We start from the raw sequence: 72,089 nt of genomic DNA, 5'->3' as shown, positions 1-72,089 counted from the left end.
AAACGGTTTTATTTGATACCCATATTGTGGTGGCTGTGGAAAAATATTTACCTAGTCCGCCATATTGGAACGGCGTCCATCTTGAATTTCAAATTTTGACATAATCATTATGTTTTACTAGTGTAGCCCTTTCATTTCATACCCATATTGAGGGGGTTAAGGAAAAATACGTAATCCGCCATTTTGTATCGGCGGCCATCTTAAATTTATAATGTTATTGATTTTATTATATTGTATTGTCATCTAAATTAAATGTGTGTACCAAATTTCAGATCAATCTGACAACGGGAAGGTGCTTAAATTTAATTTTCTAATTTTGATCCAAATAAATTCCTTACGGGTCGAACTAAATAAAACCGTTTAAAAAGAAGTCTCGGAGTAATGAAACTTGACAGGTCCTTGCAGATTTTATATTAGCGGAAATTATTGTCCTGTGAAATATAGGGTTTTCAAAGTAATCCCTTTTTGACAAATGTGATATACATTCACTATTAAATATATATATTGTCTGTTCCAGGCTATTCTAGGCTCGATAAACAAAAGCAAAGAGGACGAGATCGCCTGGTACGGCGGCGGGACTCTCATAAGCGAATACTTCATCCTGACCGCGGCCCACGCGCTGTACCACAGAGACCAGTGAGTATTGGAGTCACCTCACATCATCTGATAGACGCCCACAGCAAGGCGCAAATGTCTGGACTTGTTCTATCATCCAACGACTTCTGGTCACATTAAGTACGGTTCACCAAGATAAGGAATGCGCCACTCAAGAATCTTTCAATCCCAATGGCCATCAGTTGCACGAAGAACCTGCACCGCCTGCCGCCATTTTAGACAAGCTATTTTTCAAGCCACCTCCGTCACCATCGTTCCTCATTTCTGATAAAATATCTTCTTCAGAGTTGTACTCCCTGTCTTGTTGTAAGACAGGGTTTGATATTTTTTAAAATTTGTTCTCAATTACTTTTCTTTTTATTTCTGTTACTTTCTATCATTCTTTTTGTTGATCTATCTTTCTTCTTCCTTCGCCTAGTTCCTCTAATATCAAAGATCCCGGTTATGTTACATTTATATTTATTTTGTGCTATTTTACATTCTTGTTTAATAGGTATACTTGATACGGATAATCACAATTTGTCAGTTTCCAGTTTTTATTTTATTTACCTAACATAATTTTGGGTTTTTATTGTTTCTTCCTAGTTCTTTTAATTCTGCATGTAGACTTATTTCGCGTTGATATCTGAAGGGTAAAGATTACGAAACGAACCCAGTTAACATTTCAGTGCCTGAATAACAATCTGCTCGACACTATGATCAACAAATGCTGAAAATTATGTCGTTTAAATAGACGATATAATTTTTGAAAAATAAAATACGCACAATTATTCTTTTTAATTTCTATTAAATAAGTTCTGGAGTTAAGACCACGAACTAGCGTAGTGTACGTCCTCGCTGATATTCAAGGGAGGTCTGTGCCCAGCTGTGGACATCCTATGGCTAAATTGATGTATAGGAGTGGTCGTAGTACTGTAGCTTCTTGTCACACCTCACTCGCACTTATAATGAGCGCGGAGACTCTCAACAGCGCAATGCAGACTTTTGTTGCGTCTACTGTGGCGCCATCTGTCATTTATCCGTTTCATTGCCGCCGCCGCCGCGATGCGATCGACGGTCACGTGGGTAAGAGCTCGTTGCTAGGCAACGCGTTGTTGAATATGCGCGCGATATGCACGCCACAGATGATAATGATTGACAAAATATCTCTATACAAGTTGTGTCTAGTTGTAAGTTACTGCCTAGAGGGAATAATAATCTGCTAAGAGCTGAACAAAAACTTAACAGTTGCTGTTTTGGAATTAAATTTAACTATGTGTAAACAAGTCACAAAATCAAGTTCAACACGTTTACAAAGTCGTGTAAAAAAATGTTGAACGAAAACGAAATTTGAACGGAAACGATCTGTAACTACGCACGGTCTACAGTACGGTACTACCACATGCTTCGCAGTGTCGAGATGGATGCGGTCTTGGTCCAGCTCTTCACGGGTCACGGGGGGTTCTCTGAGTACCTCCATAAGTTCAAGCTCAAGGGGTCCCCTCGTGCTTCTGTGAATCGGGCGTGGACCAGACCGTGGTCCATCTTGTGGCCCACTGTCCGGCGTTAGGAAGACTGTGCGCAGAATCCGAATGCCGGATGAACAAAAATATAGAGGAAAGGAATATTCCGGCAATCATGCAAGACGAAGGGGAGAGAGAATGCTTCCTCAGCTACTGCAGGAAGGTGGTGATAAATGCAATAGGTAAAAATAAAAAACAATAATAGATTCAAGTAGACTTGAATATAAATAAAAAATTAAAGCAAACACTAAAATCTAATATATAAAATTGTCGTGTCGCGATGAAACTTGAACTCCTCTGAAACGGCTAGACTGATTTTTACCAAATTTAATATGCGTATTCAGTAGGTCTGAGAATCGGCTACTATCTATTTTCTATACCCCTAAGTGATAAAGGTTGTTCACACTTAAAAAAAATTTTTTATTTTTTTAACGAAATTTTTTGTTTTTTTTTTATGATACAGCATACAAGAATACATACAACCATAAATTTTCACCCCTCTACGATCAACCCTTATTTTTTATTTGTAAATTAAAATATCCATTTTTTTTTGCAAAACAACGTTTGCGGGAACAGCTAGTAAAGATATAAAATAAATAAAGTAGTACCAAAAACAGTGCAATAAACAGTATAATAAAATATGATAATTATAAAGAAAATATGTGTTTATTGCAAGGAACTAATGTGATTTTTTTCTGTTCCAGTGGGCACGTACAATTCGCACTAATGGGCACCAACAACAAGACAGACGTCAAAACAGGAGAACTGAATGTTATAGTTAAAATATATCGTCATCCTTCACACAGCGACAGGACGAAGATGAACGACATAGGACTAGTTCAGTTGTTCAAAAAGTAAGATTGTATACTTTTTATCAATACCACCGCTACATACACCGCTCATGGCACATGATTTTTTTTCTAATCCTAACCTATATACAAGTTTAAAACCAAATATACAAGCCTTTTTTTCGGTTGGGGAAATCTGGTATTCAAGATGCCCTGCCTCTGGGGGAAGGACAGGGGTATGTGGGATTCTTACCCACTAACCCCCCCCCCCCCCGGTGGTCGCCCTCTGCGCTAGACGGGGGACCGCGGTATCTCCCGGTCAGGGATCGCCACGCGGTCTTCCCTTGCGCCGTGCTATTTTTCGATAGCCCGTCCCGGGGTATGCGTGGATACGCTACCCCCGAAACCCTCGTGGTGCTATCACGATGGTTCGAGACCACGTCGAACCATCATCCGCCTCAGAGTCGCGTAGCCTAACCTAACCTAACCTATATACAAGTTTAAGTCGAAATTTTTCTTAGATTTTGGCTGCAGGCATTACAATACATCATCATCAGCGGCGCATCGCATGCAATGTGCAACATATGTCAACATATGGCTGACAATTAAAATTAAAGTTTTTAATTAACAAATAAAAAATAAGGGTTGATTGTAGAACGGGTGGAAATTTAGAGTTGTATGTATTTTATATGCTATATCATAAAAAATGAAAACAAAAAATTTTGTCTAAAAAATAAAAAAAATGTAGGGGTGGACCACCCTTAACATTTAGGGAGAATAGATGTTGTCATGAAAAATAGATGTCCGATTGTCCAGTCTGGCTAATGTGCGCGCGGAGATTCACGAAAATCGGTCGAGCCGTTTCGGATGATTTCAATCACGCACACCGTGTCACGAGAATTTTATATATATATAATAATATCTATATATTAGATAATATTATGAAATTTTGAACATGGAACAGCAATGAGATACACCTCACACAGCTGTGTTTGACTTCAAAAATCTCTGATTGTTTGCAGGGTGACTTTCTCGGATTTCATCCAGCCAGCGTGCATCATGGTGCCGGGCCTTCAGCTGAATGACAACAAGAGGATCATCGCCGGGTGGGGCTATATCAACGACAAGCATGCAGATACAGAAATATTACTCAAGGTATTTAGTACACAGTGTTCATGTTTTTTTCGGGACATGGTACCTTGATTTAGGTCTCCTAAATAGATATCCTATAGGACCAGTTGGTAGTTCTACTGTCTACATTATAAGCGGACCTCCCGTGCTGCTTCACGGTGGACGATCTACTCCAGAATCAAAGCTCCAGCGAGCATTTCTACTGGCACACCCACTTGTATATCCACTAAACTATGCCGGTCACTTTCGTTCATCTTCTATATATGTATGTTAAAAATATATAGTGTATATCTAGTGGTGTTATATGTGTAATAAAATCTCTGAAGTTTATGAATATTAAACCTTAAAGAGAGATAAATCATATTGTATTAAAATTTATTTATTCACGACACCAAAATAACTAAGTATATACTCATTATTGTCGTACAATTTCATATCGACGCGAACTCGAACCGTAACTCTGCGACCCCCTCCCCTAGTACTTACCGAACTGTAACGGTTGATGAGGAATTTCCTCCTGCTTCTTCTTTGCTTTGGAGCTACTTCCTGCTTCTTCTACACATCTTTAACACCTTGCGAAGCAGACTAGACTCGAAAATTTGGTTGAAAAAAAATAATAAATTATTAGTGGACTATGAATAAAAGTTCCAATGTTGTTTAAATGAATTTTATCTCTATCTACTTCAACCCATGGTAACGTGCCGAGTATAGCTTCGTTATCTCGAAACGTCTGACATAAAACTTTTCGCCTTCCTCGAGGTGGTGACACCAGAAAGAAAAGCCTCTATTGTAGTCTGAAGTCTTTATCACACCGCCAGCAAACTGCAGTAGAAGTTGCAGTAAAGATAGGAAGGCACAAATGCTCCCATATAACATTATTCCCTTAATTACTTCACCTGTACATTTTAGATGCGCGCCGTCAGCCCCGATCGTCTCGTTCGTGGAATTCATCCTTTGTACCGGGCGATCTGATTTGTGTGGAACATTTAAATATTTGTTAATGACCATGTAATTTCTATTTGGTACTATCACCACAGGCATAGTTAACAAACTTAATGTGATTTCCGTATTCCAGGCATTAATAAATGAACAGCCGCATTCAGAGTGTGAGAAACATCTGCACAGGAAGGATTTCAAGTGGGATAGAAGCACGATGTTCTGCGCCAGCGGAGCTGGTTTTAAACGCACGCCCGATTCGTGCGAGGTAAGATCAGATGTACTGAAACTTTAGTTACACATTCCGAACAATTCTCGTCATTTTAACAGCAGGGTCCACTTGGCACAGGCCTTTGTCACCTGACCTGCATGTGCACATCACCTTAAGATGGTCTTGCCGTTCCGTGGTCTCCTCTTCAGAACGTTAAAGTCCTGGTAGCCGTTCACTCTTCGATCTATGTGGCTTACCTACCACCATTAAACTTTCCAATCCATACAGATAAGAAATAGTATTAAACGTTAGAATTCACATGTAAGTATAGATTAATAAAGACATGTAAAAAGGTTAAGAAAATAATAAGTATAATATAAATAAGAGTTAATACTATAGGAATATTAGAAAATAAGCAAAATAATTAGAAATTTAATTGTAACAGAGCCGACGGTGGGGGGTTTTAGTCAGTAAAAGTCTGACACTGCCTGGGCCCTCCATTACCAGGCGTCCATTTGGGGATTCCCCTCCCCCCCCCCTCTAGAAATTGTAATTTAGAAATAAAAGGTTCTGACTATGTTAGAGGAAAACTTTTAAATATTACAACGTTTTCCTCTAACATAAAAAATAAATAAAAAAAAAGCTTTCCAATCCATTGGTCTGTCAGTTATTTTCGTTCGCTAAATTTGTGAGGAATTCGTCGGACCAGTATTTTTTAATTAATGTGTTGTCACACTAAGTGTGCTCGTTGAGTCTTCTGAGAGGCGAGCAGGTTGGTTGGAGAGTAAAGGTAGGAACTTCTGTCTCTGCTTCCGCAGGGGAGGTATATCCTTGGAAGAAAAGGACTGCTAGAATTGCGATATACAGCTCTGTCTACTCTCCCTGTCTGCGCAAGCTCGCATGCGGCGGCGGAGCTGCGTTTGATAATAATCCTTCACTACCGAAATATGGTTGGTGACGAAGCCAAAAACCAGACCTGTAGGGATAGGCTCACCCACCACTTGTACTTGGTGATTGTGATAGGAAAATTAGGTGTATTTGGTGAAAAAGACTAGAAACAAAGCGAGCTTGGTTCCGAGTGCATGATGTATTAAGAAGTAGGAACATCGTGGAGGTATACCACGTCCTTGTCCGCGCAAGGATGGGTACTAAAAAGTATTTCCTCGTGTAAAACAAAACATTTTTTTATGAATCGGACGCATCTTTAGTCTACGCCTGAGAATACCTTTTTTTTGGTTTCGGGTGGAAAATCCTCCGTACGTTCAAGATACCCCGCCTCTGGGATGTGGACATGGGTATGTGGGATTCCTTCCCACTAAAACCCCCCGGTGATCGCCTTCTGAGCTATACGGGGTAGACCGCGGTATCTCCCGGTCAGGAATTACCACGCAGTCGTGTGAGAATACCTAATAGTCTAGGGAATTACTACAACGCGAGTCAGAATTTTTAACGCGGTTCATGGTTTTTAACGTAAGTCACATTTTTAACGCGAAAGCACTATAGTTATCGTGTGTACAGTTTGTAATGATTTCAGGGCGACAGCGGTGGACCTATAATGGCTGAAATGAGTGTGAAACCCTACGTGTATGTGGTTTTGGGGATTGTCTCGTGGGGTCCGCGTTGTGGAGTTGGTCTTCCAGGAGCCTACACCAATGTCTCATACCTGCCGTATCAGGAATGGATAGTTTCTATAGTATGGCCTAGACAGCTGAAGAAAAAGATCGGACTACTTTAAGATTTTGTATTAACACAGTAATCTAGTCCTATGGACCATGGCTTGGTATATAGTCTACTAGCGTTAAGAAACTAGTAGGTCATTATTTTAACCCTTACCCCTCAATTAGATCTCAGTAAATTGGAAAGCCGTGTTCACACCGGCATAAGTTCCTTCAGACGTAACTGAATTCTGGTTACATTTTCTTAACGCCAGTAGACTATAGTTAATAATTTGTTTACTTGGTTCACCATCGATCTTGACCACCGCTGGTAGTATCAGTGCAAGTAAATAAAAATTGATATTGTGCCTGTATCAAATCGAACCAAAGATTTTTACATTATTAACATATCAAAATAACTTTCATTGAAATTATTAACCAAAGGATAATTAATGTTACTAAGTAAAATGAAAATTTTATTAGTTAGATTAATGTAAATAGTGTTCAATAGTCAAACAATAGTGTTCAAATGTGTGAATAGAGCTCATTTCCTGTCAATTAGTGATGGGTGGTGCAAAAGTAATGTCATAATGTTGTTAATACACTATACAACATTCATATTAAAATTGATTATTGTTTACTATCTGTTCCTGTAGATTTTATACTAACAAGTTATATCCATATCCAATTCAAATAAAAAAGTACAGGATGATCGGAAATAGGTGTAAATGGTTTTTTGCAGACAAGTGAGCCATGTTCACATGTTTAAAGGTTTTTCATTTATTACCAAACACTATAAGAATTCGTTCGTTTTTCTACATACTACTATACTTCTAGTTTTCTCGGAAAAGAATTATATCAATGTCTAAACATAAAACTTCTGTCTTTAGGAGATGTTTAAATTTAGCTGCCAGTCACCACTGGAATTGTATAACCGCCTTATAAAGGATTTCCAACACTAGATCCTTAAAGAAAAAAAATGAAATAATGTTTTTCAAGTAATTTTGTATGTACACGTGTTATATCAACTATGTATATAAGTTAATTGTAAGATCCACAGTTGGCTGCGAATAAATACAGTTTATAATGTTTATATGTGTTAGTGTATGTTTCATTAAACTTTGGTATTATCAAGACATCTTACAATAGCTTTCACATATGTTTTAATTTGTAATAAAAATATTACACATATATTTATTTCAATTTGTTCCTTATGTTTTTAAATAAGTAAAGAAATCTAGACATATACTGTATCTAATGCACGTATGATTTATATCTCCTGGTTAATTGGATCTTGTATATATATTTACCAACGACTATCATTAATATATCGAAAAGTCATAAATAGAAAAGAAATAAAAGTATTTTTATTTAACTCAGATATATACTTCTTGTCACCGGTGGCAATATTGCAATAAAGTACTGCAGTCATCAAGATGCAAATGGATTATTATTTTATAAGGAAAATTCATAAGGGGTCCGCGACATTGTTAACATTCTGAAATTAAAGGATTTTTACTACGTTTTAATAAACGATCGGCAATAGACGGTAACCAGCTGAAAGATGATGATTCTGAATCAATGGAGACAGAGTGATCACGACTTGACGACAGGCTTTTATTGCTGTAGCAGACAGCAGCAGAGACCCAATAAGTAAGAAAAGGACTAATATATAGCTTCCGCTATGTAGCAGTAGTCGTGCAGAAATCAATCAACTTTAAAAAAAAAGACAGAAGTGATCGCATGTAAGAGGAAACATATAAATTACAACTTTAAGTAAAGGATCAATATTTAGCCCCCTCCGCACATGCAGTGATAGTCGTGCAACAAAGTGCACCGCCCGCCAGCCCGCTGATAAATGTGTATGCGACAAACAATGCGAAACATAACTACCACCGTTAAATCACTCAACACCTGTTTCACCCCTCCAGGGGGCATCCTCAGGAGTAATGTTACACCGATTAGTGCTAAACACAGGGTCTCAAGTCAAATACGAGACAGCCAATGACTATATCCACTCTCGCGTCACAGGTGCCGGACGGACTCTTGTTAGACTTAAGTCTATATAAATACTCGGGGGATCCCCCGTGCCCCGTGAACATCTGTATAGAACCTGGTGAAGCACGCAGTAGGCCGAGACGGCGTCCGGAAAAATTCGAATTGCTAAAGCCGTCTTTCCTTCTACATACACTCATACCTCGCTATGCGTCGTTTCGTTTTGCGTTTTGTTTCGAAGTTGCGTCGCTGCTTAATTAGTACTAATTTTCACTGCGCGTCGTTAGATTTACGAGGTTGCGTTGTTTTGGGTTCGAGTCTTTAATTTTTTTTAATATTCTTTTTTCTAAAAGATGGCAACACTTTTGTTTCAAATTGCATCAAGTTATCAAAACTCGGGGATTCCCTTTCTAACTAAGAATCAACGCAATTTGCATACAGTTTTATTTTCACTTTGTTTTGCTAATTTTAGAGTTCGGTTTCAATTACGTAGCGTGTTGTGCTTTTTTAAAAGAAAATAACAAATTTATACAAATTTTTACGTGTTGTTTCTAGTTACAAAAAACGTAAAGATTATTACAATTAATTTATTGCCAAAGTCATATTATTTTTGCTATTTAAATGTTTACTTTGTTAAATTTTCTTTTTAAAATAATGTATTTTCGTGACTCTGGAACCTCTGTAATCTTCGATCTTTACATGGTTTGCTATAGAAAATCCTAATTCACTTTGCGGCGTTTCAATTTGCGTCGTGTTTTTTTGGAACGTAACCACGACGCAAAGTGAGGTATTGGTGTACCTCACATTCCGTTCGTCACACGTATTCAGCCTAAGCTGTCGCTTGACAAACGAACTAGCGCTTCCCTCATACATAAATCTGCATTTACTCTTCATATTTAACTAAGTGAAATTTTATACTCATATCATAAGATCAGGATGAACTAAAACTACCAAAAAATACAAAACCTTGCAATCGATTTTATATATATTTTTTTTTACTAAAAATTACATTAAAGTCGAACAGTTATTTTCATATATTAATATTTCTATGTATATAGAAAGTTAATTATATTTTTATGGAGTCATCATTCATTGTGTCTGTGGATTTGCTTTAGGCCACACCATTCTGACCACCCACTCCATGTAGTTGGGGTGAAGGACGCTGGTGTAAGATCCCGGGACACCAGCGCTGCAGTGGCCCCCGGACCTCACTCCCACCACAACGTACGAGCACGGCAGCCCCCTCAGTCTTGCGATCAAAGCTCCACCGCTCCCATTCTGCAACCAGATGTCAAGATCGTCATCATATCTATCGATGCCCATTGTATCGCTGGAAACTACAACTAAGTAAATTACATAGTGTAAATTACAACAAATTACATAGTGTAAACTACAACAAATTACACAGTGTATTCGACAACAAATTACATAGTGTAAATTACAACAAATTACATAGTGTATATTACAACAAATTAAATAGTGTAAACAACAACAAATTACATAGTGTAAATTACAACAAATTACATAGTGTAAACAACAACAAATTACATAGTGTAAATTACAACAAATTACATAGTGTAAACTACAACAAATTACATAGTGTAAATTAGAACAAATTACATCGTGTAAATAACAACAAATTACATAGTGTAAACTACAACAAATTACATAGTGTAAATTACAACAAATTACATAGTGTAAACAACAACAAATTACATAGTGTAAATTACAACAAATTACATAGTGTAAACTACAACAAATTACATAGTGTAAATTAGAACAAATTACATCGTGTAAATTAGAACAAATTACATCGTGTAAATAACAACAAATTACATAGTGTAAACTACAACAAATTACATAGTGTAAACTACAACAAATTACATAGTGTAAACTACAACAAATTACATAGTGTAAATTAGAACAAATTACATCGTGTAAATAACAACAAATTACATAGTGTAAACTACAACAAATTACATCGTGTAAACAACAACAAATTACATAGTGTAAATTACTCACACACAAGTAGACATTGTAGAATCTTAAAGGAATTTATTTCGCCTGTACTTTCTCAACTCATATAGGTATGAAAAATTAGTTGATTGTACCTTCTGGTACCTTCTCATGATGTACACAAGTGGTACTACTCGTGTACGTCAGAAAAATACCTAAAGAGTCTAATTTTGATAAAAAGAAAAATCAAATTGAACTCCACTAAATTGGAATAACTAAACCTAAAACTACCACGATTTCGCGCTGGTACGAGAAAAGCCCGCAACAAAATCGTATTTAAAATTGGTTAAAAAAGTAATTCTATTAGCTGGTATGAATGATTGAAACGGAACCAATTCGCAATGGTGATTAAAATATTGAGTTTTACTCGTGTAATTCTTAATAAGTACGAACAGTAGTTATTTCTTAACAAGTAGATTGGTCTATACCTGACAACTGTCTGGTTTCCCGGCGAGGTTGGATGCACTGGCACAAATCATGGTGGTGCTGTCCCATCGCAGATTTGAACGTAGCTTCCTTGAGCAGGCGGAGCCGGGTTGCTCGTATATGTACCCCTGAGAAGATCCAAATTTATTATTCAACTGAGTATATATTTGCCTTTTGATACAGAGATCTATGCTAAGAATTTCTCTACAATATCGAAACGAACGAGATGTTTCATATAATTACGTAATTAACCGCACTGTCCAGACACATAGCACGCAGGAGGAGAATGCAAGGCTTCAGGGAAGACTTATTTCCAGCAATAGATGAGATCAGAAACCGCAAAGGATGTAAAGCATTATTAAAGGCCTATGATATTTAATGGCATCAGGCGTTATTTTGCGGAAATCCATCCTAAGTAAGAAAAGGACCAATATTTAGCCACTTCCGCACATGCAGTGGTAGTCATGCAACAAAGTGCACCGCCCGCCAGCCCGTTGATAAATGCGCATGCGGCAAACAATGCGAATTACACTACGGCCACCGTTAAATTACTCAACACGTGTTTCACCCCTCCACGGGGCATCTTCAGGAATTATGTTACACCGATTAGTGCTAAACACAGAGATCTAGACTAGTTGCAAGATCAATAAGTAATACTCACTCGTAGAAGAACACTCTCCTGCTGGGGCGCCGCATCGCTCCATCCGGATACGATCCTCTCCGACGTGATTTGTAGTCCAGGAACCCTGAGACATGCCGGTCGGACAAGGTTCGAGAAAATTACCCTGTAAATTAACAAAGTTTATACTCTCTCATAAGAGACAGATACAGAGAGAGAAGTTCATCATAATCCTCATTTCAGCCATAAGTCTTCTTCCCACCTTCTACCATTCCTATCCATGGTACTACCGTCCTTCTAGCATACGGACCGAATTTCGGAGAGGCTTTCCGTACTTGCATTAAAGACTCATCCCGTGATACACTTATTGAAGCTTCCCTATCTCTATTCCGTACCTTCTCCTTTTAATCTCCTTCCATCTGGGGCGTGACGAAATAATACAACTTCTCTTTGGAGAGCTCCGAGCTCGCTTTTCTTCAGTTCTTCCCCCAATATGACCAATAGGAAGAGAAACGTTAACCATTAAGATGGTTCAGTGTGGAATAGTAGTTCATGCTGGGTTTTTTTAAGGCATATTCCTTGATTTTCCTCCATCAGGTATTGCACCTAGTGTTCAATGGGTCGGATCAGATTGGTTTCGCAATTCAATTCTCCCACAAATTAAAGCCTCGGCCGGTAGACGCGGCATGGGTAGCTATCCACTAGCTGGACATAGTCAGGGTCGAAGGAATCCGATGGTGATGATCTTTAAATGAGACCTGGTGGGCATCAGCTTACCGACTGTCCAGTTTCAAGAGAGCAATGTCGTGGAGTATCTGGTCGCGTACGTGAAGCGGGTGACGAAGGATTTGTGCGATACAGTGACGGACACCGGAGCTGACGTGGGACTTGCTCCTGGCGCCCAGCAGAGCTGCATCTGGACTTCCGCTGTAAAATGTTCATTAATAATTTAAGTAAGAAAATGACTAATATTTAGCCACTTCTGCTCATGCAGTGGTAGTCGTGCAACAAAGTGCACCGCCCGCCAGCCCGCTGATACATGATTAAATGTAAAACATGAAAGTTAAACTTACAAGTCACTGTGATATGTCGCGGAAGCAGAAGTGAGAATGAATAAATCGCTTATCAATGTCCCGCCGCCGACCCATTCGATATCTCCGCTGTCTTTTGTATATCCTAGAATAGCCTGAAAGAGAAATAAACGTATATGTCTTATATACACAAACTTAAGCAGGTAGTTTTGCTAATATTGTCTTATCGCTATCTACTTCAAATTGGGCCATCGTCTTATTTATAACGCTCCGCTTATGCCGCTTGCACCATACGCACAAATGGCGTAGAATATGCACACGATGCTGCTGCTCGCTTGTTGCGTTTCTCTCGCTTTCGCTTCTCTATTGCGTCCCGTGTTTCCTTTCAGACATCTGTTCCAAATCAACTCGCCTTCATTATTTATAACATCAGTTCGATTTGGATCCTCACAATTATTTGAATCCAGGTGTTCTGCTCCTATTAATGCTAATACAGCGGTGTAACTGGGTGAAAATACACTAATCTTCTCCCATACATATAAAACTCGCCACATAAGGTGTCCCATAAATCAACGTCAAACTGGATTTTCTTTATAACCAATTACAGTTAAATGTGACGCATTCGGATTCAATTTTAAATATATGGGAAAGAAATATATCCAGTTGTGGACGATATATTACTATCTAACAAGCGTTATATGAAATCGTGTTATTCATTAGCTATAGTTGAGACTATATGAGAAGATATAATAAATCTTTTTTGATACAGTGAGGGTCAGACAGTACCAGTACCATTGGATACTTTAGTCCAAAGATAATGATATTGGACAAGATGTTATGTAGAACTTCGACTAGTGCATAGCCGAGAAAATAAATTGACTCAATACAGCTAATAAAGGTGTGGTCTCACCGTGTGGGGCAGCTCGTCCGCTTCAGCGACGTCGCCCGCGTTCAGCCCGCCTCTGCAGAGGTCCTGCCTCACGTAACTGCCGCGGAACTCGCTGTTGTTCGTCTCCACACATCTGCTGCCCAATCTTGAGTAATTGTAACACGCTGCAATCAACAAAATATTTATACGCTACCAGCTAGAGATCGTTGTGCATTCGAAGCGAAGGTTCGACAGCTGTCGCTTGACCAGCTGACGGAATCATATTTGTATGTTCATAATATATATTTAGCACATATAAACATATAAATTCCAAGTAAACTAGCACTCCTTATTCACGGTTTGTATTCGCGGCAAATTCATGGAACAAATACAGCGCGAATAAGCAGGTTTTACTGTTAATATTAAAAAATATATATAATTACATCTGTTGTTTAAAACATAAAAACTTTCCAAAGCATATCACTACTATTTTACGTAGTGTAACCAAATGTAAACTTAGTTGTGGTGAATTGGTTTATAACCGCGTTGGCGTATTTAGTTCATCATATGATGGTAGGTGATCAGATTTTACGACTGCTGTTGTTTTGTTATACCTTATATAAGGTGGCACAAAAGTAATGTCATAATGTGAACTTAACTTAATATTTACAAATGGCGGCAAATGTCAGTGCACTTTGACATATATGATGTAGATATATAAAGAATTAGTTGTCAAGTGATAGAATATATCTATGATATTACTTTTGTATATGTCTTGTTAGATATAAACACAAAATCTATCTCACTGATTTTTTATTGATACCTTCGTCAATTACTTACCAATTGGCTAGATTTTTTTTTTAAAATCACACAAAACTAATTGTTTGTGATTTTGTTTAAATGTCATCATCATTTCGACCGATGAACGTCCACTGCTGGGCATGAGCTTCCCCCGTTACTGTTGCTTACATCAAGCCAAAAATCTTTCAGCCCCAATGGCGTTCTGTATCATACCACAATAAACTTACCGTCCAAGACTGTCTGTTGGTAAGGTTGAATTTCAGCGCCCAGGAGTTGAGGTCGCCGCAGAGTTGGACAGTTGCCCGGATCTACAGGATCTGGAGCTGGATCTGACCTGATGCCGCAGCATACCAGCGGGTTCGTACCATTGTACTGGCAACCCTGTGAAATAGAGAATACTTCCATCGCTTTGAACAACTTTAATTATACTACGAATATTATTGAAATTTAGAACTACTAAATAAGACACGTGACTGGCGTCATGATATATTTATAATAATATCTTGTACGCTTACAATGATTATAATAAATTTAATAAAATAGGCGACATCCATAGAGTATTTACAAGGCACCACGAAAAAAGTTTCGACTGCAAAAAGTCTTTAATTCATTTGTAACAAACTAAATCAGATTTTTTATAAAATGCTGCAAAACACTATTGTACTACCATTAACAAAATTCAAAACGCATATCAAAAGCAAATTGACGGAAAAGACTTTATTATTCAATAAACGAATATTTAAATGACAAGAATCCTTGGCAGCGATGTCGCCAGATTGTTTTGATTTGATTCAGGCTATATCTGATAGAGTGTATATGTGTACATCTGTGTTGAACTTTATTAGAACATGTGTTGTTGTGGAGTTTCTTCCTGTTTCTTCTCCACAACTATAACCTCCTTGCGAAGCAGAGACAAAAAATAATAGATAATAAGTTAGAAAAGGACCAATATTTAGCCACTTCCGCACATGCAGTTGTGTAATTCGCATTGTTTGCCGCATACGCATTTATCAGCGGGCTGGCGGGCGGTGTATTTCATTGCACGACTACCACTGCATGAGCGGAAGTGGCTAAATATTGGTCCTTTTCTAACTTACGATGGACTTCCACAAGGTAAGGCCTTATTCCGTTAAATATTTAAGATAATAAGTTGACGATCAATAAGAGTTCTTTTAAAAGTTGTTCTTCCAATGTTAAATAAACGAATTTTATCTTTATCTTATCTTTTATGATGATAACTAAATTGTTCGTCTGAAGTGGCAGTGGTCGTTGTGGCCAAAATGTTCTCAAATATCGACCACGAGCTGGGCAGCCTGCCTTTAAGTGAACCGACAATATAGTCAATGTTGCAAGAAATTGCATGACCTAGGCAAAGCAAGGTGGGTCAAATAGGTTATGTTTCAGGTTGCTATAATAAATGAATATTGGAGAGTGACGCTGTGATCTTAAATTTACTACAAAATTCCCTTGTAAAGCTCTAAATGTAATAAATCGTAGGCATGTTAATGATTTTAGATCACAATACGCTTGGCAATAAATAACTGTAACGATTTTGTGGGAGACAAGGTAGTACTGTAGCTTCTTGTTAATGTTGACCGCACCACCGCTAGCACTTATAATGAGCGCGGAGACTCTCAACAGCGCGATGCAAACTTTTGTTGCGTCTACTGTGGCGCCATCTGTCATTTATCCGTTTCATTGCCGCCGCCGCCGCGATGCGATCGCCTGCGTGGACACGTGGGTAAGAGCTCGTTGCTAGGCAACGCATTTTTCGAGGCGCGGTCCAAAGGCGGAGCGGTTAGCGAGTGGCGCGCGATATGCACGCCACAACTTTACGAAGTATTTGATGCAAGTGGTTGCAAAATAAAGAAATCTCGACTTAATTTATTTACTTTGATGAAAACACAATCGTTCTAACGAGGATTTCTACAGAATCACTTTACGTTGATCCACAAAGATATAAATAAAAGAATATCTCGTGTGGTTGACGATCGCAGTGTGGTATTATGGTACGCAGAGGACGCTGCTGTCCATCCTCTGGAAACTTGTTTATAAGTGGCAATCCTATATAATTAATGCATAAAATGTGAATTATATGAGATTGTATCCCGGGCGTCAACCCCGCGACATGCGATCACAAGTCTCAGTCCTCTGCGAATGGGATACCACTGCTAGTTGCTACGTTGTTATCTTACGTTGGTACACTAAAAAACTGTATCACTTACTGTATCACTAGATGTGTCGGCAGGTGGATTGGCGGGCACACCACCACCATCAGCACTGTCCGGACAACAGACCACCCTTGTCTCGTCCGCCTCGAAGAAACAATTCTGGAAGAATTAATATTACCGGATGTAATGATAATTGTAAAAGATGTTATTACATCTGAAGTGTGGTTGTTAATACATATCCCACGTCCCGTAATAGATAATTCTATGTAAAGAAAAACACTTGCTGGATGGTTGAAGTTATAATATAATATCACAGTATATGTTATATGTTATGTTAGTAGAATTTTCCAAAAAAGTAGAACAATATACAATAGTATTTAATGGAATCAGGCGTTACCTTGCGGAAGTCCATCCTAAGTAAGAAAAGTACCAATATTTAGCCACTCCCGCACATGCAGTGGTAGTCGTGCAACAAAGTGCACCGCCCGCCAGCCCGCTGATAAATGCGAATGCGACAAACAATGCGAATTACACAACTGCCACCGTCAAATCACTCAACACGTGTTTCACCCCTTCACGGGGCATCTTCAGGAGTTATGTTACACCGATTAGTGCCAAACATTTGTGTCCATTTCTTACTTAAAAAGGTATTGGTGTATATTATCATTACATTATATTTATTATTTCTAAAACCATTGATTTTTGAATAGGATGTACCATATAGTAACTGAGTGCAAATGAGCTATAAGTCCAGGCTTTTAATCGGTTCTGCTGGAAATTTCTGGAGGAAGGAAAAGGTGGTCCACCTCGGCAGTGGACGTCTTACACCCTAACCGTAGGCATCATCTTCTCCTCTAGCACCAAGTTGCGTGCGAAGGGGCAGTCAGCAAACCTCCTGCATGTTCCGGCAACGCCCGAGTGTTCACACTCGTCCCCTGAAACGAGAAAATGCGTTAAAATACGCAAAAATAGAACCAGTTTACATTGTAACGCTATAACTTCGAACTGCGCCAATAGATGGCGCTGGTAGTCAATTACCTCGCGCTATCGTTAGACGTTGGATAGTTTATTTATTTAGGTACACCAGTAATATAAATTAGTTGAAAGTAGATTTAATTTATTGTATACATAATACTATGTTGCAGATAATATAGCAAATATGTAAAGCTCACAATATCACGGTAATATAAAGATAGTGATCTAAATTTGCAAACCAGAGCAAATGATTATACGCAAGACTTCGTCACGTTATTTCCATGAGGCTTTCGATGAAGGTCGCACACGAAACCACCGGTAGCCATCTCTTTTAAGGCTTTCATTTTTGAGGATTCCTCGTTCGACCCCTACACGTGTGATGAAGACTTTGTTTACTAGATGATGACTTTTTAGGTTCGATTTTAATTTTATTTGCTTCATATTTTTTTACATTCATCACCTTTCTTTCTTCACAATATCTATCAATCTACATTCTTCGCATTTCGTTCCGACTCCTTTTTACATCCTTCCCATGCATTCCCAAATATCACAGATTCGTTTTAAGTATCCCATTGCTTTGCTATCACAGAGTTAGTTAACGGTTCACGACTTACATCCATATCTTGTTTTTATTTTGTTCTGTTTAGTGAACAACTATATACGGATTTCATCTCAGTGTTTTACTTATGTATAGATGTCATTTCCGATCCTGCCGGGTGTAAATAAATAGGTAGTTAAGAATTCAAGAGAGTTGACACAACAGTATCGACTACATCGATATATCACAACGAGTAGATATTAATTAATCAAAACAATACGTCTGACGTCACATCCGAAGTTTTTTTTTTAATTTATAACCTTTTATTCCGCACCGCAAGTCATTAAATAAAAAGCTGTAAACGGCTGAAACTGAACAGCGACCAACGGCAATCGAATAGTCTTAGGATAATCAACAAATAAAAATCAACGGTAACGTGACATATAACAGATGACGCAAAAGTAATGTCACAATGTGAACGCGCCTTCGTTTTTACAAATGGCGCGAAAAGTCAGTGCGCTTTGACATATATAATGTAGATATACAGAGAATTAGTTGTTAACAAACAATACAGTAAGAAAAGAACGAATATATAGCCACTTCCGCACATGCAGTGGTAGTCGTGCAACAAAGTGCACCGCCCGCCAGCCCGCTGATAAATGCGTATGCGGCAAACAATGCGAATTACACAACTGCCACCGTTAAATCACTCAACACGTGTTTCACCCCTCCGCGGGGCAACTTCAGGAGTTATGTTACACCGAGAAGTGCCAAACACAGAGTGTTATCCATCCATATATATTGCGTTATTTGTAAAAATAAAGTCGCGTTCACATTATGTGTTATTACTTTTGCACCGACCTATTTATTGAATATTGATTTATTTTTTAATCTTTACTGTAAATAAGAGTAAAAAATGTATTAGATGTTATAAATCTTTCTCTCCTATTTATCTCACGAGACTGGTAAAAGAGAACGATAAGTATAGTAAAAAAGTAGTTTGTGATAACTTTGAAAGTTGCCTAAATAAACTAGTCTAGCTGTGTATGCGTAAGTTATCTAACCGGTCGAACAGAGTATGCAACGGAGCTTAGTCTACAAGGAAGAGAAGTTGTTCTTAATAACACCGCAGAGTCAGTAAACTTCATAGTTTCATTGTTGAGACTAAAGATAAAGGTTTGTGATTTATTTAATTTTATGTCTAAACCAGGCAAATAGGTTTTGTTAATACAAAGTCTGTCAGACCGGTGCGTATGATATAAAAATAATGTAGAGTTTGGCGGTTGACACGAGCCGGACGAGTTCATCTTTCGATAACCTGAACGCGACCTGATCGCCGAACGCCCGGAGCGGTGCAGTCGCGAGCGACGCGCTCTTTACATTAATAATTAAGCCTTTTTATTCCATCATATACATACTCCTTTCTTAATTTCCTAGTTAACTATTTTTAATTTTCAAAGTACGTTGTAATAAACATATGTAAAGTTAAATTATTGTTTAAGTACGCATTTGACCTCTGCCTCGCCTGATGTTAAGCGACGCCGAGGTCTACAATACATGCTTGTATCTTGACTTGAACACTCCCAAGTTATATTTGTCTGGATACTTAATATCTCTCATCTGGTTCTATATTTCCTATTCCGGGAGATATTCATTGGTCGAGATTGCTGAAACTATTTATTTTTCAATTTCAATAAATTCCAATTCAACATTTTCGTATGGTACAGTTTAAAATGATCGGTTTGTAAATAAAGTGAATTATAATTTTAAATGGTATTTTTGTTAGTAATTCACGATCCTATATTTTTTTTACTTCACGTCGGATACGTTGACCGCGCCGCGAGTTTAACGCCCGTAACGTACGTGATAAAATTCTAAATTTAAATATTTTTTATTTTTTAATTTGGCGTCTTCTAAAAAGTTTTTAATATCCGCAAATTAATAACAACACCAACTGCGACCGTCTCGCTTCAAAACAATGCGATAACTTGGGATTTTCCCAAACGATAACAATGAATTATTTAAAACATCGGAGAAACCCGGGGCAATATGCAATGTGTCAATATTTCATCACGAAAGACATGAACTAAAAGATTTGCTGGCATTTTTCATCATCAATCAAGATGATAGTAGAAGGAAAAAATATAAAAATAAAATTGCTAAAAGTTCAACAAAACTCACTCTACAACTTTCAATACACATTTTCAAATTTATTCCATAATTTTCCAGTTAAAAATGTCAGAGATAGGCAAAAATATCTTTCTTTTATCTAAATAAACAAGGTAAAGTACAAACAAGAATAAAAATATTATAAGACATGCGTAAAAATTTCACTCCTGTTCGGATATGAATAGATACAATTGTGTTCTTATAAATACGAGTATGTTCATTGCTTCACGTAGCAAACGTTTTTGAGATATAACCAATATATAATTTTTCGTCTCTCCTGAAAAGTTTCATTTTCAGACTTGTCAATATACTCGGTGGGGCGGCCGCTGCAGGGAACTCGCCCGGGTTTAGCGACCTCTCTTACCGTTGATGATCTTTCACTCAAAGCCTTATTGACAAGAATAAAGCTCCTGACAGCTTTACGAGCCGTGGTGGGGGTTATGCTTGGGATTTCTCCACGAGGTCTGATGAGGAATGAATAAATCTATAGACGAATGAAGGGTCTCTGTGTTTGGCACTAATCAGTATAACATAACTCCTGAAGATGCCCCGTGGGGGGGTGAAACACGTGTTGAGTAATTTGGCGGGCGGTGCACTTTGTTGCACGACTACCACTGCATGTGCGGAAGTGGCTAAATATTGGTCCTTTTCTTAATATATATATATATATATATATATATATATATATATATATATATATATATATATATATATATATATATATATATATATATATATATATATGTACTCATAATTACTGACGTCCTTAAACTGGGACACGCAAACATATACACCCTACTGTTTAACGATATGCACGACCTCATAATCTCTCTCTAATATATGAAATCATTTTGTAAACATAATTGCAAATCGTTTATAATAAACCCGATGTCAAAAGTAAATTTGTTAATCTACTGCATAAATAGATAATTATTCATTCATTCATTCATGTGAGCAGATAGACGTCCACTTCAAGGAATAAGTCTGCAACCTAGAATCGACATGATTCAACGACTTCCAGCTGTCTTGACTATGTATGTCTTCGGTCTGTTTACTGGGGAACCTACTCTCGTGGATGGGGACACCCATTTGAAAACCATACTGCCCCATCCGTCATCGGCTGCACGAGCTAATTGCGGAGCCTACAGACGAGCAGTTCTTCGAGGAACAGTAGCGACCTCGGCTCTTCTGCGATCTCCTCATTTCTAGTTCGATCACACAGCGAAGCTTCAAGCACGACCCTCGCCATTGCTCTGCGACTAGAGGTCCCCAATAGCGGACATTGGGGACCTCTAGTCCAGCCTCTGTCTAAGGTACGCAGGGACAATGTTTTCAATAAACTTTTCACAGGTTCTTTTATTTTCGACCTCATCTTTTATGTTTTACACTATCTTTCATATATCTTTTTATCACACCCAACATTTCATATAATTCCTTTCCATGCTATATTTTACTTTCCTTACATCGTTTCCCTTGTATCACCTTCTCCTGAATATTTCTACGTTTTTTTTTTTTAGTATTACTTATATTCGTTTACTTTTCTTGATTATACTATTATATATTCCAATTTTTAATTGTTTCAGACATTGGATGTTCGTATTTTAACAAATAGGATTTTTTAATGCAATCGATTTTGAAATATTCAATCATTATGGTCACATCAGTTGATGAACAGTATTGCTCTGCTTGCATCCAACGATTACCCTTGATCTTGGCGATATCGTCGGATCTCCTGGTGAGGAATCTACTCTTTTGTGATATCAAAGCCTTAAAATTAGAAGATCTTTATACTTTAAGAAATTATTCCAATATTTTCCAGCCTTTTATGTGTCACGGCACACCATATAGTCTTGGTAAAATTCCACCCCCTTACTTAACATACATATTATTTATATCACAGCGAAAGAGTTACACTGGCGTCGAGTCCACTTTCGATTTGACTCTTTTAACGACTGTTAGGCAGTGTTTCTAGGGGGCAAGTTGACTAAGTTGCCCCCTAGAAACACTGCTTTGTACCGTTGTAGTTACACACCGACTACAATTTTCGACTTAATGATTTAAATATCACGCGATGATTTGTTTAACGCAATGTTAAACACCTAACAGTGAACAATATTACTTTAATACAAGAATTAAAGGTCAGCATGTAACACCTTTTTTTGTTTATATATATTCAAGTGTTTGGAACAAGGTGTACGCTTCTGTAATAAAATCACGAAACAGTTTTGAATTTATAAGAAAAAAAGTTTTTCATTTAATTTGGACGATATTTTTTGGGATCCCCCGTACATTCCATCGTGTTTGGTACACAGAGACATTTTTAGTTTAATGATATTTACACGTTCTCTTTTATTTGGTCACTTGTATATTCATCTAAATATCTTTTATCTATTCTTTTCTCTTTTACATTATCTCTTATTCATTCTTTCACCTTTCTTACAACGCCTCTTTTACTTCATCATTCTTTCTAGACTGCTACTTTGCAATATTTATTTTATTAGGCAAAAAATTTAAGCCTGTATTAAATTAATAAGTATATATGTTATATACATATGTATGTATGTCTATATATTTTTTGTACACGTAAACTACCCATTATTAGTACTTTTACCTTTTCCATATTATGGTTGTCTGTAAGAGATTGCCTTTTGTGATAAGACCGCCCATTGTACTTTTTTGTATATTATTGTAAAACTTATTAAATGTATCTTAACGTGTACAATAAAGAATATTAAATAAGAAATAGATAAAAAGTTATATAAGAATATATGTTTTATTCTTTTCTTTCAATTGAGTTGATTTGTTGACTCTGTGAGTCAGAGCTGGTGCTCTGGTAAGCAGCGACTCCTCGCAGCCTGACCCTGAACTGACGCCATGACCATCCGATGTCCCGCACGTATTGAGTTTCTTGGAAGGCACGTCGAATGTTTACATAGTTCAGCAGACAGCTTATTCCGCAAAGTAAAGTCTAGGAAATAAATATAATTTCTTGCCTCCTTTGCACATTATTGTGTAATAAACCGTCTGCTGGTCTAACTTGATTATATAGAAGACAAACATGGCCGGGATCAATGCCATGTTGATTATCACGCGGCAAAAAAAAGTCAAATAAAATTCACGTTAAAAGAGTAACTGTAGAGTTTCTTTATATGTTCTCTACGACAGAATCAACAATATATATAAAATATTTATTTAAATGTAAGCTGTGTCAATGTCTTTACATTACGAAAGCACTTAGCAATACCAATTCGAAAGAATAAATGAAAATAAAACTGTAAAAGTACATAACGAGTATAAAACAACACTTAATACATACCTATTTCGTCCCAACAGTGGACGATTGAGATCAAAAATACTAAAGTCACGTATATTAAATATTTCATATTTAATTAATAATTGACTAGGATTTATAAAAATTATATTTATGTTTTTTGGATAATAATATTTAAAATTAAAAACGTCCGCACTGGTCCGAGGTCGCGATACGAATGACAGTTTATTATTGTAATATAATCACATTGCATGCATTATCGGGTGTAAATGATTTCCCGTAAATTGTTTCGACCCGTTCCATATGTTTGGAGGACTCCGCTCTTTAAGGTCGACATGGGGGAAAGGATCGAAGACGGCTGCTTCGCCTCCCTCAGGCGATGACAAATTCCTAGAACTCTCCAAAAAGTAGTACAATACACAATTGAAAAAAATAAGACTCGCAGCTAAGCCAAAAAGGCTCGAATAAGATCCCGAGCGAGCCATGAATAAAACTATATATGTTTAATGAATAAGAAAATGTAATAAGAAAGCTAAAATTCCACGAAAATATGCCAGTCTTTGGTGGCAGTGGGAGGCACACCGCTGGGGCAGAAATGTTCTGGAGTGGCCACTAGACGGTATAGTTGCAGAACATCGCCGGATGCGAACAGCAAACCTTGCAGGGAGCGTCGATCAACTGAAAACAAAAAGTAGAAGAATAGAAGTTTGAGAATGAATTGCTCTAACTACTATATTAAGTATATTTTAAAAGTTACCACATAAAAAACTATAGGGGAGTGCAAACAGCTTCTAGTCTCTATCTAATTGAGCTCGCTTGTCATTGTTCTCATGTAAAACACAAGTGGTCACTGCAAATGATCTTGTTTGGACAAATAAAAATAGATAAAAAATAAAAATGAACATGTAAAAAATATACTATTATTAAACTTAGTGTAACCTGAAAAAAATATTTATTACTAAGCAAATTTATTTCCCATTTATATTTAAAAAACAATTATTTAATTTCGCGCACATAACTCATGTTTTGTATCTGTGACAGCCGCTGTTGTGACATCTAGTAACGAGTTGTGATTATAGAAGCAATTTTTTTTTAATAAAATCTTGTACATAAAGTTAAATACGGCGCAGCGCCATCTATTGGCGAGCTGTAACAATGTTGATATGAGATATTGTCTTCTGCTTTAGTGTAATAAAACTCAGACAATTGATTTTAATTAAATAATTTCATAAGTAGCGTAAACATATCCCCAAGAAAATCGAACAGATCGATATTTCCAAGACGAGTCATGTGTTCTTAAGTAGCGCGAGAAAAAATGACATTGATTATTAAACGTTTAATATCAAGTAGGCACGAAAATCCTCACAGGGGTAACACCTTTTTATTCTGATTCATAAAATGCATTTTGAATAACATATTTTATAACAGTTTTTCTTTGATAAAAAAATAATATTCTCGTCGATTTCACGGAGTCGGGTTGCCAATTAATTGGTTTCAGCGCCATCTAGTGGTACGTTACAATCAACGCGATGCACAATTCTTAATCGAGAAAATACTTTTATTTTATGATAAGTAAAATGATTTTTAAATTAAACTATGTCATATATATAAACTTTTATTATCTTTAACAGATATTACATTATATATTTGTTATTTTTAATAAACTTTACAATTCTGTTATAACTTTACTTTTGAATATATTTGTGTCGTATATGGATCTTATTTCACACCTGTATTTGATAAGTGGTCTGACCCTTCAACATAGCCCAAGTTAATTAAGCATATTTGGTCTATTAAACTATTGTAGTGTCATTCAGTAAATAAAAAAAACGTCTCAAAAGTCACGGGGTGTCTTAATGAATTATTGAAATAATTAAATAAATCATAAATCGTATTTTTATTTCTCTTTAATGCACACTTTTCTAAGACTAAACTAAATTCTTTTGATATTAACTTCTATGTTTGTAATATGCCAAATAAACTCAAAACCGTCTTAAATAAAATCATATTTAACTTGGAAGGTAATTTTAAATGAATAAAACAACGGCCTTGCTGTTACCCGGCCAAGTTAAAAAGCGTTTGAACAGTACATCGATTAATCGAGTGTTTACCTCGTCTTGCGGCGGTCGCGTTATAATCGGGTCGGGTATGATGTCATATCGCTGATTTTAAATGTGACGTATCTCACCTATTTCCACGCCGAGTCTCGGTATAAACGGTTGTGCTCACAAAAAACTATTTTAATTAGAATTAACAGTGTTTGTAAGTGAATATACGAAGTAAATAATACATAAACATGTCGTATTATCAACGCAGAACGTTGGGTGAGTTTTACGTTCGTAATTATTTATTTTAATTTCACTTTTGGTATAAAATTCGGGTTGAATCACATTTTGAGCCAATATAAGTAATCTCAACGAATTTTCTCACAATACCTCTTTAAATATTATATCAGTGTCACACAGTACCGCAATCGCAAGAACGTGAATTAAATAATTTAAATGACCAGCGATCTAACTATGTGAATTAAGTCGAACTACATTCAAATTAATCAATAAATACCATTCAAAATAGTATTTTAACAGAAAAATGTAAGAAAATCGATGCAGAACTGAAATGTGTAAAACAGCTGTTATGTGATGTCATACCGTGCGTTTTGCGTTTTGTTAATGCATCTTCACATAACATTGATTTATCTTAACAATATATTTATTAAATTTATTATCTATAAAATATAATAAAAATGTAACGTTCTTTACTATTATAAATATAGTTTTTTAACTGTAAAAAAAACAATATTAACTACACAATAACTAAGTTACGTAAATGTGTATTTTAAAAAGAATGTTGCGTGTAAAACTTTAACGCATTTAATTAATATTATTGTTTTTATTGAAATTATATTACATTTTTAATGAATTTATTGTATGCAATGTTTTTAAATTATTTTTTATCTAGTTATTCTTTAGTCATTAGGTTATGTTATTATATACATATGTGTAGGTATTTTCATAAAATATATATGTTGTAGACATAATGCAATAATTTCGCCTAGATTTTACTGTAGTTTGAGTATCTTACCTATGAAACAACACGTATATTCAACGTAATTATTAATGTAGGTTTATTTATAGTCAACCTTAATTATTTCGCTGTACTAGTTTTGTACAACACTACAGTATACTGTGGTGGTATACTAACTAGGTGTCAAAAATTTCGAAAAATCCGAGCAAAATTAAAATAAAATATGAATTTAATTTAAATGTCGTTTTGAAATATTATATTTAAAAACCTATTTACATATTTAATTGATAATTAATATTAAAAAAATCGATTGATAATTGTATTAGAAGAAAAACACAGTATTTAAATGTTTTCAATTTTGGTAAGAAAAGCACTAATATATTGCTACACCGATTAGTGGTTTGGCACTAATCGGTGTAACATTACTCCTGAGGATGCCCCGTGGAGAGGTGAAACACGTGTTGAGTTAATTAACGGTGGTAGTTGTGTTTCGCATTGTTTGCCGCATGCGCATTTATCAGCGGGCTGGCAGACGGTGCACTTTATTGCACGACTACTGCTGCATAGCGGAAGTAGCTATATATTAGTCCTTTTCTTGCTTAGGATGGACTTCCGCCTCCATCATCATTCCAGTTGTGGGACGTTCAGTGCCGGACATAGGTCTCTCCTGCTTAATAAGACCTCGGCATGGTCATCCTTCAACTTTGTGAGCGTACGATCTACGCTGCGCCTGCTGTTCCTTGGTCTCCAGAACCTTGAGGCTCCAACAGCCGTGTTCTGTACGCGATATTGTATGCCAACTGCCACTTTAGATCACTGGACTATATCGGTTAATGACTTTTGTTTACGGATCTCATTCCTGATTCATTTTTGTAGAAGAATCCTGGGTATATATCCTCACGAAGCCCAAAGTAAGAGACAAAGTGAAATCACTTTAAATTCCACAGTCCAAAAATATTTCACAGGAATTCCTTGCGTTATAGGAAGGAGGCCCTTTCACTTATTATACGAGGTATGAGAAGTCGTGTTATAACAGTAAATATATACAGCGTGATTCGTTTTGTTGTAAAAAATTTTAAAAGGGTGAACGTATATATTTGTGGGCAAAAATTTTAACGATTTCGTATTTGCAATCAACCTGTATAAATGTGATTAATTTGAAATATGTTGCAATATGTCTTTTTTATCGAAATACAACATTTCATTTTGGCATTACCCGATCTATAGATAGTGAACAATAATTAATTTTCATGTAAAGAGATTCGTAATTTGAAAACGCTTTTTTTACTATATTATCATTAAGTAATTTATTATTTCTGGAACCATTCATTTTCACACGGGATGTACCATACATCAATTGACAGAGCAAATGAACTATGTCTTCTCTCGAATATTTATTCAATCAATTTTTAAAAAGTATTTTTTTAATATCGTATCACCTATAAAGAAACAAAACAAAACCATTATATATACGGCAACATTTAATGAATTTTTATTTAATGTATACCGCTGGTGTATTTAAATAAGAGATTTCTAAAGATTTTACACCTGTAAACAATCATACTGTATATTTAATGACTTATCATTTCGCACGTATGTGTTTAGTTTATTTTGGGCTTTGACGTAATCTTGGTACGAATGTTTGATTGCATATCTTTATTTTTTTATCAACTCGCGTCAAATCAGAGCGTAGTTCATTGTACTATATATATATATATATATATATATATATATATATAACCAAGATATGTAATCAAGATATTGTCTCCCACGGGGTCTTTAAGATTCTAGTGTAGACCACAGATGAGCAACTGCAGCGTTAGATGTTCACCCACAAGATGGTGGTGTTAATTGGGCTCCTACCTCGTGGTATAACAAGTGAACACTCTTCCTTCGTTCCTCCGGCATAACGCGGGGATTCCCAATTTATAATTAGGGTAAGGAGTAATAGGTAAAAAAATTATTAAATCAATGCACGTGTCGCGACAGACTACATTGATCGTAAACAAAAACCTGCGCATGCGCTGTGATGTCGCAGTAATTTTTTTTCATTGACTAATGTCGCGCGGGGTGTCCTTGCGAGTGATGAAGGCAGAATTTCGATACTAAGAAAACTCTTTCGCATACTACTGTAGTCCAAACACATCGCGGACTAGAGTCGAACTGGGTCTCATCACCCATCATAACTATTCAACACGGTGATTGACAATTTTATAGTACGGAAATAAGTGGAAATCCCCGCTTTATGTCGAAGGAGCGAGGGAGGAATGTTCACTTGTTATATCACGAGGAGGAAGGAGCCCAATCGACACAATCACCTCGTGGGTGAACTTCCAACACTGCGGTTGCTGATCTGTGGTCTACACTAGAATCTTAAAGACCCCGTAGGAGACAATATCTTCATCGTATGATGATTCTAATTAATGACATCAACGCCGTCTGCTGTGTAATATTTACAGAAATTGAGATACTAAAACAATGCCGCGAAGGAATAGACACGTTGTGTGTAAGGATTGTGAATGAAAGAAAAGAGTATACAAGAGAATGTAAACAAGAAATAAGATATGTTTTTTGTGTGTTCCTTATTTCATCTGCGATCAGTCCCAGGACTATAAGCGGATTTGTTGAGTGGTTATAGCTTTGAAAGGGGTCTCCCCGGCGGGAGACACTCCTAGTTCATCATGGATGTCATGGCGTTTAAGACGTTTCCTGTACTGGATGCAAGTCAATTCGGAAGCCAAGTTATTTGGGTGGTTGTCTAGCCGATTTTTGTAGTTAATAGATGACTGCTGGATCTCCTTCTTTACTGTTTTGTTCTCCAGAGCTTCGTGGATTTCATAGTTCGTGAGGAACCATGGAGCGTTTGTTATGGTACGCAGTATACCATTTTGCAGCCTTTGTATGATGGCATAAGAAATAAGATATGTAAGAGAAATTGTGAAATACGACAGGAGAGTACCTTAATAAAAAATGTACTGAAATATATTTGGAACTAGTCTTATCATTTCAGATAAGGTAACAAGGAGCTTCCAAGAAGGAGGCTGTTTACAATAAAATACCTTGTTTAAAGTCATAGGCCTCCAAGGTGCAGGCACCAGGTATAGGCCTTCGCCTAAAATCGCCACGGCTACCATCCAGCGACTACCGCTGCCTTGTTCATGTCAATCCACCCGTGGGATGTCTGCCCAGAACAATTCTGTCGACATAAAGTCTATAGGTGCAGAGTGAACAGTAATTAACTTTAATATGTTATTATAGGAACTTTTAAAACGCTTTTCCTGGCCGCGTTATCATTACGTTATGTATTATTTCTGAAACTATTTATTTTTGTACAGATTATATGATGTATGACAAAAAATTGACCGATTACCCTGTGTGTGTATATATATATATATGTGTGTGTGTGTGTCTCGATTTCAGTGACGAGAGTGTACAAAATGTTTGTGAAAGAAATAAAAATAAACTAGTAACGCGTAAGTTATGTCTTACTTAACAAAACCTTTAGGTCTGAGTGTATGCAATATAATAAAATTCTGATATCTCAGAGCTTCAGTTTTTTAGTTTTATATCTAAAATTAAAAGTATACTATTAAATAAATATTATTATAGCATATACAAGTTTATTGTTAATCGAAATATGTGAAATTAAGTTTGTTGTTTCATTTACATGTTTAATATTATAATGTACACATCATTGCTTAATTTATTTTAAAATATCAACTATCTGGCGTCTGTCCGTCTTTGAGAGCAGCGCTAGCCGGCGGCAGCTTGCTGCTTGTGATGTTACAAATAATCGAAGATGTAAAAGCGCATGTAAATGTGAAATATATGTCGTAATGTATGTCATATATGTCGTCATTTCAGCTGATAAGAGGGCGTTGCTATCCATCCCCTGGAAACTTAATGAACAAATTGTGATTTACGTAAGAATGTATCGCAGGTAATCGAACCCGCTGCTTACGGATTCAAGTCTCGGTGTGCTGCCGCTGCTCTGCCGCAGCTGCGTCGGCAATTAGAACGTTACAAACATATGTACAGTAATAGCCCGCTTTACGCGAGGGATACGTTCCAAAAAAAAATCGCGTTAATTGAAATTCGCGTATAACGAGGTTTATGATTAAACAAAGTCAAAAATTATTACAAAAAAAAATACAAATCATTTTAATCAATCACTTTAATTCTAGGAACACTTTATGCAACACATGCTCTTATTTTTTACGGAAAAATACATCTATTGACTTTTGGGTAACGTTTTGTTTACATTCTTGTAAAATACGTTCATAACACCCAACACTGTTTTTAATTGTTCGACAGATGGTCAAGACACCATAGAGAAGTTGATGACTACATTATATTTATACGCACTCTTTCGCGTAATTTGATGACTACATTATATTTATACGCACTCTTTCGCGTAATTCGAGGCATTTGAGCGCGAAATTTGCAATTCGCGTTATAGTGAAACCGCGTATAACGGGGTCGCGTAAAGCGGGGTATTACTGTGCACTACCCATCGATTGCCCGCATTATTGTATCGCCGCTCTCAATTTAAATTCCTCTTATCGCAACTACACCGACGAAACTGTTTCCCTTCTAATGGCATTGAGATATATTATGTAAATACGTTCCCTTGTTTTAAATTTCTCTGTTCGAAGTTAAAAATTCTTTTTTCAAGCCACATTACATCTCTTGCGTCAAGTTGATTAAATCATATGTTCCAGTGTTTCCCAACCTCTTTTTGTTTCATTTTAAAATTACGTTATTTTTAATTTTTGTCCGTCTGTCTGTTTGTTCCGGTTAATCTTTAGGTCTGCACCGATTTTGACAGGACTTATACTGGCAGGTAGCTGAAGTAATAAGGAGTGAAAAAAAAATAACTTTAATATTTTTTTTGTTAAGTTTATTATTATATTTGATCTTCTTTTCAGCGAATTCACGCCTACTGCGTGGCGTAGACATTTAAAATTGCGATTACAAAATATTATAAAAGTATGTTATTGCATACAAGGGCACTGCGCTGATGTGAATGCGCGGAGTTGCATGTCGTCGCTTTGTGCAACTGTATTTGCAAAGAGCAACTGCTGAGCTTCTGCATGCTCGGCAGAACTGCCTATCGAGCTGGAAGCTTGCTGTAGGGATAACAATGACGATATTTTGAAGAAATCGAAAAAAATCGCTGCGATGACTTCGTTGCCCGCTTCCGGCGCCACTATGTTGTCGGCTCATGTAGATTGGAGCCCAGCGACGCCGCGTCTACCGTAACACGTGATCAAAAAATCGCTATAGATCAGGGCTTCTTAAACTTTTGTCATTCACGACCCCATTTATGATTGCGAGTTTCTTGACGACTCATATACAAATGTAAAAGAAAAATAATATTAATATTTTTAATGATTCATTTATTAGGTAACAATATACATATACATATGAAAATATATAGTTTCAGAATTCATTTTGAAACATATAAAAATCTAAAATTACAAATTTGTATTTATGTTAGTTTAAAACGTTCAACAAATGCGCGTGTCTAGACGCTGCAAGTCCACTGTATTCCGCCAACTCTAGTGATGTTATAAAATGGTATATATAAATATTTGACATTAAAATCTCTTGACCCCAGAATTTTGCTACGCGACCCCATTTGGAGTCGCGACCCATAGTTTAAGAAGCCTTGCTATAGATCAACGTTTCCCAACATTGGTCCCACGCGACACATAAGGAGCCAATTCGTAAATGAATTCTATACGGTTTCAACTCTTTCACTTTAGTACACAAAAAGGTTGGGAAACATTTGCGTAAATGAAAGAAAGAATAAAATTTATCACCTCAAAAGCATTCACATGATCAAACTCTCTCGTGTTCCTTGCTGATGACCTAATTATTCACAGACAAATTTATCGTTTTTAAGCGGTTCTATTTTCAAACATTATGATACAGATTAAAAATATAATTGTGTTGCGTAAAGTTTCACAATGAAGAGCAAGCGCGGCGCGCAATACTTGCGTTACGTTGCGCACTGCGCATGCAAGCGCAACTGGGTCAAGCGGCCAGACTGGCAGACGGACATGTTTACATACGAAGCGAACATCGAACACGAACAGGCACTCAGTTTCAAGGTCAAATTACTAAACATTTTCAAATGTAAACAACGTAATTGTAATTTTAAAGCAATACACTATACAGTAATACCCCGCTTTACGCGACCCCGTTATACGCGGTTTCACTATAACGCGAGTTGCAAATTTCGCGCTCAAACGCCTCGAATTACGCGAAAGAGTGCGTATAAATATAATGTAGTCATCAACTTCTCTATAGTGTCTTGACCATCTGTCCAACAATTAAAAACAGTGTTGGGTGTTATGAACGTATTTTACAAGAACGTAAACAAAACGTGACCCAAAAGACAATAGATGTATTTTTCCGTAAAAAAACAAAGAGTATGTGTTGCATAAAGTGTTCCTAGAATTAGAGTGATTGATTAAAATGATTTGTATTTTTTTTTTGTAATAATTGTTGACGTGTGTTTAATCATAAACCTCGTTATACGCGAATTTCAGTTAACGCGATTTTTTTTGGAACGTATCCCTCGCGTAAAGCGGGGTATTACTGTACATACACAGTAAAGCGTAATGTAACTAAACTGTCGATTTATATATGGTACACCCTATTTAAAAATAAAAGATTTAAGAAATAATAAACAACGCAATGATGCTATAGTAAGAAAATGATTCTTTATGTTTCATGTTACGTATTAAAATTATTATTGTTTACGATTATTAATAATAATATACAAAAAAGTACAATGGGCGGTCTTATCACACAAGGCAATCTCTTACAGACAAACCTAGTATGGAAAAAGTAAAAGTACTAATAATGGGTAGTTTACGTGTACAAAAAATACTTATTTACAAACAAACGAACATAAACATACATAGACATACATACTTATGTATATAACATATATACTTATTAATTTAATACAGGCTTAAAATTTTTGCCTAACAAAATAAATATTGTAAAGTAGCAGTTCAGAAAGAATGGTGAAGTAAAAGAGGCGACGTATGAAAGGTGAATGAATGAATAAGAGATAATGTGAATGTGAAAAGAATAGATAAAATATATTTAGATGGATATACAAGTGTCCCAGTTTAAGGACGTCAGTAATTATATATATATATATATATATATATATATATATATATATATATAAACCCAATTTATTTTCATACATGACATAGCCTGTACAAAAATGTCTAGTTTTAGAAATAATAAATAACGTAATGATAACACGGCCAGGAAAAGAGTTTTTAAAATTTATTTTATAACATATTAAAGTTAATTACTGTTTACTCTGTACCTGTAGGCTTTATGTTGACAGAATAGTTGTGGGCAGGCATCCCACTGGGTGGAGCTATTCGACCGAGGTTATGCCTGCCTTATCAGTTGACGTGATAGTTTCAAAGTTAAAACTTAATACGGTGTATCTTTTAAAATGGTTCACTTTGTTGGCAGACTATCATTCCTTTATCTTAATCTATGTTAGGACTTTAGTTGCAAATAATTTTCAGAGCATTTTTATTATTTTTACTATATTTTATTTCATTGTTTACATTCTCTTGTACACTCTTTCACAATCCTTACCCATATCGCTTCTATTCTTTTGAAATATTCGTTTTGTATCACAGTTTTTAATTTTTATTAAAGCTATCTATAATTGTTCTTATTTTAAAATTTATGTTTATTTTATTATTACTCATTATTTTAAATCATTATGGATTTTACGTTATAAAGGCGAAAGGGTATATATGTGTGTGTGTGTGTGTTTTTTTTTTTTTTTTATAGAGGTTTAAAAATACTTTTACGTATCATAGGGCCTGATGTTTGTGCCCCGTATGTCGGACTCGATCTAGATCAATACCGACTAAAAACAATCCTCTCTCTTCGGCATCCCTGGTCCCCACGGCATGGCCGTTAGGCATTACTTCGCGGGGGGGATTTAGCCGCAGCTTTCTCTGATAGAGTGGCTGTTCAGGCCAACTTCCTCCGCTCCTGCTCTGTTTTTCGCAACTCCTTCAGCACCGTCGTACAGTACGCGCTCGTAAGTTCCCAGGCCGAAGGCGAGGATAGCATTGTAGCTATCAGAGTTTCAGGATAGATTTTGCATCCTACACCTTCTTCCCAAGACCTCCTGGCTTCGTTAAATCGGGGGCAGACGAAAAAGACATGCTCTGCATCTTCAATCATTCCGACACAATTAGGACAGTCAGGGGAATCTTCGTATTTGAACCTATGGAGATACGCTCGGTAACAGCCGTGGCCGGATATCATCTGAGTCAGGTAGTAGTTCAACTCTCCATGATCTCGGTTCACCCATGGCTCTAGGTTTGGTATTAGCTTACGCGTCCATTTTCCTTTCGTCGACTTATCCCAGGACGATTGCCACTGTTGCAAGCTTTTCAGTCTTCCCCGAATTCTAAGTTCAGCTGAAGTCGGGTCTGATTTGCTTTTTTTGCTACGGTACAGATCAGTTCTTTCGTCCGCAAGAAGCGCAACAGGAACCATACCTGCTGTCACGCATGCCGCATCCTCCGATACTGTACGAAAGGCGCTAGCTACCCGTAGAGTGCTGACTCTATAAACAGAGGCGATTTTCCGTCGGGACTCCTGTTTGCTCAGTGCGTCGGACCATATGGGTACTCCGTACATAAGCACTGACGTAGTCACCGACGCTAATAACTTCCTTCTGTTTTGCTTGGGACCTCCGACATTAGGCATGAGTCGGCAGAGTTTAGCTGTCACCAGAGACGCTTTCGCTGCTGCTCTCTCAGCCTGATTTTTGAAGTTTAGCCTATGGTCGATCATTACTCCAAGGTACCGTATAGCTGGTTGAGTTGCGATTTCACAGCTGCCGACATTGAGTGTGATGGTCTCCGCAACTCTCCTGCCAGTAATGAGCACTGCTTCCGTCTTCTGCTCAGCCAGTTCTAGTCCGACTGACACAGGGTGATTATTTGGAAGGATCTTTCAAATGCCCACTTCACTTCCTCCACGTGTTTCGCTACTATAACGACTGCTAGATCATCAGCGAATGCGACGAGTTTAGTTTCGCTGGGTAGATGTTTCTTTAGGAGTCCATCGTACATAGCGTTCCACAAAAGTGGCCCTAGTACTGACCCCTGTGGGACGCCTCCGGTGACTTTGTACTCCTCCGTCCCGATTTCCGTAGTGTATATGAGGACCCTATCAGAGAAGTAACTAGCGACTATTTTACGTAGGTATAGAGGTACATTCAGTGAGCTAAGTGCTCCCATGATAACCTCCCATTTTGCTGAGTTAAAGGCGTTTTTAATGTCCAAGGTGGCAACCAGGCAGTATTTTATCGAGCCTCTCTTCCATCTTTTCCCAGACACTGCTAGTTTTGCTATATTGACTACTTGCTCTATAGCATCTAGCGTAGACCGTCCTTTTCTGAACCCATACTGTGAGTTAGCTAGGTGGGGTTCAACTGCTGCTTCGATCCTGCTGTGGATAATACGTTCTAGTATTTTCCCCGCAGTATCCAGCATACAGAGGGGCCGGTATGACGATGGCTCGTCTGGTGGCTTCTTACCTTTAGGGAGAAGTACCAGTCTCTGTCGTTTCCACGCGGTAGGAAAGGTCCCTTCCAGTAAGCAGCTATTGTAGGCCTCCAAGAAGACTCCTGGTGTTGCTACAACAGCTTGCTTAAGAGCTACGTTGGGGATCCCATCCGGTCCCGGAGCTTTGTTGTTTCCAACCCTACCGCATGCTACCATTAGCTCCTTCTCGGTAATAGGGGGGATTTCATTCGGATCCACAATCCCTAGTTGAAAGGAGGATTTTGGTTGCGTGGGGAACAGAGCTCTTACAATTCTTCCTAGTAGAATAGGACAAGTGGGCGTTGTATTCTCATGTCTCAGTTGTTTAACTACAACCTGGTACGGCTTGCCCCATGGATTCTTTTCAACCTCTTCCAACAATATTTTCCACGCGTTTCTCTTGCTCTCTTTAATGGATTTATTTAATTTTAATCGCGCTTCCTTATATTTGTCGTAGAGCTGCTCGAATTGTGGTGTTTTCCGAGCCCGTTGGGAGGTTCTACGCGCCTTAACACATATTTTCCTAAGCTCAGCAATGTTATCATTCCACCAGTACACCGGTGGGGTTCGGTTGTTGTTGCGTCGCCTTGGCATTGTTGCATCGCAGGCCCCAGTCAGCCTCCTTACAGGGCAATGACCACATCCTGCAATGTGAGCACAGTCTTCGGAATTCCCATTATCCCAACACAGAGGATACATCTTTGGCTTTGTGGCCTATTTCCCCACATTTGATGCAGCTCTTCGATCTGTCATGTTTGTTGCTGCATTTGTTTGCAACGTGACCATAGTGCCAGCACCTGAAGCATTTTATAGGCCTTTGAGTAGCTCTTATTCTACAATTGACCCAACCTATCTTGATGTTTTGCCGCTCTGTTAAGGTTCTTGCCAGTTCTGCTGCTACTCTAATAGAAGCCGTAAGTGTTCCTCCGTATGCTTTGCGAAGGGACTTGACGCAGTGTTCAGAAATATGGCTTCCTCCGCCAGTTATTTTCTGTAGGGCTTCTACGATTTCAGGCACCGTCGTGGTTTCGTCTAGGTCCTTAATCTCTAATTCCTGTTCAGGTACTTTGCATACTACCGTAGCATCTTTTCCAAGAACTGTGGAAATGGTGTTTCTTATCTCCTGCGTTTTATCTTTTTGATTTTTCGCTAGGATAAGAAGCATATCGCCCGTAGCCGTCCTTCTAATTTTATCAACACATTTGCCTATATGATCCGCGGAAGTATCTTTTTTGACCCGCTTAAGGATCTCGGCGTACTGATCCTTCTGGCTTGGGCGAATGATAAGAGCACTCGGACGCGTTACTACTTTTTTCTTGGGTTGCTTCTTCTTTTTTACCTCTTTCCACTCCGAGTGATCGTGTGAAAGTGGCGGCTTTAGCTTCAGCTCTGGCCTTACCGTAACTGCTAAGTCCGTTGTATTAGCTTTTCGCAGTTTCGGTGCCTGGCTGATCTCCAAGGGTGAAGAGCGTTCCGTCCTTTTGACTTTTCGCGTTTTTCGGCTCTTCGGTGTTGCCGATTTGCTTTCTTCTTCGGTTTCTTTTACAGTCGTGTCCGAATACATTCTGTAAAGAGACGGTGACGTTTGCACTTCTCCTACAGATGTGGTGGCGTTTGATTTTCCGACGCTTCCAATTTCCCTGGTGATCTTTGCAAACGATGTACCTAGCGCGGCCACATATTTGCGGAACTCTCCATGAACGTTTAGTTTGCCCTTTATGTACTCCGCCAGGGCAGTGATTGTATTTTCGTGGAGCTGTAGTGCCTTCTTCAACTCCATATTACTTTCATTTTCGTTTGTTTTTTTGATTAATTTATCCATGCTGTTCCCACGAGAACCTAGGGAAATATACAGTCCGCTTCGGCAGAGCCCCGGTTACCGAAGTAAGGCCACTTAAGTACGCCTGAGGTGGGACCTGGTACCCTCAGGGGAGCGCTTGCGACGACCATTCCCTGTCGCCTTCCAGTCCTGGGCACGCTAGACCACTGACATCGGGTTGTGTTTTGTCCGCGAGGGCTATTTTATTTCACCCCTACCCTGTTTCGCAAATTGCGACTCTCGGGCTTTCCCCTATCCGCAACCTTGGGGACGCGCCACGTAGCAGTACACCTCAGCCCGTGGTGTGCGTGCGTGTGTGTGTGCGTGTTTGTGTGTGTGTGTGTGTGCGTGCGTGCGTTTGTGCGCGTGTGCGTGGTGGGTGCGTGTGATGGCTAGGAACGGCAGCACGAGGTTTCCTAGAGCTGCAACGCCGGTCGCGTCATCAATTTTATCTATTGATATAACAAATTGTATTACCTAAATAGATAATAAATTGGTTTATAAGATATAAGGCTTAAATTAATTAAAAGTGAATTTATTTGATTTATATAAAATTAAACAAGCTATACAATCAACCTAAATACCAAATGATGAACAGGTGACGCGCCTGTGTAATTATGACATTAAAATTAAAGTTCACATAAAATAATGATAAGAGATAGAGATAGTAGAGAATTGAGAGAGAAAAAAAACTAAAGGGATTATAAAAAGTCTGTGATAAAAGACAAACAACTTAGTAAGAAAAGTACCAATATTTAGCCACTTCCGCACATGCAGTGGTAGTCGTGCAACAAAGTGCACCGCCCGCCAGCCCGCTGATAAATGCGTATGCGGCAAACAATGCGAATTACACAACTGCCACCGTTAAACCACTCAACACGCGTTTCACCCCTCCACGGGGCATCTTCAGGAGTTATGTTACACCGATTAGTGCCAAACACAGAGTCAAAGAGAGTGGCTAAATGTTGTTCCTTTTCTTACTTAGGATCGACTTCCGCGAGGTAACGCCTGATTCCATTAAATAACAAACACCTTGTTTACCGTATAAGGAATATGTTTACGTCGCGCCAAAGTGCCGCGCGACGATGTCCCAAACATTGAAAACGGAGCATCAATTAAAATAAAAACGAAAAAAATATTTACACCCGCACCGTGTCGTCGATGTTCCAAATAAAGCAGAGGAAACGTGTTAAAAAGAAACAGAAGTATTGCTATAAGAAATAGTTATTGAGGAATGTACTCCTTCATCTTCGAGGTGGAAACATTAGTTAGCATATGAGTTTAATTTTTAATCTGTACTTACAATAAGTAATATATTATTGGGTATTTTATTGTGATCCTTCGGCCGTGACGGTAGCATTTTTATAAACAATCACTCTGTATAATAAAAGAGAAGGAATTGTTTTATTTAAAAAATAATCAGCCGCCCGAGATAAACACGAGTCGAAGTCGGCGACGTGTTGTTTTCAAACGGTTTTATTTAGTTCGACCCGTACGGAATATATTTGTTTATTTCTGTCAAAATTAGAAATTGTAATTTAAGCACCTTCCCGTTGTCAGATTGATCTGAAATTTGGTACACACGTTTAATTTAGATGACAATACAATATAATAAAATCAATAACATTATAAATCTAAGATGGCCGCCGATACAAAATGGCGGATTACGTATTTTTCCTTAACTCCCTCAATATGGGTATCAAATGAAAGGACTACACTAGGAAAACACGATGATTATGTCAAAATTTAAAATTCAAGATGGACGCCGTTCCAATATGGCGGACTAGGTACATATTTTTCCACAACCACCACAATATGAGTATCGAAAAACCATTTAACTTAAATGTTTTTAATTTATTATTTTTTATTAATTCTAATTTGTATCGATAGCTTTTTTTACAATATATTTTATTCGTTTTTACTAAACGCAGACAGTTGGGAGAGGGTTGCCGCTATTTGATACGGGTCTTTCTTCTCCCAGCTGCGAGGCACAAGAGCGTTTCATAAATTTTTACAATTTTTCTTACACAATTTTCTCTTATGGGTAAATACAGCTAAAATTTATACATATTAACAGTTACGTTAACATAGTAACAGTCGGCGACGTGTAGACAATGCAGTGATCAATCAAAAGTCCTTGACCTGCGCACGCGCACCCGCTACAGCATGTGCAGCACTGTGCTCGCCGAACGGAGTTTCGTTAACATTAAACTACTTCTATTAACTTATTCTAACTATATTTAACGCATAATTTTTTTAATTAAATTAATATTATATGTTATTATTATTTTTATTAGGATCAATATTCCACAGACATTAGAGTCCGTGCATTTGTTTTTACAATTAGGTTTAGTATTTTCAAAAATATATATGTACTCTTTCTAGCCGATGTACAACCACTGCGAGGTACAGGCCTCCCCCCAAAGATAGATGATCGACTCGTGGTCGCTCCTAGAGAACCTATCAACCCCAACGGCCATCAGTTGCTCGAATGATGCCACTTCAAATGAGCAATTGTTCGAGCTGCGTCGGTGACTCGATCTTTTGCGGACCTCCTCATTTATAATTCGATCTCCCTGCTCTACAGCCTTCTCCGTTGCCTCTGGGCGAACTAGTGCCTTTCTACGAGGTCTGTCGTAAGCGACCACATTTTTAAAACATTACTGAAGATTTATGACATATATATGTATATATATATATATATATATATATATATATAGACTAGCGAAAAAAAATTAAGTATTTAATTAACAAATAAAAAATAAGAGTTGATCGTAGAGGGGTAAAGATGTACGGTTGTGTGTATATTTGTATGCTGTTTCATAAAAAAAAATTGTCTAAAAAATAAAAAAAATTTAGGGATGGACCACCCTTAACACTTAGGTAGATGAAAAATAGATGTTGTCCGGTTGTCCAGCCTGGCCGATATGCGCGCTAAGATTCACCAAAATCGGTCGAGCCGTTTCGGAGGAGTTCGATCACGCACACCGCGACACGAGAATTTCATATATTAGATTGTTTACATGTGTAAAATCTTTATTATTTTAATGGTGTTAGATTTGCTGATGTCAGTTGTATAAGGTTTCGCAAAAGTAATGTCATAATGTGAACGTGTCTTAATTTTTAACTGGTTTTACGTGTACACTTGATCACCCTGTATAATATTTACCAAATGTTCCACAGCGCCGCCACCGCTGGTTGACCAGATGCGCCTGTACCACGTGGAGATGAATCCTTACGGACACCGGGTGCTGCTGATCCTGGAAGCGAAGAGGACCAAGTACGAGGTGTTCACGCTGGACCCGCTGCACCTGCCCGAGTGGTTCAGGGAAAAGAATCCCAGACGTGAGTCATGTCGATCGCAGTTATTGTACAGTTAACCGTATACAGTAATACCCCGCTTTACGCGAGGGATACGTTCGAAAAAAAATCGCGTTAACTGAAATTCGCGTATAACGAGGTTTATGATTAAACATAGTCAACGATTAAAAATACAAATCATTTTAATCAATCACTTTAATTCTAGGAACACTTTATGCAACACATACTCTTATTTTTTACGGAAAAATACATCTATTGTCTTTTGGGTAACGTTTTGTTTACGTTCTTGTAAAATACGTTCATAACACCCAACACTGTTTTTAATTGTTCGACAGATGGTCAAGACACCATAGAGAAGTTGATGACTACATTATATTTATACGCACTCTTTCGCGTAATTCGAGGCATTTGAGCGTGAAATTTGCAATTCGCGTTATAGTGAAACCGCGTATAACGGGGTTGCGTAAAGCGGGGTATTACTGTATGGCGATTTTAATGCGAAACTAAACGTCCGTGACGTCACATCTCGCGGCCCACTTGTGGGCACACGACCCGCATCAGATATATCTCTCTGTTTGATAATTACTATCCTAGTTTCATTGTACTCAAAGATAAATGATTTCCCATATATATTTATTGCTATATTTAAGCAAGACTTATTTCATCATCAGACGAGACGGTAGACGCCCATTCACCGGTGTTGCGTTGCCGGCATCTAGCGATTTTAACTACTGTTGGTCCTTTTTACATTTTACAATTTTGTTCGTGTTAAAAATGGTCGTATTTTATCACATGAATAGCATCACCATACTAACACCATGTTTAGTGATGATGATATATAATTGTATCTCATCGACTCATTGTAGGCATCATTTTCTCCTCCAGCACCAAGTTGCGTGCGAAGGGACAGTCCGCAAACCTCCTGCATGTTCCGGCAACGCCCAAGTGTTCGCACTCGTCGCCTGAAACGAGACAATGCGTTAAAATAGGCTAAAATAAAACAATTGTAACTAAATATATCTCGTAACGTTGTAACTTCGAACTGCGCCAATAGATGGCGCTGGTAGTCAATTACCACGCGCTATCGTTAGACGTTACATTGTTTATTTATTTAGGTACACCAGTAATATACATATATTAAAAGTACATTAGATGTTATTGTATATATAATAGTTTTGTTGTGTTCCTTTATAGGTGGCGTGATATTTGAAATATAATTTATACAACATTGTAGAAATATCAAGAAAATAAGTGATCGCACGCAAGAGGAAACAACTGGCTTCCGAATTTAAATACCAAAAGAGTTCTAAACTGAAAATGTTTCCTCCGGCGCGCAGTTTTCAGTGCCGTGTGCAAAAATATATTTATACTGTATAATATACAATACAGCAGTGAGGCCAGCGATTGTAGGTGGCGACTTCGATACCCTGAATATAGTCTTATGTGATTCAAATTTGATGCATTCATTTTATAGGATTGTCTCTGCTCACAAGTTTTCAAAGGATGGAAACAGCGCCCTCTGAGTACCATAATGCACTTCGCCAATACGCCTGCCAAGTCTGGTGGTTATGGTATATCCCAGGGCTTCTTAAACTATGGGTCGTAGCAAAATTCTGGAGTCGAGAGATTTTAATGTCAAATATTTATATATACAATTTTATAACATCACTAGAGTTGGCAGAATACAGTGAACTTGCAGCGTCTAGACACGAATTGTTGAATGTTTTAAACTAATATAAATACAATTTCTATAATTTTTTGTACGAATTTAACTTTTAGATTTTTGTACGTTTCAAAACGAATTTTAAAATTATATATTTTTCATATGCACATGTATATTGTTACCTAATAGATAAATTATTAAAACATATTAATTAATTTTTCTTTTATATTTGTATGGGGTCGTGAATGACAAAAGTTTAAGAAGCCCTGGTATATACCATAGACATGTTTGTGGAAGGAGTATTTAGTACAAGAATATCCCATATTTATCAGTAATGAAATTAAAATTGTTAATTGTATATTGTGTAAAAATGTTGCAGTGAAGATTCCGGTGCTGGAAATACCAACGGACCAGGGTGACAGGTTCCTGTTCGAGAGCGTCGTCATCTGTGATTACCTGGACGAGAGGCACCCGAGGAGTCCGCTGCACTCCCGCGACCCCTTCTTGAAGGCGCAGGACCGGCTCCTGATCGAGAGGTTCAATGAGGTACGTCTGGTCACTTTATTTAATGGAACCAGGCGCGCCACTCTGTGTTTGGCACTAATCGGTGCAACATAACTCCTGAAGATGCCCCGTGGAGGGGTGAAACAAGCGTTAATCTAGCACAAGTTTTATAAGAATAAATGATTTAAATCCAAAATTACAAAGTGACTAGATAAGAAAAGGACCAATATTTAGCCACTTCCGCACATGCAGTGGTAGTCGTGCAACAAAGTGCACCGCCCGCCAGCCCGCTGATAAATGCGCATGCGGCAAACAATGCGAATTACACAACTGCCACCGTCAAATCACTCAACACGTGTTTCAACCCTCCACGCGGCATCTTCAGGAGTTATGTTACACCGATTTGTACTAAACACAGAGAGACTCTGTGTTTGTTGTTGTCTGGTGCACTTTGTTGGACTGGATGGACTTCCGCAAGGTAACGCCTGATTCCATCAAATATTTAAGATTGAATAGGTTTCTAGTCAAACATGAGTTATAAACGGCATCGCGCGACGTAACATGTTAATATGTCTTTGCTGCGCTTGAACGTTCTAACTTCGTTAGCGAACTACTTGTTTTTAGTTATCTTATACAATGTCAAAAAAAAATTGGTACATGTATTTACTGTATATATATGCATGTAGCAAAAACGTTTATTTTAATATTAAAAATAGACAGTCAAATTATATTTATTTCTATAGATATGTCAGTAAAAGATTGTCGATACGAAAAGAAAATATTGTAATGAAAATATGAATGTGTTTCAGCTTATAAAAGGCAGCCTGGAATGTTTCGACACGAACTTTGCGTTCGGCAGCGAGCAGATCATGCAGACTTTGAACATATTCGAGAAGGAGTTAGCTGACAGAGGTAATGTTTATAGGTGACAAATAAATATATGGCAACGTTACTTTTCAGCCTGTCGATGTACGATGTCTGAAAGATATAGATCGATCCATCTGGTGGGAGCTACCACCCACGTCTATCGGCTTAAGGCCGCTACTCCAGAACCTTTCAACCCCTACTACTTCTTCAAGCTACATCAGTGATCTTGGTTCTTTGTAGATCTCCTCATTCTCGATCCTCGAACCCAAAACAACGCAACCTCGAAAATCTAACGACGCGCAGTGAAAATTAGTACTAATTAAGCAGCGACGCAACTTCGAACAAAAACGCAAAACGAAACGACGCAAAGCGAGGTATTGGTGTATATATAAAAACGAATGTCTGTATGTCCTTTATATTATCGTAAACTACGCATTAGATCATGTGTTGATGAACAGCAAAGTTGTTATGCATAACCTCACGAAGGTTTCTAAGTTGTTTTTTTTTCTTAATATTTGTATAAAGCCTTTTTTTTTTTCAAATATATTTTAATTGGAGGCGATGCATCACACATGGTACAGTTAGTGTAATATAAAATAATTCCAGGTACAAACTATTTCGGCGGGAACCGACCCGGTATGCTGGACTACATGATATGGCCCTGGGTTGAAAGGTTGTACCTGCTCCGCTGCGTCAACGAGAGGAAGTTCGACGAGAAGAAAGCCCTGTTCCCCAACTTTGTGAGTGAATTGCATTACAACTAGCTTATACGTGACGGTAGTTGAACAATTCGCATATTTCATTGTTCTTAATTTAAAAATAAATTGTCTACTGTGTGTGTTAAAATGGTTCCTCTGTGCTGCACTAGATGGCGTTACTTGAATTTTATATCGCGATACTGCCGGTTACATACGAATCTTGAATAAGAAAGTGACTAATATATAGCTACTTCCGCTATGTAGCAGTAGTCGTTCAATATAGTGCACCGAGTCACTCAGTGTTTGGCACTGGTCGGTGTAACATCTCCTGAGGATGCCCCGTGGAGGAGTGAAACACGTGTAGAGTGAATTAACTGCGGTAGTTGTGTAATTCGCATTGTTTGCCGCACGCGCATTTATCAGCGGGCTGGCGGGCGGTGAACATTGCACGACTACTGCTGCATAGCGGAAGTAGCTATATATTAGTCACTTTCTTAGTTAGGATGGACTTCCGCGAGGTAACGCCTGAATCTATTAGATATATAACAGTCTTGGACGAATGTTGATTTGTATCCATTTAAATCAGTAAACTTTATATGTGGCGTCAACCAACTAAGTCTTTAAATTCTTACATTCCCCTGTGTAACATATATATTTTTTATAATATAAAGGAAGGGTTACACTCGACCTTTAACCATGTCGTCCACCTAGCGGAGTCTATCTTGTCACGTCTCCCAGATCGTCCACTGGCTGCGCGAGCAATTCTTCAAGCTTCGTCATTGACATTGGTTACACCACAAATTAATTTCAATAAACAACTCTTTTTAATTTTCATTCTCGTTTGTAAGTCATGTCTCTTATAATACGAGTAGTCCTCCTATAACGCGTTTGACCCGGCATCCGATTAGTAAATCCATGGAATACTAAGATGATACATTATATGCTGCCATCTGTTATACGCATTTTGCAAGTCTTTATTCATATTGAGATTGACACCAATGTGCACTCATCATGATATCTCAGGAACCACGAGGCTTAGGGACTTGAAACTTGCTATAAATATAGCTTTAGTCAATCAGAGGTCAGCTAAGAACGGATTTAATTAAATTCCATCTGCAGCAGGCTTGAGGAGGCGACGTAAAAATGTATATTTTGTTACTACAGCTTTTATTTATATTTGCACAATAATATAAATTATATATTATATTCAAGATAATAAATTGCCCATTACAGGCGGATTGGGGTGATCAGATGCAACTGGACGAGGTGGTGAAGAAACACGCCACATCACCTGCTGAGTATTTCGATTATTATAAAAACGCGAGAGCACATTCCATGGGATACTACCTATAATTATATTCAACCAACATCCTGTATATACGACTGTACACACGATACAAAACTTCTAATCGATAAATACCTATTTAATAAGAATATACAAATGAAAAGTTTCATATCTGGCAACACGTTATGATTACTGACAGTTGTATATATTATCTGTGCTCAACAAAATTGGAGGGAAAATGTTAAACGTCAATTTACGTCAAATGTCAATGTAATAACAACATCTTTTTTGTTCCATCTTCAAAACTAGTATCTTAAACATTCACACTAAGTTATAGATAGGCTTCTATCTGTATTGAGTGCCTCCAATGGTGATTTCTGAAATAAGAAAAAAGGCAATAAAAACTGTATAAATAAGAAAAAAAAATTAAACAAATTTTGATAACACATTTTTTTTAATGTCAAAATCGTCTAAATAAATTTGATTTTTAAAATGTTACGTTTTTAGATAGTTGAAGAGTAATTAACTTTGTTTTTTTTTATCAAAACATAGTCGCAAGAGAGGATATGGTAAAAAGAATAATAGACTTACAATTTTTCAAAATCGGCGTCTCCTTTAAAAACAATTTACCAAAAGACCTGGTTCTGTGTTTTGATAATTTTGAAATTATTAATGTCTTTTTATACTTCAATTACCTCTTCTAATAGGATTGTACGTCGAATTACGTAGAATTAAAATTGCTTCTAGAAGTTACAAGATACTTGAATTTTAATTGACAGTTAATTTACAATAAATACTAAACAGCGCCATTTGCATCCATAACTTTATTTCAACGCGCTCTCCCGAAATACCACATCTTCTGTAAAAATTATTATCTACAGTGAAGTTTAAAATCTCGCGCCAATTTTGTTGGTTACAGATAAAATATGTAACTGTAAAAAATTTTCAGTTTTTTATGTGTCTGTAGTTATGGTAAGTGAAACATTCGTTTTGATAAACGCACAAAGAGATTTCATCTTATATAATTATCTTCGTCATTTGTAATCTGTGGTAGTGTCAATGGACCACAGGTTATAGACAAAAAATCTTTAAATAATCTATTGGTTAAATTAAGCAACTTTATATGTGTTTCAATTTAAGATGTCAACATATTAACTATACACTCTTGTGTTAGAATATATATATAAACATAAATGTAAAATTTAAATTGCAACAATTATATGTAAATCAGTGTTGTCTATAGTCTATTAACATCGGCAGCGATATATTGTCTATGGAAAGATATAAATATTTCTTTACTTACAATAGACATCACAGATAATTAAGAAATATAAAAAAAATCCATTTTTTAAAAAAAATCAAAATGGCTCTTATAGACCTTTTAGACAAGTCAGTGAATATTTTCATTTATATATAATATTTTGATATCAATTTTTATTGGCAGCTAACGCCTACCAATCTAAAAAATGGTGTAAAAATTAACTTAAAAAACTAGTCAAGTCATCCATCAATGCTTACACATTTGATGAAATATGGTTGTTTCAAGTCACAATTTTTTTTTGTTATTTATTTTGAATATCATCATGTATTTCATCACCGTCATCTAGCCAGCCAATAGACGCACACTGCAAGACATGAATCTCTCCCAAAAAAATTTCCACGGGTGGTGGGGTGGCTGCCCCCCGTGGGTTATATATTAACAAGTTTAATTTTGTATACTGGTGAACAGGCGATTGTTAAGATCCTAATGGAAATATAAGGTTAGCTTATGTTCAGCAGTGAACGTCTTACGGCTGAAATAATGATTAAATTTAAAACCATAGATAATAAATGATCCTATCAAACATGGCGCCACGCGTCGAAGAGAATCTTTTCGTCCGTTATCTAAAAGCAACAGTTACAAATATTTACATATATTTTTTATATATTATATATATAAACATTATATGTTACTAATGCCTCGTGTAATATATGATAACCTGAGATTGTATATTCGGATGCATGTTGTCTAAAGTATAGATGCAACGTCAAAAGGACATTTTTTATGTTCCAACTGAATTTTTTTTTGGGAAGTTTATGTGCAGCAGTGGACATCCCATCGTTGAAATGGTGATGAGTAATGACCTATCTCAATGTAAATAATTGTTAATTCCAATAACAAGTATTTTATTCCATACAAAAACCTATACCATATCATCGAACTCATAAACTTTCTATGGTAAGCCAACACATAAACTGTGTACATGCATCTGAATATATAAACTCTATAATATTGTATAACAATAAATATGTAAAGGAGTTAATTTTAAAGTAATATATAAGTATTCAAACTTGTTTATTTATTTTGTATCGTTCTATTTATAGAAATATTTTAACTATAGCTTAGGTTCTAAACTTTTTGCCATTGTCTATTTAAAAATGTAACTGATTCAAGTTCAAAAATTCAAATGCTTGTAATCTTTGAGGCTTCTATTACAAAATTGACCGCTAACTTATTTTCAGGGAAAACTTTCCACGTGCTTTATAATTTTCGTTATATGTGATCGTACCTCTGTAAAAAGTTACGAAAAAATATGTATTTTATATATTCAGCCAATATACAGACATATATAGGTATAGAGAATTAGCGGAAGTATATTGCTTAAAGTTAATTAAATCGCTAAGATTATATGGAGGCAGCTTCTTGAAAGTATAGAAATCTCTTATACATATTCTTTTTTTTTTTGTAAAATACTTGTAGATTTCGTGATCAAATAGTAAATTAATTTTTCTCTCAAGAAATTTATTCCATAATAAACCAAGACATCAATTTTAGGTATATGTAAATCCGAAAATCAACGTGTAATTTTTGGGCCTTTAATGCTACAGAACTACAAAGCCAGAAATAAATATGTTTATACTCTGTGGTAACGATTTATGAAAGATATGAAAAAATATTTATCTTAAGAATAAAATCAATTATGCCCAGCATTTTTTTAATTTCGTAAAGTTTAATTTGAATGTGTTTATTTTTTTGGTTGAATGAAAAGAAATATGCAATAACCATTGCGTTTAGTTTTAATATAGAAGCATATATTTACATATACATATATATTTGAGTATAAAAGGTTGTATAGTACTCGATGTCTACTTCAGGAAAAGAATGAGACATTCGGCTATGTTCTTACAAATCCATCTTATCTTTGCAAAATAAAACACCGAGTATTATACAAGATTTTCATAATTTGTTTATAATACATAACTGCATTTACTGAAAGCTTATTCAAGTGTGTTTTGTTTGCGAAATAATTTAAGTTATTTAGATTGTTATAAAGTTCTTTTTTGTTATTGCTAAAAGTAATTGTTGTGATCAGTAGGCAACTTTTAGTTTTACGGAATCAAATTAGTTTAACATTTTTTTTATAAAATATTATTTATATTAATATACACTAAATACATATACGTATATAAATATTTAATATCGTCTCAACGCTAACATTTATTAACAGTAATAACACCACTCTTATGTACTTAAAACGTTATTATTGAAAATGGCGGGAAACTCGACAGAATTTGTAATTTTTTTTCTTCTGTCATTGGTAATGGTGGCCATGTTGTTCAGTTATACTTTAAAAATATAAATAAATGTGGTCTACTTTTAAGATTATAAATTGTTTATTATTAATTTTTGGTTATTCAAAGAAACCTTTATCCATTTCCTGTCACAATTATTACCCAGGTTATAATATGAGAGCGGAAGGCTTTTAGAGAAAAGTTAATCGAAAAAAAAAATTATAACACCTAGTCAATATTTATTTGATAAGCTTGCTTATGTGTATAAGCATTAAATATAAAAAACAGCGATGTACGTTAGCACTAGAAGCCTATCTACGTCCAGGGTTCTCCATACATAAATACAGAATGAAACGAACAAAATCGAATTAAGGGTAATAACAAAGACATTTAGACGACTGTCCTTAAGATTTATTTATAGGCATTGCAAATGCAAGTCTTACTTGAAATTGAAGTTTTTCATAACTTTCTGCAAAGACGAACAATTTAGATACAAAAAATGTATGGAGGAATTCGGTAAAAGCGTTTTCAAGTTATTGTTTGACAATTTGTAGGTTTACTATTACTGGATATTATTTTTATTATTACAACGGCTGAAAAAGAACATTTCATAGTAAGTTACTTAATAAAAGCCATGCTTTAACTTGTTTATAATCACACGCATAGAGAAAATTTGATTAACAATCTGTTATTAAGAGGGCATCATTGGTAAGCCGATGATGCGAAATATGTACGCCAATGTATGAACATCGTTAATTGTTTGATACTCTACTTCGACGGCACGTTATATAGCCTTCCGACCTGAGTCTGGGTAAACTTAATTTATTGTAAATGTGCGAGAGCTTCATACAAGCTTAAAAATACAAAAAGTTGATAGACCTAGAGAACACGAACAGTATAAATTGGTTAAGCTTATAGCTTTTTGTACATAATATACCTTAGTGCGTTAAAATCTTTAAATTATTAATTTATTCATCAATTAAAGATAATGTTTTTTGAAACTGAATTTTTTTAATGAAAATATCTGTTTTATATACAATTTAAATTATACACGATATTATATCCTTAATATTGAAGTATGCAAAATATAATAGTATGCAAAATAATTAAAAATCATACAACAAAATAATATATATTTTTTACATATTTTGCAATAACAAAACGCAATGTTAACGTTTAGAAATAACTTTGCCACACTTGTGTCTGACATGTCACTGTCAGTCCATTATCACTCATATATATATTTCGGAACACAAACTTCGTCCGCACTGTGTATGAAATCTTTTCGTAAATTTAATTAAATTTTCCAATATATCAAATCACTTCAACAGCAAGCATGCCTCTCATACGATCCGCTAGTTTTAATCTATTCGTCGAAATTGTTCTACGGATTGCCATACTGTCCTTATTCTGGTAAGAAATTTCCCATATGGTGTTTATTTACGATATTTTAATATATTTTGTAACAGTCATCAATGAAATTAAATTATAAAGCGCCATAAATTCCCATATTTCGTTTACTAGAGTTTATTTAACGGGTCTATGACAGAAATTGCTATTTATTTAATATTTTACACAAGTTTCGATAGTTATAAATAAAAGAATTGATATTTATGTTCCCTTTATTAAATATAATTTATGCAGTGTGCAATGCAGTTGCAAAATAGTGATAGTCTTTTTAAAATTTTGTACAAACTACATAATAAAACTTGAATATCTATTCACATTTTATCAGAAATTAATTACCTTGAAGATAAGTATTGTTTCTAATAATTGTGTAGTGAATGCGGAATGTAATTGCATTAATCGTGTTTACTTTGTTAACGCTTTTAATTTGCTATTATTTTTTATCTTGGATTTACATTTTAACATAAAGTAGCTGAACCTGAAATCTTAACACAAATCAAATTATATTTATTTCTATGTAAATCAAGGCTTTATATGCATAGAAGATACTGGGTGCAAGCTACTTGCAACTGGTCCCATAGAAGCCAATGTTCAGTTGTGGTTGACCTGGAGCTGAAATGATAATGATATTGATATGTAAATCTGACATATGTAAATGACACTGGATTTTCAAGTCAAAGTGAACAAATGTCCGCTGGGGCCTTAAGATTCTGGGGTGGAGACCACAGACCAATACACAGCAGCTCAGGAAGTCCACCCACAAGGTGGAGAGATGATCTTGTTGAAGTCATCAAAAAATGTTAGAGGTAGATTGCTTCAAACCTCTCTGGACCTATTGGCAATCTATGAAGGAGGCCTAGGGATAGTACCAGATATTCCCAGCTGGAAATGATGATAATGTATATATATCATATAATTTTATAAAACACTCTGTATTTATTTTTAATATACAAATTATTTATATGTTTATTATAATACATTTTTCCGTTCATTATGTATATATTTATTATCCAGTAGTAACTGATCTATGGAAGGCCTCTGTCTAACAGTGGGTGTCTATTAGCTGACACAATCATGAATACATACATTTAAATAAATAGTATATATAGATATTTAAATATATATTACATGGTATATTTATGTATAATTATAATAATTAATATCAATTAATATATTTACATAAGGTGTTTTTATCTAAGTGATTATTTTTTTCTCAATTTGATTTTAATTTTTTATATTTGTTATATATGATATTAACTTCAACAGTCTTCATTAATTTACTTTTGCACCACCTAAACAGTTAACTGGTAGAGAATGTGTTTCGCATTAAGTTCAGTTACATTTATATTAAATTACAATAAATAAAAATACTTATCAGCCTTCATTATCCTCTTTTATCATTATCATAATGTATTTAATTTTTTCAGTTATATGGAAACATTGCCACCGTTTGTAAGGGTCATTCTACCGTCAGAGTTGGAGACAGACTGCAAGTATCCAAGGCGTGAGTCCTATGTCCCTGGTGGAGCGTTGTGGGCCATAGTGCTGTCGGTGCCTTGTCTGCTGTCACTACTCGCATGGGGAGCGTGCAATGATTGTAATGATGCTTTTGAGGTGAACCAATTATATTTAATTCATTTTAATTTTATTGTAGACAAATATATAATTTATTCTACAAATTGCATGATATATACCTAAATATATAGATATATATAGATATCATACTTGAATATGCTCTGACACATATACATGGTGTTTGGTATTGTGAACATATAGCTAATTGGCTCATTGGCTTTCAATAACTTCTTTCAATACAAAGTCCAAGGAATGGAAGGAAACACTGTTTAATTTTAATATGTAGTAATATATGAATTCCGAAGATGTATTTTCTTACTTAATTGCACATACATTATGTATTATTTTTGAAATCATTGGCTTTCGAACAAAGCCTACCATAATTTAATTGACAGGAAACAGGCTATACTTTCACGCCTTTAAAGCCTTTACCCCTATTTACATCATGTGTTTTTGCGAGCATATATTGTTGGCATACCTACGTGAGGAAATACCCATGCTGCGTCCACTGGATTGTGGTAGCTGCTCAAGAATCTTTGGGCTACAACAACCATCATATATATATGTTTATGCAGTCTTGATTATTCCCATTGTTGGGAAAAATCCTCTAAAACATAAAAGAATTGGTTGTAATATGATTTCTTGCAAGTGTCAATGTGCAGGTAAATGAGATTTATCAAGGAGTTGGTTTGGTATGAGTAAGACTAACTGCGACGCAAAATGTGCGCAGTGCCACTTGATTGTGGAAACCAGCTCGCAGAGAGAACACTAGACAAGGGTCAATTTGATTTGTAGCATTAGCCTATGTTGGTCATTGCACCGACCTGGTCTTCATCTACGAGTCTGTCATAATGGATATTTCTATTAACCTTCTAACTGCCAAGCTATTTTGGCCATGACTTCCCCAGGTGCCAAATGGAAATATCAAGTGTAGGCTTTCCTTATGTGAAAATTTGGGATCTTTGCATTCTATGAATGAATATAACACATTATGTATATCATTATGTACTGAGACCGCCGGCGACCTTCATGGTACTTAAAGGCAACAGAGTACTCGGTTTGCCATGAGGTCACCGGCGGGTCACGTTTTTGTAACACAGAAAACGCGATAGGTTTTCAAAGCCAGCTTTGAAATATGAATAAATTGTGAATTCAATACAAAGAAAGGTTTCTATATACGTATTCTAATGTAAATTTCATATAAAAAGTGAGGCCGCCCGCGGTCTCATTGGCACCCATGGTAACCGCTTCTAAGAAATGCTGCAAATCGTATACCATCCCGTGATCCAGTTGCTAGGTGCCTAATGAAGCAAATAATTACCGGAGGGTCGGAAAAAAATAATATTCCTTAGATGTACAGATGAAAAATTGTGAGGTAGCCGGCGGCCCTCACGGCACCTATTGTTGGGTATCGTGAGGTAGCCGGCGGTCCTCATGGCACTTAAAAGGTTAACCCAGTATTTTTTTAGTCTCTTCAACACCTGCCACCCGTAATGTGAATAAACATTTGTGAAATGACATCTTTAAATAGGTTACAGTTGACATATATAACACTTATTGTAATTAACATTTCTATTTACTCTGTACACAAGTATGTCAAATGTCGTTGACAGGTCGACATATGTCAAGTGTATGTCAGTCAATTATGACAGCTGCTGTCAACATTAATCGAGTTGATTTCTTTGTGGTTTTAGATGCGTTCATTGTTTACCGCATTCCATAAGATTAGACAAATGATTGACATTTAGTTTTAGATATTTGCACGATGCAGTCACATGTTATTAGTTCGGATTTGTCTTATTTTATTATAAAGTCTAATTGTGTCTAGTTATAAAATCTATAATGGAAACTATAATTAAACAGAGCTCTCTTGTACATTTTACTCGCCTCTATAAGGGATGCAGATTTGATGCGAAAAGCCTTCAACATACTCGGACCAATTTTTTTGTGGTAATTTTTACTATATTACTATAAAAAAAGAATAAAAACTGAGATAAAGTTTATATTTGATATCGGTGTTTATTAAAGAGAACTTAATGAAAACAAGATATGGAGGCAAGTCTTAAACCAGTGACGTGAAGTAATGTGATAGTTAAATAAAATCTGTGATATCTTCGGAATGCAGGGGCCCTCCCCTGTGGTAGATATTGTAAAGGACTAAAAATGATGGACGAGAGAAAATAAAATAAAAATCAATTCTGATAAAATTATTTACTCTTTTAAACAAAGCCCTTCTCCCACATGCAATGGGAGCCGTAGAAAAAAATACAGTAGTAAGGATATTGATTCCTAAACTGTGTTATATCCTTTATAAGTTTTTATTAAATGATATTCGTAATAATTTTTTTCATTGATGTTTCTAATCAATTTCACTCATGACTAAATCGAAGGATGGCGTTGTAGTCACAACAACCGGCTGCATAAATTACTGCGCGCTACGAAACTTGGAACGTTCGTGTTTATATATACCTTTCTCTGTCGCAGACATCTTTTGTCGCTCTCACACAAGCGACACGTGTGATTGGCTATAAAATAAAGATTGTGATTGGTTTTACACATAGAGTTCGAAATTCGTTAACGTACTTTTAAGGTTTGGTATAAATATAAGGGAAATATAATCTCTGTGTTTGCCATTAATCGGTGTAACATAACTCCTGAAGATGACCCGTGGAGGGGTGAAACTCGTGTTGAGTAATTTAACGGTGGTAGTTGTGTTACTCGCATTGTTTGCCGCATACGCATTTATCAGCGGGCTGGCGGGCGGTGCACTTTGTTGCACGACTACCACTGCATGTGCGGAAGTGGCTAAATATTCGTCCTTTTCTTACTTAGAATTCAGACTATTCTTTGCACTCGGATTTTACTTTAACTCCATGAGATAGCCTTGTAAAGCTTTATAAGGGAACTCAATCTTATTTAATTAATTCTGATTTGTTTCAAATTTAAATTTCAGATATTCTTGCGACATACACAAATCTCTTTAAATCAAATGTGCCTAATCAAATCTTTTATGTGCCATGCTCTATCTTAGCCTTTCTAAAATTTTTACGTTTCTTTATGAGATATATATATATATATTAAAGTATTAAACTATGAGGCGTAGGTCCAACGTTGGGAAACACTACTTTAAATTATCCTAAATTCTTTGATAAAATAAAATAAAATCCTGTTACAGATCCTCCTGGCGTGGTCCCTGGCGCTGGGTATCAACGGCGTTTTAACTGACACCATGAAACTTATTGTGGGTGAGTCAAGGATTTTATGTTACTGCGCGCTCTCACGTAATTATATACAGCAATACCTCACTTGGGGTCGTGGTTACGTTCCAATAAAACACGACGCAAATTGAATTAATATTATCTGTAGCAAACCATGTAAAGATCGAAGATAGGTTCCAGAGTCACGAAAATACTTCTTTTTAAAAAGAAAATTGAACTAAGTAAACGTTTAAAAAACAAAGATAATATAACTCTGCCAATAAATAAATTGGAATAATATTTACCTTTTTTGTAACCAGAAACAACTCGTAAAAATTTATATAAATTTTTTATTCTCTTTTAAAAAAAGCACAACACACTACGTAATTGAAACTGAACTCTAAAATTAGCAAAACAAAGTGAAAATAAAACTGTATTCAAATTGCGTTGATTTAGTTAGAAAGGGAATCCCATAAAAAATAAACTGTATATTCCTAATTTACATGTCTTAAAAATTAAATAAATCATTTATGATAAGGTGTACATATGTACAATAAAATACCACAAATAATCTCAGATCTACCACTGAACAAATTTAAAACCAATGGTAAAAACATAATAAAAGAATAATATTCGAAAGTGCCTGTTATATATCTCTGAAAGATAAGATGTTAGGATTTCTGTAATTTGAGCATTTGGTTTTCCAGGTCGGCCTCGACCAGACTTCTTTTACCGATGTTTCCCCGACGGCGTGGAGACGGCGGACCTGCAGTGCACCGGCGACCCGGCCGACATCATGGAGGGCAGGAAGTCGTTTCCAAGCGGACACAGCAGCTGTGAGTGTGCTCTGTTGCAGGGCTTCTTAAACTTCTGTCATTCACGACCCCATTTATGATTGAGAATTTCTTTACGACCCCATATACAAATGTAAAAGAAAAATAAATTAATATTTTTTGATGATTTATTTATTAGTTAACAATGTATATATACATATGAAAATGTATAGTTTTAGAATTCGTTTTGAATCATATAAAAGTCTAAAATTACAAATTGCACAAAAATTTATAAAATTGTATTTATATTAGTTTAAAATCTTCAACAAATGCGCGTGTCTAGACGCTGCAAGTCCACTGTATTCCACCAACTCTAGTGATGTTATAAAATGGTATATATAAATATTTGACATTTAAATCTCTCGAACCCAGAACTTAGCTTCGCGACCCATAGTTTAAGAAGCCCTGGTCTATTGGCGTGAGGAGGTTGGGTCAGGTGATGACCAGGAGCCTTGCACTGGACGATCTACGGATGATATAATGATGTGTTTGATGTGGTGTCTTCCCAGATGATAGCGCGTTTGGTAACCTCGTACCGTTGCATGGAGTTCAGTTTCAGGAGTTTTTTATCAAACGAAACTCATTCGGAATGTATCTCATGAAGTGTACGATGTAATACAGCGATGATCCGGTATACATACTAATTGTATTATATATAGCATCACTAATTTTAACATTGAAGGTATTGTAAATAAAAATATATAAAAAAATAGAGAAAGTAAATCTAAAGATAGGACTAATGCTACGAAATGAAATAGATACTTCGTCGTACGAGAGAGAGTGTTTTAAAAAAAATATATGGAAAAATATTTATAATCTGAAGTTCTGCACTTAAAACATGATGGAATTGAATATAAATTTATTACAAAATTTTAAAAGTAATTACCATTTGAGGTTCCACTAGAAATGTCAAATATGCGTTCAATAAAATCAACGTGTAGGGAGGGGGTGGTAGTTGGTTCTGGTTCCAGTGGCAAATCGTGTTCATATATCATTACGTACAATAAGACGTATTGTGGTGACATTGAAATGACTTAACCCTTAAATGCATGACTTATTTATACTTAAAATATATATATATATATATATATATATATATATATATATATATATATATGTGGAAACGAAACGTTAGATTAAAGGAAGTGAGCAATTGATTGATGAATGAATGAAGAGTAGGAATGGATTATGGCATTCGCTGGGAAGATGGCGGTCGGGCGGTCGGTGTCAACTACGTAAGAGGTGAAAAATTAAAGTGTATAAAAAATATTTACATTGTGATGTGGAAAAACGTTTATTTAATTATTAAAACAATTTGTGCGCGGAAAATGAATAATTCGCCTACGCGCGGTTGCGCATCGAACCATGGCTCAAATCCGACTCTCAGAACTCCAACGGCCGCAGGCGCACGTGCTGCGCGTCTTGGCTACCTGCCAAGAGCAAGCAAGAGCGCGTATCGTGCACGCCGTGCGAGTGAGCGAGACGAGTGGGCGAGACAAACAAAAGGTTGAGCGTTGTGACGACGTCCGCGGGAACTTTCACATCTGGCGGCTTTTTTATATAGCAATATTATTACATACTCCCCCTTTTGACCAGGACCAGTGACCTCACAACTGGTCAAACCGACACAAGCTTTCGCGGTCGGCCGCGAGGACGTTTTGGAGCCACAGGCTCAGGAATCTCAGTGCATTCACCCTCTCGCGAATGATAGCGTCTTAAGTCAGAGACATGATACTTCCCAATGGTAATGTCGGACTTATCAGGAAACGCTAACAGGTACGTAGTTGGGCTAACTTTCTTCTGAACGACGTAAGGCCCGTCTCGTTTAGGTACGAACTTAGCGCTGACTCCTTTTGCAGAGTTGCTGAGAACGTGCGTTTTCATCAATACGAGGTCGCCGACGTCGAGACTGTCACTTTTACGAATTTTATCTTTAACAGCTTTGCGGAGGTCTTGTTGGTGTTCAATACTTTCTTTGCTGGACTGGAGAGTATCTGCGAGTCTTAGCAGATAAGGTGTGATTTGCGGCACGTAGTTCTCCGCTTCGACAACTGCACGCAAGTCCGTCTGAGCTGCAATTGGTGAGCGAAGTTCGCGAGCAAAAGTCAGGTATGCAGGAGTCTGTTGGGTTGCTTTTGTCAACGATGTGTTTAAAGCGAAACGAATAAAGGGCAGAGCTTCAGGCCATTTTTGATGGTGATTTTCCACGAGGATAGCCATTTGCACCTTAAGGTCCCTGTTCTTCCTCTCCACAGGATTCGCTTCTGGTTGATACAGGGGCACCAGATTCTGCTTAACACCCAAAACAAACATGGCTTTCTGCATAACATCGGTGACGAATTGGACACCATTGTCAGAAATTAATCGCCTAGGAACACCAAAACGAAGGAAAACCTCCTCTATCAAGATCTTAGCACAAGCTTCAGCAGTAGCTTCAGTAAGCGCAAACAGCTCTACCCACTTACTGGCGGTGTCTTCGACAATAAGGACCCAACGTTCACCCTTGGGACCCTTAGGAAGTGGACCGAACAAATCTATTGCTACAACTTCGAAGCGCTGTGCGGGTACTGGAGTCTGCAACAAGCCTGAAGGCTTCTCATTCGAAGGCTTGTAACGCTGACATTCAGTACAAGACTTGAGATACTCCGCTACAAAACGACGCATTCCAGGAAAATAGAACCGCTGGGAAATACGATGCAAAGTCCTATCAACACCACCGTGACCAGCTGTTGCAGCGTCGTGACATTCAACCATAACTTGCTTCCGACGGTTGACTGGTACAACAAGCTGCGGTTCTTCCGTTTCTGCTTCCGTATATCGGTAAAGTATCCCCTTTGACATATGATAACCTCTATCTGTCCACCTACAAATCTCCACTTCTTCCTTTCCCTCCAGGCCCAGGATAATCTTCGCGATTTCAGGATCTGCGAGCTGATCTTCACGAAGAGCGGTTGCCTCCCATCGTGGCGTTTCAACCACCACCGTACAGACGTCACAAGCATCTCGAGCCTCCTCAACGCATGGCGGTCGACTGAGAGAATGATGATGACGTTTGCCTTTCCTGGGGTGTAGTCCACTTGGAGATCGAAAGACTGCAACTTCATAGCCCAACGGACCAATCTACCTGCAGGAGACTTCAAGGTTAGTAACCACTTCAGGGGCTGGTGGTCGCTGGCGACGCGCACGGGATGACCATCGATGTAGCCGCGGAACTTCTCGACTGCCCACACAACTGCAAGAGCTTCACGCTCGGTAGTTGAGTAGTTTCGTTCCGCCGAAGTCAGAAGGCGGCTGGCGTACGCGATCGGACGCTCCTCGCGCGGCGACTCCCCCTGCAAGAGAGCTGCACCTAAAGCATAGCTGCTCGAGTCAGTCCTAAGCACAAAAGGAAGACTATAATCTGGCTGGATGAGGATTGGAGGAGAGGTAAGTGATTTCTTAAGTTCCAAGAACGCGGTGACTTGAGCTTCGCCCCACAACCAAGACTGATCTTTCTTCGTCAGCATAGTCAACGGTTGCGCAACCTTTGCGAAGTTCGGCACGAACTTGCGGAACCACGAGCACGTCTGTAAGAAGGATTTCAAGTGCTTTACATTCGTCGGCTCGTTCATATCGACTAGGGCGCTGATTTTGTCAGGGTCCGGCGATAGCCCTTGAGACGAAATCACGTGACCTAGATACTTAACACTTTCTCTAGCAAACACGCATTTAGCTCGATTGGCGCACAGGCTGAAGACACGAAGGCGATCGAAAACAGCTCGAAGATCCTGTAGATGCTGAGCAAAGTTTTCAGAGATCACGATGAGGTCGTCTATGTAACCTAAAATAGTCACGCCTTTTAAAGCAGACCCTGAACGAAACCTGTCAATCAGACGCTGGAACGTCGCTGGAGCGTTGCGCAAGCCAAAAGGCATACGCTTGAATCTGAAAACGCCAAATGGTGACACGAAGGCGGTCTTGTCGCGATCCTCTTCGTTGACAGCAACCTGCCAGTAACCTGCCTTGAGGTCGATGGTGCTCATGAAACAACTTTTGCCAGTATACTGCAGTAGATCGTCGATCACCGGAAGCGGATAGGAGTCGACCTTCGTGATGGAATTCAATTTGCGATAATCCACACAAAATCTGTAGGACCCATCCTTTTTAGGTACCAACAGCGCTGGTGCTGCCCACGGAGACTCACACTCTTCGATGACACCCTCCGACAGCATCTTATTGATTTCAGCCTCCATAACTTCTTTTTTCGCAGGCGTCAGGCGGTACGGCGGGACGGCGATCGGCGGGTGGGTGCCGGTGTCAATGCGGTGTTCAGCGGACGACGTCGGTCCTCCCCCTTCTCGGAAAATGTCCTCGTATTCCTGCAATGTCTGCGCAAGGCTTGCTCTTTCAGGTGGTGACAGCATCATACCCTCGTCCGAACGCAACATGTCGGCAGAGGCGCACCCGATGAAGTTACGTGATTTCTCACAACGCAAGGGGTGAATGACCTGAGGTTGATTAGCTGTGAACCACGTTTCATTAAAAATATCAATAACCAAACCAGCTTTACGTATAAAATCAATGCCTAGCAATGTTTCATTGTTAACTGCATCTGGAAAAATTATAAATGTGATAGGTATTGATGCGCCCGCGAGCATCACCACAACGTCCACCAGTCTGACTGTCACGTCACGCACTACACCGTCAGCAAGTTTCACAGTCATGACGCTACTACGCATCGGCTGCCCTAACTTAAGCAACAAGGTGTACAGCGTGGATCCGGCAACGCTACGTTTAGCCGCCGTGTCTAATAGACCGGTACCGCGATAGCCAAAAATCTCTATGTCCAAAATTGGACGGCCTTTGGTACAAACATCCGGACGCAAGCGCTCGGTACGCGAGTAATCCACTGACCGCGCATCAGGCACATCATATACATTACAAACAGAATTTAAAAAAACAGTATTACAATCAAAAGAAACATGGGCTTGACATTGCGATGCCTCGGTTTTGGAATATAAATGCCTATTTGTTGACATAAAATCGCATGCAAAGAACGAATCCTTAGTGTCCGTATTTTTTGTATTACAGTTAACACAATTAGCACGAATAACACCTTTCATACCACAACCGTAACACGAAACTGTATGCGGATCACTTTTAGATCTAAGCCTTGAGCACTCATCGCGATTATGTCCACTCTTCTTGCAATAAACACAAAACCGTTTACCTCGATTCGGCGCATTCGCTGCGCTTACTACAGCAGGTACAGCGGCGGCGGCGGCGGCGGCGGCGGCGCGTGCGTTGCACGTTGCACGCGCGCGCGAGCCCGCACTCCCTGCTCGCTGATCGCTTTGTACACTTTCTCGTGTTAATTTGAAACGAGCCGTGCAACCGGCGAAGTTTCCCGACGGAGACGGATGAGCCGAAGACGACGATGGCGATGGTGATGGCGAGGGCGCTCCTGTGGTGAAGGCCGGCGATCGCAGCAAAAGACTCTCTATTAGCTGGCGGTTTGACTCCGCTTGAGCCTTGGCGAACGCCGCCATGAACGACGATAGCTGCCCCTCGGTCATGAACCTGTCCGAGTCCTCATCCTCGACGTTGTTACGGACGCCTGTAGCCTTGCAACGCGGCATCGCAAACAACAGATGCAAACCACTGACGAAATTCACTCCGATAACGCACAATTGTTAAATTTTCGATAGGATTCTTCTACGACGCTAAGATGGCGAACGGTTGAGTACGCAATTTCGTCGATAATTAGCGCGTAGGCCACGGGTTGGGCGCCAGTGTGATGTGGAAAAACGTTTATTTAATTATTAAAACAATTTGTGCGCGGAAAATGAATAATTCGCCTACGCGCGGTTGCGCATCGAACCATGGCTCAAATCCGACTCTCAGAACTCCAACGGCCGCAGGCGCACGTGCTGCGCGTCTTGGCTACCTGCCAAGAGCAAGCAAGAGCGCGTATCGTGCACGCCGTGCGAGTGAGCGAGACGAGTGGGCGAGACAAACAAAAGGTTGAGCGTTGTGACGACGTCCGCGGGAACTTTCACATCTGGCGGCTTTTTTATATAGCAATATTATTACAACATCTATTATTCGCCTGCGTGATTCACTCCCACATATATATATATATATTTATATATATATATTTATATATATATATATATATCGTGCAGATAAGTACGCAACAATGCCGGTCAAAGTAGAATATATATAAGTAAAACACTTTTTTTTATTAAAAAACCTTATGTTGCAGATATACAACACTATGCATTAACTTTCAGGTGTAGTATTCATTTTACGTTAAAGTGGTATAATGCAGTTTTTCATCATTATGTATTTAAGGGTTAAGGGTGACCAAAGTTACACCCCCCCCCCTCCCCCTCCGTCAAAGCGAAAATATTTGCTGAACGTTACTCTTAGACGTTTGGTTTGTTGAAGTGTCGTTCTGCTCGCTGGGCGTGGCGTCGCTGTGGGCGTGCGGGCGGCTGGGCGCGCTGGGGCGGCGCCGGGGCTCCGCCGCGCGGGTGCTCGCCTGCCTCGCCCCGCTCGTCGTGGCGCTCTGCGTCGCGCTCTCCAGGACCTGCGACTACCACCACCATTGGCAAGGTCAGGATACACCTGATAATGGAACAGACATTTTTATACAAGGATATTAGTTATAAATGTAAATGTGCCACACACCTGATGTAACATAACTCCTGAAGATGCCCCGTGGAGGGGTGAAACGCGTGTTGAGTAATTTAACGGTGGTAGTTGTGTGATTCGCATTGTTTGCCGCATACGCATTTATCAGCAGGCTGGCGGGCGGTGCATTTTGTCGCACAACTACTACTGTATTAGCGGAAGTAGCTACATATTGGGCCTTTTCTAACAATTATTCGTATTTACGTGAAATAAAATATTCATATATTTATTTAAAACATTTATGCAACTTGTGTATAATGGCTAACTTAATGACGAAGGTAGGTGATACAAGTTACTATAATATAAAAGTTAAAATAAGTAAAATCAAATTGAAAAAGAAAACAATCACTAAGATAAAAACAGCCTGTGTACATATATTAATTGATATAACTGAGTATAATTATATATAACTATACCATTTTATATATATTTAAATATCTACATATACTATTTATTTAAATATTTATATTCATTATTCACCAGGATAAAACAGAGTTTTCGCCTATAGATCAGTCACTACTTAAATATATATATGTAATGAACAGAAAAATTAATAATAAAATACATGTGATTTAAATATTTAAAAATAAAAAAGTGGTAAATATAACCGTGTGTTTAAAAATTATATGATACACTTATAATCATTTCAACCAGGGAATGTGAATATATAATATTTACAACACTGTATCTATTTATTTACTTTATAAGAGATAAACAGTAACAAAAGGCAGTAAGAAAGTACAAACATAGATGCTTAGAAATATAAAATTAGTTACAGTTGTTACCTTATAACTATCTCACTGAGAACATTTATTGATTTATAGTCAAACAATGAAAAACCAAATAAAAACATTACTAAACAGGGATCAAAGACTATGGTTTATATATTTATATTATGGTTTAAATTGCATTGTATGTACTCAATAATTTCGAACGAAATTGTCTTTTAAAAGATACGAGAGAGCACGAGAATATATCAATATCACTAACATATGAATTGTGGAGGTCACACATCCTGTATAAGGGTGCACGTTTACCGATGTTTGTCTTAGCCGTTGGTAAAAAAAGAAACATCTAGAACGCGTTGTTGCTGCAGGAATTCGAAAGTTTACCTCGGACAAATAGTCCTGTACATGGAATATTTGCAGATATCCTGGTGGGCTCAACCCTGGGCTTCACGGTGGCGATGTTCTGCTACAGGCAGTACTACAACCCGCTGGGCTCGGAGCTGGCGGGCGTGCCGCGCGTGGTGAGCAGCGCGGGCCCCGCCAGGCACGACGCCAGCCCCGTCAAGGACCCGAAGGACATCGAGTCCACGCCGCTGATCAATGGCGGCAAGAAGGAAGACAAGTGGATTTGAAAAGAGAACATCGATCGACCTGACCACACAGATTCACAATACATATTAAAAAAAAGGTATGTCAAAATGACGTCACGACATTTTATAATGATTGAATATAACAGATACAAAATATAGTTGAGCGTATATTTATAAAGAATATTAAAACATATGTCTATATAAGCACTGTAATAATATTTAAAATATTTCCATTTCAAATAATATTAATTAAAGTGATATATGGAAGATTCTAGAAGTCGACAGAATTCGATAACCTCACTTATTAATGACAATTGTATGCAATGTATAGATCAACAAATCAATCAAAGTATTGTAGATTATAAATCTACATATAAAATTTGTGAAAATAACATTTCTAAAATAGTTTATTATATGTATATATAATCTAATGTTTTAATAGCAAATGGATTGAAATGATAAATCCAAAATAAGTGTATCGCGTATTCGAAAATGAAATTTGAAAAAAATTTATTTTGTTTTCTGCCAAAAAATGTTCCTATGTCATAAAGGAAGGTTCTAGAAGTTAACAGAATTCGATAGTCGCTCTTACAAATAAGAAATGCGTGTACGAAATATAAATATTAACAATTTAAACATTAAAAAAAAAAAAATATATATATATATATATATATATATATATATATATATATATATATATATATATATATATATATATATATAGTCTTCGTGTATCGATATGTCGGTTGAATTTTTATTTTTTCGCAAATTTAATATAATTTTCAAAACATTTTAGTTCAACTAATGTAGTATATGGAAGGTTCTAGAAATCAAATTTCACAATCTACCTTATCCATACAACAATAATTGTATGTAATATAAGTGTACTATTCAATTGAACTAAATATTTAGATTATAAATGTTGTTAAATATGTTAAAATGACATTTAGGTACTTTGAAATCTGTATATATATACACACACACATAATGTCTTGTTTTAACGTTATTCTAAAAAGAACAATACGATCCAGTATATATACGGGTATATATAAAAAAAAAAAACAATATATGAGGAATAATGATTTTTTTAAATATTTCAATTTCAAATAATTTTAATTCAACTAATTTGTTCTACGGAAGGTTCTAGATATATTCGTATTAAATGTGAATTCGATGGAACCGAAGAAAAGTGAAATAAGTTTGTATAATATATAACATTATACTGAATATATGTAAAAACATTTTTAAAATGTAAGCAGAAATTTACATATATTAAACTAACTATACTTCATAGGGTTATGTACTGAACCAAATGTAATGATTAAAGGGGGAATGAACATGGTATATTAAAATCAAAGTTATAGACGTGGCTTGAAGAATGGATCGACTAAAAGTTTCTGTAGCGACGAGCTGGTAAACTCGGCTTGGCGCTCCTCTTCCTCCATATAGTCAAGGTCAGGGGGTAGCTGATGCAGAAAGTATCAGACCGGCCATGGTGGCGATATTTGGTGCAGGCCTAGGCCTTGCAGTGGGTGTCTATCGGCAGACGTGATGAACCACTACAGTTACATTTCATCCATATTCCTAAAACTCGTTAAAAAATGTTAAAATACCTACATTGATAGGTGAAGTCACGTCGACTTCTACCAAGTATCAAGTACCTTGGGGGTCCAACTGGACCACTTTAGGAACTAGCGATATAAAGGTTTATACTAGCTGGCACTTTGAGTTGGAAGCATCCAAAGGATCCATCCCAGCAGAGGTCCCTGTGGTACCACACGTCTATTTAGTTTGACTTTTAAATCTTGTTCACATTTATTTACGTACCCAAACCTGTGGAATATAATGGTATTATTTTTCCATTTTTTTCGGAGGTCTTCGAATCGAAATGCTGATCCAGAATTAACCCAAGCAGAGGTCTTCTTGCAAGGGTCCATCTAAGTTACTTCCCGGAGAACTTGTTGAAGGGTCGGTTCTGGTAGAGGTCCCTGTGGCACACCTAGTGATATTTGAATTTTTACACATTTAGTTAAGTACATAATCCTAAGTACAATACATTTTCACATGTTTCAATGTACATTGAAAGTAAATAGTCTATGACATGTTTAATGTACAAAAACTAATATACCTTAGAGGTATGTTAGCCGTGTTTAATTAAAATGATATAAATAGCCTGGTGTTATATTTCGAATACATTTGTACAGCTAAGAAATTATGGAAACGGATTCAATTTGTTACTAAATTAATTATAAAAAATATTTTCGTAGAACCTACATACAAGTTCACGTAGTTGTCGTTAAGAACGTTCTTTCCATGTTAAGCCAATGCTTAAAACTATATGTAATTACATTGTACTTACTTTTAAGTATATACAATTGACTCGCTGAATAACAATGACAGTAAAGTCAGTTTTGGTAATATTTTTAATATATGTTTCTCATACCAGCTCCGAATATAATGTAAATCCTCTACGTTAAAATATATTTAGTAAATCAGTGAAAAGTATATTAACTATAATAATTTTACTTATAAACGCAAATTGTATAATTAGATGCATATCTTTCACTGAAGTTATAATGGATAGGATAGTATAGAAGTGGCTTCTTTATTCCGGGATTCAAAAATGTAAATAATGTACAAACAAGTATACATGGATAGAATCCATGGTTCTCTGTATTCTAACCACGAGGTGGACAAAAGTCCTTAAGGTGGTTAAAAAGGCTTGCTTAAGTCCAGGAATAGAGGCATTACTGCTGAATATATATTTAAATTTTATACGTACAAGACATTAAAATTATTAAATCTGACATTCCGGGAGTTACTCGATACAAAAGTGCTTTCTATATTAAGCCAACACGTTAACTTATATATATGCACATTATGCATATTAAATAAACACCAAAATAATTTTACTTTGAGTGCAATGTCGGTAGTACTTAAATATACATACATATGATAAATAGATTTAATATTGAATGTAAAAAAGTGAGATGTGACATTCCTGTAAAACTTAAGTAATAGGTCCAAAGGACTCGATTTGTATGCATAGAAAAAAATAATGCTTAAGTTTATAATCTAATTTTAAAATGGCGCGAAATGATGTGTCAGAATGCGTTAGGCGCGCTGTTCTATGATTTAATGTATGTTAGTATGTTTACTATATATATATATAGAAAAAAAATATTGCAAATTATTTTTAAGAGTACGCAAGAAAAGGACTAATATACAGCTACTTCCGCTATGTAGCAGTAGTCGTGCAATAAAGTGCACCGCCCGCCAGCCCGCTGATAAATGCGCATGCGGCAACACTACGAAACACAACTACCACCGTTAAATCACTCTACACGTGTTTCACCCCTCCACGGGGCATCCTCGGGAGTAATGTTACACCGATTAGTGCCAAACACAGAGTCAAAGAGAGTGGCTAAATATTGGTCCTTTTCTTACTTAGGATGAACTTCCGCAAAGTAACGCCTGAATCCATTAGATATTTAAGATTACATTACGTATGCTTGTTGAAGTACTTGTGCGGATGAACCCGGTAGGCTGTTCAATTGCAAATGCTTGTATTGACGCGTGTATGATTGATGCATTGTGCAGTGTGGATTCACAAAATTACTTCATCGAATGAAAATCTGCGAAACAACTCGTTGAAAATATCCCAATGTTTGAACATGATGATTGTTGGGTATCGATATAAAACAAGCACATTTAGTTAATTATTTAATGTAAAGAAATCAAATATGTTACACTTGTAAAATGTCCGTTGATGGTAGATGACACGATACACGCACTCAAGTACAATAATAAAAAGTGTTACGTTCGGATACAATATCGAACGTTGATCTTTGATCGATGTGTGTTGCCGGTGATGACTTGTGACGTGATGAAGTCTCAAGGTCATCCAGATAGTAACGGTCGGAGTTTCACTGCGAGGTCGAATCAGAAATGAAATCTACAGATGAACTAAGGTCATCGACGTAGCTCGAAGGATTACTTGTCTCAAGTGGCAGTGGGCGGGGCATATCGCTCGTGCAACTGGCGGTTGAGGTCGAAAGGTCTAAGTGGCGATCTTTTTAAGAGAAGCATACAGTGATACGCGGTACATTTATACACCGTATCGTTCTGCGACCGATACACGGGCTAATTTCTTTTTTTAATTTAAGATATACATATATTCCATAGACATTAACGTCCGTGTCTTTGTTTCAACCTCCACCAGCTCCAATATCTCTTCAGATAAAGTCTTGTGAGGAAAGAATCACACTTTTCTCCAAAACCGTTTAGCTAACAATTAACTAATACAATACGTTAGATGACGCATCAGCCCTGAGTCCGATGAAGCTGTAAAAGCCAAAACGGCTAACAGCGCGCATCAACATTCGAATATAGCCAGTTAATTATTTACAGTCAACTAATGATTTTTTTTTAAATTGGTCTCTGGTTTTTAGCGATGCCCTAACAATTATCTACTCTTTATAATTCCGAACCGTGCGAGACGACGTAGTATAGCTTAGGGAGAATAAGGTTGGTCAGGTACCTCGCGCGCCATTTTTGTTATTCAATAACCAAATTGTCTCATCCATAAACCATCCATAGAACATACTAGACTAGAAGCGTTGCTGGAAATTCTTCCGCTGTTCTATCAACTTTCAGAAGAGATATTTTTTTTTATTTATTATTACAAGTTTTCCTCTAACGTAATCAGAGCCTATATTTACTTAATTACAATTTCTAGACGGGGGGGGAGGAATCCTACATTGGACGCCTGGGAATGGAGGGCCCAGGCAGTGTCAGACTTTTACTGACTAAAACCCTCCATCAGAAGAGATATTAGCCAAATCGACAAAGACAACACACTGTCGGAATTCTGAGCGAGAATTTTTGACAGATGACAGCCACAGCCGGGGGCGGGGGGGGGGGCTGTCACTGTCAGAGTCGATCGCGTGTTGACGCTGGTCTAATACATTTGTAGGTTAAGCTACAATTTAATTTAACAAACGCCGCCGGGGATTGAAGCGTAGTCAATGTTACTGTGCAAACGATGTGATATTTTGTTACCGTTTTATTTCATTATATCGATTTTATTTATGTGTTTTTTTTTTTGTATTTCCGTTAGTCTGGCGCAAGATAGTGAACTATATTGAAATGTCATTCTTTAGAATAGATATCGCCTTATATTTTTAGCTTTCAGATAAATATCAAATATTTAAAAATTCTTTATAAAAATTTAGGTTTAGTAGTTTTAGTAGTAGTATATAGAAAAATGTACTTGATTTAATGAATTCAAACATTAGAAATGTGCTATATTTTTTGGCTGCATGCAAACATTCCTCTTTACGATTGTAAGAATAAATCTTTTGTGGAAATGTGTGTACATTTAAAAAATTCCACAACATGTATTACACCTTCCATCATAATTTTAAATGTTTATATAATAAGCTTACTCCTTATAATGGTAAAATAATCGACTATTCACAAGTGCATATACATGCCTACTTGAGTAGTTATTTTGAATTTAAATAAATTCAAAAAATACAGCACACGGCTTTAGATGTATTTTCCTTTTGATTGTAAGAATGCGCCCGGCTAACGGAACTATGCGAATTTTTGTATATATACATACATTTTAAATATTTTCCTCTAGTCGTACGACGATGGAATTTTTAAATGTCGTATAAAATATTATTTTATATTCAAACGTAGTGTTAGTAAAAACATGATAAATAGTTTGAATTTAAATGTTACAAGAAAATATTTAATATTATCTGTGGCAACTATGTGTTGATTTGAGATGGCGCCAAAAACCAATATGGCCGCTCTTTAAATAAGAATATTCAGTTTAGTTAATTTAAAACGTGTTTATGTAATATACACCAATACCTCACTTTGCGTCGTGGTTACGTTCCAAAAAAACACGACGCAAAGTGAATTAAGATTTTCTATAGCAAACCATGTAAAGATCGAAGATAAGTTCCAGGGTCACGAAAATACTACTTTTTAAAAGAAAATTGAACAAAGTATAAACATTTATAAAACAAGAATAATATAACTCTGCCAATAAATAAATTGGAATAACATTTACCTTTTTTGTAACCAGAAACAACAAGTAAAAATTTATATAACTTTGTTATTCTCTTTAAAAAAAAAAACAACACACTGCGTAATTGAAACTGAACTCTTAAAATTAGCAAAACAAAGTGAAAATAAAACTATATTCAAATTGCATTAATTTTTTGGTAAAAAAATTAAATATTCGAACCCAAAACAACGCAACCTCGAAAATCTAACGACGCGCAGTGAAAATTAGTACTAATTAAGCAGCGACGCAACTTCGAACAAAAACGCAAAACGAAACGACGCAAAGCGAGGTATTGGTGTATACAGATATAATGTAGTTGTCTAATAATTGTGTTTTACCATACTTTAACAATGTTCTTAATAAATCGAAGCAATCAAGTTTCATGGTTTATTAGCAATATGGAGTTTTTTATTTTGTTTATATTAAGTTTGAAAAGAGCCCACAACATATTGAGCCAACCAACATACAAATATATGTTACACGATAAGTTATATATATTTTTTGTTGAATTTATAATTGCCTAGAAATCACACGTGACACTGTATTTCTTTGTGTCGGATTTGAATTTTGTATAACAATTATTATGAAGTTTCATATATAATTTTATATAATGTTGTCACCTAATATATAATAATTATTGAGATTACATATTTAGATATTTTTATAGATATGTTATTATATGCTTTCACGGTTGAAAACGTTAATATTAAATGATAATAGTCAAGCTAGGCAACTTTTTTTTGTGATCAGATTTTATTGTTTTATTAAAAATTTGAATATTAATCATTGCGTTTTATTTTATGGCCTGAATGTATATAAAATAAATAAATTAATAGATATTAATAACTCGTCTAAGTTAGTAGTACATCGCACGTGAAATTGACGTGATTGAACACGAGGCTGTACACGCGGGGTGAGTACTTCCTCGCTCGAA

The 72,089-nt window shown here is 36.8% G+C and overlaps 5 protein-coding genes across 5 annotated transcripts in view; 4 read left to right on the top strand and 1 right to left on the bottom strand.

Annotated features, from left to right (window-relative positions):
- The window catches only part of LOC137926409 (venom prothrombin activator vestarin-D1-like), a 10,439-nt gene extending 7,464 nt beyond the window's left edge, over nt 1-2,975 (top strand). The window contains exons 5-6 of the mRNA XM_068770009.1: nt 518-636; nt 2,822-2,975. Of these exons, the coding sequence (XP_068626110.1) occupies nt 518-636; nt 2,822-2,975 (273 nt within the window). The remainder of the gene's footprint in view (nt 1-517; nt 637-2,821) is intronic.
- A 958-nt stretch (nt 2,976-3,933) lies between these two features.
- On the top strand, nt 3,934-7,276 carry LOC137926354 (serine protease 44-like). The gene is made up of 3 exons (XM_068769957.1): nt 3,934-4,060; nt 5,112-5,240; nt 6,718-7,276. The coding sequence occupies exons 1-3, from the start codon at nt 3,965-3,967 to the stop codon at nt 6,916-6,918; spliced, it is 426 nt and encodes a 141-aa protein (XP_068626058.1). The 5' UTR covers nt 3,934-3,964; the 3' UTR covers nt 6,919-7,276.
- A 2,578-nt stretch (nt 7,277-9,854) lies between these two features.
- On the bottom strand, nt 9,855-23,832 carry LOC137926331 (serine protease snake-like). Its single transcript, XM_068769934.1, has 10 exons — nt 23,764-23,832; nt 17,600-17,700; nt 16,820-16,924; nt 14,822-14,975; nt 13,836-13,978; nt 12,968-13,080; nt 12,672-12,821; nt 11,937-12,060; nt 11,278-11,403; nt 9,855-10,111 (listed from the first exon to the last, which is right to left on the bottom strand). Exons 1-10 carry the CDS (start codon nt 23,828-23,830, stop codon nt 9,923-9,925), a joined length of 1,272 nt encoding a protein of 423 aa, XP_068626035.1. The 5' UTR covers nt 23,831-23,832; the 3' UTR covers nt 9,855-9,922.
- A 17,534-nt stretch (nt 23,833-41,366) lies between these two features.
- Nucleotides 41,367-46,768, top strand: LOC137926117 (pyrimidodiazepine synthase-like). The gene is made up of 5 exons (XM_068769644.1): nt 41,367-41,523; nt 43,542-43,708; nt 44,476-44,578; nt 45,140-45,273; nt 46,465-46,768. Exons 1-5 carry the CDS (start codon nt 41,385-41,387, stop codon nt 46,582-46,584), a joined length of 663 nt encoding a protein of 220 aa, XP_068625745.1. The 5' UTR covers nt 41,367-41,384; the 3' UTR covers nt 46,585-46,768.
- A 4,545-nt stretch (nt 46,769-51,313) lies between these two features.
- Nucleotides 51,314-65,232, top strand: LOC137926276 (phospholipid phosphatase 5). Its single transcript, XM_068769872.1, has 6 exons — nt 51,314-51,481; nt 52,903-53,089; nt 56,226-56,295; nt 56,955-57,083; nt 63,510-63,677; nt 64,904-65,232. The coding sequence occupies exons 1-6, from the start codon at nt 51,405-51,407 to the stop codon at nt 65,113-65,115; spliced, it is 843 nt and encodes a 280-aa protein (XP_068625973.1). The 5' UTR covers nt 51,314-51,404; the 3' UTR covers nt 65,116-65,232.
- Nucleotides 65,233-72,089: the final 6,857 nt, after the last annotated feature.

Source organism: Battus philenor, unplaced genomic scaffold (genome assembly GCF_028537555.1).
Source record: "Battus philenor isolate CCGP_79_NKW_IND1 unplaced genomic scaffold, ilBatPhil1.0.hap1 SCAF_29, whole genome shotgun sequence".
NCBI classification, from domain to species: domain Eukaryota; kingdom Metazoa; phylum Arthropoda; class Insecta; order Lepidoptera; family Papilionidae; genus Battus; species Battus philenor.
Note: the sequence above shows the minus strand (reverse complement) of the source record. Positions and strands in the feature narration are given on the sequence as shown.

Bases quoted from the DNA above. Each gene is read 5' to 3' on its own strand.
- LOC137926331 (XM_068769934.1), bottom strand. From the start codon at position 23,830: ATGAAATATTTAATATACGTGACTTTAGTATTTTTGATCTCAATCGTC. The intron at 14,976-16,819 runs GTAAGTGATACA...TCTATTTCACAG, and splicing joins CCGACACATCTAGTGATACA to GGTTGCCAGTACAATGGTAC. The intron at 12,061-12,671 runs GTAAGCTGATGC...GTTAATTTACAG, and splicing joins CTCTTGAAACTGGACAGTCG to GGTAATTTTCTCGAACCTTG.
- LOC137926276 (XM_068769872.1), top strand. From the start codon at position 51,405: ATGCCTCTCATACGATCCGCTAGTTTTAATCTATTCGTCGAAATTGTT. The intron at 56,296-56,954 runs GTGAGTCAAGGA...TTGGTTTTCCAG, and splicing joins CACCATGAAACTTATTGTGG to GTCGGCCTCGACCAGACTTC. The intron at 63,678-64,903 runs GTCAGGATACAC...GAATATTTGCAG, and splicing joins CTACCACCACCATTGGCAAG to ATATCCTGGTGGGCTCAACC.
- LOC137926117 (XM_068769644.1), top strand. From the start codon at position 41,385: ATGCGCCTGTACCACGTGGAGATGAATCCTTACGGACACCGGGTGCTG. The intron at 41,524-43,541 runs GTGAGTCATGTC...AAAATGTTGCAG, and splicing joins CAGGGAAAAGAATCCCAGAC to TGAAGATTCCGGTGCTGGAA. The intron at 44,579-45,139 runs GTAATGTTTATA...AAATAATTCCAG, and splicing joins GAAGGAGTTAGCTGACAGAG to GTACAAACTATTTCGGCGGG.
- LOC137926354 (XM_068769957.1), top strand. From the start codon at position 3,965: ATGGTGCCGGGCCTTCAGCTGAATGACAACAAGAGGATCATCGCCGGG. The intron at 4,061-5,111 runs GTATTTAGTACA...TCCGTATTCCAG, and splicing joins ATACAGAAATATTACTCAAG to GCATTAATAAATGAACAGCC. The intron at 5,241-6,717 runs GTAAGATCAGAT...TAATGATTTCAG, and splicing joins GCACGCCCGATTCGTGCGAG to GGCGACAGCGGTGGACCTAT.